The 68,043-nt window shown below is 36.3% G+C and overlaps 4 protein-coding genes across 6 annotated transcripts; 2 read left to right on the forward strand and 2 right to left on the reverse strand.

Annotated features, from left to right (window-relative positions):
• The first annotated feature begins 6,722 nt into the window (after nt 1–6,722).
• On the forward strand, nt 6,723–13,752 carry LOC130049688 (uncharacterized). The gene is made up of 8 exons (XM_056147595.1): nt 6,723–7,338; nt 7,438–7,500; nt 7,723–7,770; nt 9,578–10,302; nt 10,396–11,936; nt 12,183–12,519; nt 13,298–13,414; nt 13,663–13,752. Exons 1-8 carry the CDS (start codon nt 6,723–6,725, stop codon nt 13,750–13,752), a joined length of 3,537 nt encoding a protein of 1,178 aa, XP_056003570.1.
• A 2,485-nt stretch (nt 13,753–16,237) lies between these two features.
• Nucleotides 16,238–23,636, reverse strand: LOC125662600 (uncharacterized). 2 transcript variants are annotated; one of them, XM_048894850.2, is made up of 5 exons: nt 23,467–23,636; nt 20,100–20,647; nt 18,744–19,376; nt 18,544–18,633; nt 16,238–16,664 (listed from the first exon to the last, which is right to left on the reverse strand). In XM_048894850.2, the coding sequence occupies exons 1-5, from the start codon at nt 23,496–23,498 to the stop codon at nt 16,591–16,593; spliced, it is 1,377 nt and encodes a 458-aa protein (XP_048750807.2). In that variant the 5' UTR covers nt 23,499–23,636; the 3' UTR covers nt 16,238–16,590. The 2 variants fall into 2 exon arrangements, with proteins under 2 accessions (XP_048750807.2, XP_048750806.2); XM_048894849.2 differs by lacking the exon at nt 23,467–23,636 and adding an exon at nt 22,003–22,147.
• Nucleotides 23,637–27,581: 3,945 nt separating this feature from the next.
• Nucleotides 27,582–49,937, reverse strand: LOC125661480 (uncharacterized). The gene is made up of 9 exons (XM_048893478.2): nt 49,507–49,937; nt 47,351–47,384; nt 46,840–46,928; nt 46,179–46,307; nt 43,518–43,634; nt 42,977–43,061; nt 42,266–42,464; nt 40,104–40,297; nt 27,582–37,127 (listed from the first exon to the last, which is right to left on the reverse strand). Exons 1-9 carry the CDS (start codon nt 49,722–49,724, stop codon nt 33,132–33,134), a joined length of 5,061 nt encoding a protein of 1,686 aa, XP_048749435.2. The 5' UTR covers nt 49,725–49,937; the 3' UTR covers nt 27,582–33,131.
• Nucleotides 49,938–50,046: 109 nt separating this feature from the next.
• Nucleotides 50,047–60,388, forward strand: LOC125661479 (testis-expressed protein 9-like). 2 transcript variants are annotated; one of them, XM_056146002.1, is made up of 12 exons: nt 50,047–50,153; nt 50,412–50,560; nt 52,186–52,249; nt 53,170–53,237; nt 53,745–53,799; nt 54,050–54,150; nt 54,941–55,137; nt 55,749–55,831; nt 57,611–57,784; nt 58,670–58,804; nt 59,508–59,642; nt 60,195–60,388. In XM_056146002.1, the coding sequence occupies exons 1-12, from the start codon at nt 50,115–50,117 to the stop codon at nt 60,267–60,269; spliced, it is 1,275 nt and encodes a 424-aa protein (XP_056001977.1). In that variant the 5' UTR covers nt 50,047–50,114; the 3' UTR covers nt 60,270–60,388. The 2 variants fall into 2 exon arrangements, with proteins under 2 accessions (XP_056001977.1, XP_048749432.2); XM_048893475.2 differs by having other exon boundaries at nt 54,944–55,137.
• Nucleotides 60,389–68,043: the final 7,655 nt, after the last annotated feature.

The raw sequence follows: 68,043 nt of genomic DNA on the forward strand, positions 1-68,043 counted from the left end.
TAAAAGCTAGATCAAAACTTTAAGATTTAGGCAGGAGAGGCTGGAATTTGCATGAGCTGCATTTACAATTTTATTCCCCACACCAATTTTGAATATAATTTGAGAATAGATTATATGATGTAATATTTCTTGCTTCGTTTGGCAAAGAGTTCCAGAGCTTTGCTGCCTCATATCTAAAAGATTTAATCCCGTACCTGGTTGTTCTAGGTCTTGGTACTTCCGCTGTATTTGTATATCGAAAATTGTATGAATGGTTTTTTATAACAACTAGGTCTTGTAAAAAAGTGGTAACATTTTGTTGATAATTTTAAAAGTTTCTAAAGCTATTGCTCGCATTCTTCTGGTTTTTAGTGAAGGCAATTTAGATTGTTTTAATAGGTTTTCGTAAGTACTTTTATAGTCACCATAGATAAACCTCAGAGCTCTTTCCTGAATCTTTTCAATTTTGCGGGTGTTTTGTTCAGAAGTGCCATGTCAATGGGCAATAACTAAAATTTGACATAATAAATGAATGATATATGGTTAATTTACCTAATTTGCTAAGATGTTTGCCTATTCGTTTAAGAACATTTAATTGCCTTGCAGCCTTTTTACAAATATTGGTAATATGTGTATTGAAAGAAAGTTTAAAATCAATTGTAATGCCCAACAATTTTATTTCTTCATCACATGAAATTTGTATCCCATCTAAATCAAAAACTATGTTTTCATTGTGTGTTTTGTTTCCAACAGAGATAGCTTGGAATTTTTCTGGATTTGCCTGCATTTTGTTTGATTTAAACCATTTAATCAGAGATCTACTGTCATCTTGAAGTGCTGCTATTACATGATTTAAAGATTTATCTGATTTTGATAAAGTATTGTCATCTGCATAGTTGTAGATATTACATTTATTTACAAAGTGAAAGAGGTCATTGATAAAGATGTTAAAGAGTAAGGGTCGAGGATAGACCCTTGTGGCACACCTTTGATTATATTTGACATGATGCTGGTGTGCTCCCCTACTTTAACACACTGTTTTCTACATGAGAGATAGCTACTTAACATCTCTTGTGCTGCTTTTGAGAGACCATATGCTTTTAGTTTAAGAAGAAGTAGTTCATGCGGAAGGCAGTCAAAGGCTTCAGAAAGGTCCATTAAAATTGCTGTTGTGTACTCGTTTTTATCCAATGCTTGTTTCCAATCTTCAATTACTCTTAATAAAGTTTACTGACATCCAAAACCTGACCGAAAAGCTGTCAAAAAAGGATTAAATTTTTTTTTAAAAAACATTGTTAACTGATTTTCAATTGCTCTTTCAAAAACTTTTGAGATTACAGGAAGAACACTAACAGGTCTATAGTTGCCTTTCTCTAATGAACTATTCTTCTTGTGTAATGGTGTCACTTGTGCTATCTTAAGCTGGTTAGGGAAAGTTGATGTTGATAGGGACATGTTAATTAGTTGACTTAAAGGTTTGCTGATAACTGGTAAAGCGATGTGTAAGAGTTTTGGAGAAATTCCATCAATACCAGTAGCTTTTTTTAATATTTATTTTCTTTATACTTTTTGTTACAAAGTCTTCAGTGACAGCTTTAAAGGAAAATGGATGTTGTTGTGGTAATTCTGATTTATTTGTTTTTATTGCCTGTATACTTGGGTGATTTTCATCTACTTGTTCTGCATCCCCAATATTTTTAGCAACATTTATGAAAAAGTCATTAAAAATTTCACATACTTCTTTCTGGCTGTTTACAAGCGTGTTATTTTCTGAGAGAATTAAGTCTTTCTGTGTGGTGCATCCTTTGTTTGTTAAAAATAGTTTTACAGTTGGCCAAAAGTCTTTTGATTTAGGGCCTCCAGCACATCTTTCAATGAAGTATTGATTTATAGACTTGTTTTTTAGGGTGGTTACATAGTTTCTTTGTTTTCTGTACTTTTCCCAATTTTCAGAGGAGTTTATCGATTGGCTCATGCAATAATTTGTAAAATCAACATATGCCACAACGCCTATATATGAAAAGTGAAGATAACGAACAATAATCAATCTCATAACTCATATATGGAATACAAAATAAAGAGTTGAACAAACATGGACCCCTGAATATACCACACCGATCACATTATAAAGATAAAAATAGATATTTCTCCTGTTGTAGGTGAATTATCTCAAATTAAGACGCAAGCTTAGTGCTCCGAGCCATGACAGTGAGGGTTCTTTGTGGTACTTCACCTACCGCTGGTGACGTCACAATGAGTGAAAAAACCTCGATGGGATATAAAACCAATGCATCCTGCATTTTTTCAACCAGGAGAATACAATGTAAGCTCTTAATGAATCATCTCGATCTACAAAATAGCATGATGAATCTATTAGACCAAACAGTCTTATCTTACAACTATCTATAGAAATAAGAATGTCAAATAACAACCCTGATGTATTTTGATAGATTACATGAACAAAAGATTGGAACTTAAACCTGGTTTCTATCGAACATATTTCAGTGCTATAGACAAAATATGTAGGTATAGGATATTAATTCTCAAACATTTTGTGAGTATGTAAATTTTATTTCAAATCGGTTTGTATCGTACCCCCAAAGACTTGAGCTTAATCAAGCTTTTAAATTGTCTATCAATGAATGTTGCCCAAGTACGCCATCCATTTTCAATGTAAAACTTATACGGTACCAATTTTGATGCACCAGATGCGTATTTCGACAAATTATGTCTCTTCAGTGATGCTCAACCGAAATGTTTGAAATCCGAAATAACAATAAACTTGCTAGAGCTATTATAGGAAAAACAGTGTGCCAAAAAGTGGAGTCAAATTCGTCTAAGGATAAGAGCTATGCATGAGGGAGATAATCCTTAATTTTGAAATAAATTTCTAAATTCTATCCCAGCAATTAAATATACATCCGTATTTTCAAACTAGTAACGAAGTACTTAGCTACTGGGCTGTAGAGACCCTCGGGGACTAACAGTCCACCAGCAGAGGCCTCGACCCAGGGGTCATAATGTAAAACTTATACGGTACCAATTTTGATTCACCAGATGCACATTTCGACAATGTACTCTTGTAAGTTTGCGAATTTTATTTCATGATTACATCTGTATTTTCGAATTGAAGCGATAGAGGTATCCAATCTATCGCTTTTCCGGACTCAATCCATGGAACAGTGAGTCATACCCAGGAGCATTCCAAACTAAACAAAATCCACGCCTCTTTGGATACATCTAAGTGAATCCATGCGTCTGGTTTGAAGCTTTATGCATCAATTAAGGAACATATATGTACAGTATTTCATTAGGGCCCTGGACTTTCATGGCCTTTTACATGTAGTTGGTAAGCAACAGATAGCGTACTTATTAAAGAAGTTCGACAAAATGTCCAACATATGCGCTGCATGTCAATAACATGTATATACATTGTGAAAAAAGACTTCTTTTTATAATTAATCACCGGACATTTTTGTTAATCAGTCTAGAAAAATATGATGTCATGGTATTGGGCAATACAAACTCCTGAGGTCTGGCAGGTAACGAAGCCATGAGAACTTGAGTTTTAGATGCAAGGTGAAGATAACAAACAGTGATCAATCTCATAACTCCTACAATCAATACAAAATAGATAGTTGGGCAAACACGGACCCCTGGACACAACAGAGGTGGGATCACGTGCCTAGGAGGAGTAAGCATCCCCTGTTGACCGGTCACACCCGCTGTATTGTGCAAATAAACATTTAACATATTGATCTGAAGTCTCTTTAAACCGATAATTCATGTGTACTCTTTTGTGCTTTTTAAATATACAAACTTTTGTAAAGATAATGAATTTGATTAACTATGAGGGAAGTACGCAAAATGTAGCCGAAATGTCGAATACTCGGTTCAAGAAAGCCTAGTTACATTAAAGGATTTTATACATACCTTACATAAACTCGACAAGAAATGTACACTATTTTTTTTTGCTCATAGCATGTTTGATTGTATGGGACTATTCCGTTAGTATGAAGTTTAGGGACTTTAAACAAAGTGTTTAAACCATTTGTTGAACAGGTTTCTGCTAAATCTGTAAATTAGCATTATCCGTGTTGCAGTCAATTTTATTTCATATATTTGGAATTCGCAAAGGTAAGAAAAGCTGGTTTGTTTCTTAATATATGAATCCGTATGGTATATATTGACGACGCTTTATCTATTATCAAAACTCATTTCATATGCCGATTCGATATATCCCTGTGAACTAAAATGAAATGAAAGATACCACATAATTCTCCACATCTGCTTCGTACTTATATTTTTTTTATTGAACATATACATTAAAGCCAAACTAATATCTCAAGTTTATGACAAACGGGATGACATCAGCTTATGTTGTATTTATGAAGGTGAAGGTAACGAACAATGATAAAACTCATAACTCCTATAAGCAATACAAATTGCAGAGTTGGGCAAACACGGACCCCTGGATATACAAGACGTGGGATCAGGTGCTTAGGAGGAGTAAACATGTTTCTTAACTGCTTTGGTACGCAAGACCTTGAGCTGCCTAGGATCAGTCTTTCAAATCGAGACAGTTTACTAACAAACAAAATGTTAAAAGAGTTTCAACAGTCTCTTGTAAAGTCAATATTTCGCAAATTCTATGGTAGTTGTTAACGATTAAGGTTAATGGGTTAAATATTGTCTGACGGGTTTCGTAATAATTCTAAAACCGTTCTCTACACATTGATTTTGATTACCATTAATCCATTGGTGTATCCAAAAGTTCATGTTTACCCAACTCCTGAATTTCATTTCATTGTAGGAGTTATAAGACTGATCAATTTTCGTTTTCCTCGCCTTTTCATAAACAGATTATAGATCGTGGTCAAGAAACGTTTGATTTTAAATGAAATTTGCTTTTTTATGGCAAGGTACCTTATGGGTTTGGTACTGTATCAATAGAGAATGAAAGCTGTAAAATAGTCACTGTGCAAAATTTAACAAAATGAATGTATCACTCTTCACATAGACAGAACGATGTAATACAATTATTCAGAATCTGATAAGTTAAACGTCCGTGAATTAATGGTACGGAGAACCTGTCACATAACCAATCAAACCATTGTTTTGCTAACAGTATGCACAATCCTCACATTAGAATATATATCCTATAATGTCCAAATGTTCATGTTTCATTTTCGCTACAGGAACTTGCATCATAGAATATGAGTGCATTGCATGATTCCTTTAACATTATGCCAAAATAGCTATATCTTGTTCCCGTTCCCCAAAAATATGTAGCATGTGATAGTGTAGCGAGATATTTTAATGTCGAAAGGAAGCCTAGAAGGTCGAACGGTCCAAAGCGCTGTTTCCACTCTGCTCGAAGATTTTGTTCTCTCTCTCTCTCTCTCTCTCTCTCTCTCTCTCTCTCTCTCTCTCCTTGTGTATCGAATAGAATGAAGAGATGTATGTGGTCAGAACATCTAAAATCAAGATTTTTTTGGTGGAATATGCATATATTACTGTATAGCAGGTTTGTATCATTTAGCAACAAATCGCGGTCGGTTTAATTCGCGGAAAAACAAATCTTGATATCCTGAACCCGATTTCGTATCAATATGAAAAGTTAATTCACTGAATGTTAAATTCACGGAAATTTTGTTTCGAGGAATATAGCGATAATTAACTCTGCGAGTTAATTTCCTGCTATGCAGTAGTCTTGTGAAATCTGATTTAAGTAGGTCTGGTGTGAGGTTAGATATAAATAGTCCCTGTATATTTGAGACGGGTTTTATATATCCTGTATGGTGCGATTAAGCTTCCATGTCATATATGTCCAATAGTCTTTTCGGAGAAGGTGAATGTGCAAGTCTAATATTATCATTCATTATATACAAAACGGACCATACACCATTTCACATATCTCGTCGTGAATGCTAACTATATGTCATGGGCTACATGTAGGACAATATTTTCTAAAGGTGCACATGCGTTACTAATCATTGCTGCAAACATTTCTTTACATCCATTGTTATCCATAAAGAAATATAACGTCACATTTGAGTTGATGTAGTCCTCCGGTGTATTCTGTAAGGTCACAGGATGAAATTGCCCTGCCATTAGAATAGCCTTTCAGTCAACTGAATGGCTCAATTTCATTCTCTGGGTGTTGTGTATATCAGTGCAATCCCGGGTACTACCTATACAATGTTTTAGAACATTCATTGGAATATGAACAAGTGCAACTTAAAGTTGCAAGATTTTCGGTGGTTCATAAAATGCGATATACCCACCTACTAGAAATTCATAAACATTAGGGTGTTGGTATCGTAGGGTTTGTACATAGTGTGAATAAAGACTTGTACACACGGAATCAATGATTTGAGTTGCTGATGATACTATAACTATTTTTTATTTTTCGACATCATTCCATTTAATAGCAACGAAGTTTGATAACGTCTCGATATTAGGGAGCGATTCTTGAGAATAATGTTAAACAATATACAATCAATCAATTGATATTGGTCAATATGTCTTGATGTTTAATTTTGATTAACTACATCTGATATTATGCCCTTCAATAGTGAAAAATTGACAGCAGAATGTTAGACTAGTTCTACATGGAGATAGTGCTGGAACGAATGAATATCCTCCACAATGACAGAATAAACAAAATATACTCTTATATAATTAAATCCTTTACAATGACATGAATTTTATATTTTGCAGACACATAATTATATCAGCCAATGGCTAGTAGTTCCTACAAATCAACAGAGGAGACAACAAACGCCAATCGAGCCTGCCGTCTTCTCCTGGGCCCGTGTACCGACCAACTCCGATATGTTTTTCGTTATTATGTACCTCCGGCAACATTTCCACACGTCATTGTACAACAGAGCCCAAATCTTCCTCGTCTAACAGTGGCTCAGAGGGATCTCATCTTACCTAGAGGTCGAACTTATGTTGGAATTTATGATGATATGGATATCCCATTATTGTATATTTTACTTAGGAATATTTGTAATATTGTACCCCATAACAATGGTTGGGGTTCTGATCCAGACCACAGGGATACATCTCTGTCTGCCAACATCGAGAGGATCCGCATCGTTAGGAATAGGTGTGTACACTCCTCCAGTCCCTCCCTTTCCAAAACTGAATTCAACTCCATTTGGTCCGATGTCAGATCATCAGTTGTGGACATAGATGCTTTTCTCAGCAATGGAAATCATTACGAAAAAGCGGTTGACTTCCTGAGACATGAGACTATGGACAGTGAGCGTGATGAACTTTACTGGAAAGAGCTAAGAAGACAAGCCGAAGAAGATCGAGAAACCAGAGACATGGTGCAAGATATAAAAGGTAAGCCTGCTGAAATGCACAAAATATCATAGATGAACTTTCCTTGATACATTTTTTGAAACTTCAGAGCATTTTCTATTTACTTTTCTTATCTTAAAGGTCAAGTGGAAGAGATCAACAAAGACAGATTGGATATTCATAACAAGATTCAGATAATTGACGGTAACATTTTAGGATTATTATGGAAATACATATTTTACAGACGCAAGAGATGTTGTTCATTGCAAATTTGCATAATTTGAAGACAGATTTATGAAACTAAAAAGTATCTTTTCAAGACCTAGAAGTATGAAAAATACATCAAATACAAATTCCACGAATTAAATATTCCTTAATACGTTGCAGTGTTCAATGTTATACAAAAAAAAATACATTTCATTTCAGATGAAGTATCAAAGAATCGACGGTCAGCTGTCCCAGACAATGTGAAGGGTGAGTAGAACAATATCACTTTTTTGTCATGTTAACGTTTCATAGTTAAATTGCAAAATGGTTGTTCATCATGTTTCACGTAGTTTGCGCATTATGTTGACTCAAATATTGTAAAATATTTGATATTTTAATAGTTTTATTCAAACTTTAGTTCTTCTGAGGCAAAATAATTTAATTACACTATCAAGTTCGCCCCATTTCTGATGATATCACATAATAGAACTACTTAATAACTTGTTGCATTATTATATCGACGATAGAATATGCGAAATGATGATCTTAAACGAGACTGTTGAAATCCTTGCAGTATCAACGTATTTGTCAGTAGCCTGTTTGGATTTAGAAATTGATCATACGCAGAACAAGCTCTGGCGTATAGAATGTATTGAGAGACATAAACAACATATGCGGGAGATCGTGGAATATTGCTGTATTGATATATTGACGATGGAGAAACCGAAGTCATTGTGTTTCTTATAAAGATGTTAGTTTGCCGCTAAAATCTAAGGTCAAAGAAATGAAATCATTTTCCATAGTAAATCCCATGAGGAAACCAGAGGCACATAGTTCTTATCGGCCACCACAGTACTTTCCATTACATTTTCCAAAGCTCGACATTTCATGTGAATGAAATTTTAAAAATAATCAATGCACAAAGTTTTCTATTCTATCATTAGATAATTTTCTGTAAGGTTCAAAACTTATACTTTTTGAATATTGATTAGGAAGCACCATGTTTGGATACTCATGTAATACTGTAGAATCATTTAAATTCGTGGGGCCAATTTGCGTTGATTGCTGAATTTGTACGGGTTCGTGGGGACGTAATTTCGTGGATTTATATATTTCTAAGAAAGATAACTCTGGAATGTAATTATGATTATTTATTCCTTGAGGATGTAAATTCGTGGATGAGGGGTAACCACGAATTCCACGAAAATTGAGCCACCACGAATTCTAATGATTCCACAGTAGTGACAGAACTTGAACCATGATGTCATAGATTTCATAATTTCAGCAAACGATAATGTTTCAATGTTCATCATAATCATTCAAGCATGCCCCACACTGGGTCTGATTCTTAATCAAAAAGATAATGAATTTCACAATTTTGATAGAGGGTTTATAACTCACTATAATTATTCAAACAGTTTGATTGCTTGATGCCCAGGAGTAAAGAAGTTATTTGAAGATTGCATTAATTTGGATTATTTTGGCCCCACCCCTCAGTGAGACAGGGATCATGAAATTCACAATTATTGTTCCCCTTACCCTTAGATGTTATAAGCCAATCTGATTTATAATTGGGTTCAATCGTTGCAAGGAAGAGTCTGAACATATTTCGACTGACACACATTGCACGACAAAGGACGAAAACAGATAGCAATAGGTCAGCTGACTTATTCAGGCGATATAATGAAAAAGTGAATCCAATGAACAGCAATTCGTTACCTTCACCTTTTGACCATAATCAATTTCAAAATCCTAGAAATAAAACAACTTAGAGCTGAGGAAACATGAAGGCCCTGGAAACATTTCACTAGTTATTTGTTATTAGATTTAGCAAGATATAGGGCCCATGGCGGGTGTCACCGGTCAACAGGGGATGCTTACTCCTCCTAGGCACATGATCCCATCTCTGGTATATTCACGGGCCCCTCTTTGCCCAACTCACTCTTTTGTATTGCTTATAGGAGTTATGAGATTGGTCGTTGTTGGTTATGCAAACATTTTTGATCAAATTCATTCAAATTAAACTTATTACATATTCTGTACAACGTAATCTAAATCATATGTTTTGATGCAGATGGTTTAAAGATGTCAAGGGATATATTTTCAGCTCTATATGACAACGACATCTTAGAATGGAAACAAGAGGATAATCTTTTTTATGAAACTCACAACTTCACTGCAATGCTAGAAACAGTGAGAAAACAGCATTATGTTATTTTCGTCGGTGTCCCAGGATCTGGAAAATCAGCTACGGCTCATCACATCGCCCTAAAGCTCCAAACGGAAGGTTATGAGATTGTACCGATCAAAGACATTAGGAAGATAGAGGATTATTGCGACACTCAGAATCCCCAGGTTTTTGTCATTGATGATGTGGTAGGTGTATTTGGGCTTCAAGAGACGAAATTGAACACTCTGTCAGATTACAAAGATAGAATACAAAAACCTGCAATGCCAGACTCAAAAACGTTGTTAACATGTAGAGAAACCGTGTTTAGAAAAGCACGCTGCGTTACTTCTATGTTTTCCAACGAAAACAATGTTGTTATGTTACATAGTCAAGAAAATGATCTGAACGACAGTGACAAAATCGGCATCATGAAATCAAACAATATAGATGCAAAGTTTATGTCCCCAGCCATTTCGACTTCAGTATCAAAAATGTTCCCCTTGCTTTGTAAAATGTTTTCAATGGAAGGAAAATTGAAATCATATGGATCTTCATTTTTCCAAGGTCCAGTTCCTTGTCTTTTGAAGGAATTTGACGAAATGAAGAGGCAAAACAAAATACATTATGCTGCCTTGATTTTATGTTTGATGAATGAAAATAAAATATCACAAAATATTTTGGATAATGCAAAAGACAAAAAAGATAATACAACGTTCTTAAAGATAAAATATGAAGTTCTTCAGAAGTGCAAAATTTGCAGCCAAACGGATAATTTTGAATTTCTAGATGCATTGTCAGAAATGGAAGGTACATACACAAAACTTTGTGGCACAGAGTTTACTTTTGTTCATGACTCCATGTTTGAAGTAATTGCATACCACTTTGGTAACCAATTTCCTGAACTTATTATTCAATATATGAGTAGTAACTATATTGCTAATTTCATCAAACCGTCGAAATGCGAAGTCCATAATAGCGAAAACGAAAGTGAAAGTAAAGTGAGTGGATTTGGTGGAAGTAGCGAAGTAACCGATGAGGGAGGAATGTTGTTCGATTTGACTATACGAATATGCGATAATCAATACCCATTGCTTGCAAAGCTTTTGTATAGGGACATAGAAGCCAAGAAATTGTATGATGTTTTCGGAAGTGATATTTTGAAACATCCCGAATTGTGCAAGTCCTTTATTGATCTTTTAAAGAGAAAAAGATATAGGAAACTGAGATCGTTATTTCTGTCAGGACAGATAAAAGTATGTAAATCAATCTTTGGTGAGATAGGTGGAGAAGACACAGAAATACGGAAGCTACTGGTGGATGAAAGACAAGAACCTTTCAGCGCTCCAACAATACGAGTTAGAGTGATCAGCTGGATAATCTACTATGGACATAATCAGATCCTACAGTACCTCGTAGAACAATGTGCACGACACAATAAAACATGTGATCTCTTTGAAAATTGCTATGAGGGTTATAGAAGTCATTCTATAATGAGTCACGGATGGCATTTTCATATACAAGCTGAATCTAAAATGATTATTGAGCAAACCCGTTTACTTGTATTGAGTTGTTATAGTGGTGACATCGAAACTGTAAAAATTTTATTGAAAAATGTCAACAAAACCTCCATCAATAGAACACCAGAATATTCAGGTGATGTTAGCTTTTGGAGAAGTGTGAGAAAAACACCATTGATAGCTGCCTGTGAAGTTGGTAATATGAGTATTGTGAGGGAATTATTAAAGGAGGGGGCTATTGTCAATCAACAGGGTAACAATTGTACACCACTGACGGTTTCATGTGCAGCTGGACATATGGATGTGGTAAAGGTACTGCTTAAGAAAGGGGCAAGTGTCAACCCAAATGGGGGTTTTGACACCCCGCTGATAACTGCATGCACATATGGCCATGGCAATGTAGTTCGGAAACTGCTCAAAAGGGGTGCTGATGTCAATCAACAGGGCAAATATGACACGCCAATGATAGCTGCATGCTGGTGTGGGCATACCGATGTAATGAGACACTTGCTTAAAGCGGGGGCCAATATAAACTTAAAAGGGATGTTAAATTCACCATTGACAGTTGCATGTACGTCTGGACATGTAACAGTTGTTAAAGAGTTGATAAAGTTGGGGGCTGATATCAATATACAGGATAGAGACAGGGAAACTCCATTGACAGTAGCTTATGAGGAAGGCTATACGGGTATTGTTGAGGAATTGCTAAATGCTGGAGCTGATGTTAAATCAGAGAATCAAGATGGGTACACTCTAATGCATTTAGTTGCATTAAGTTTCTCTAAAACTGATTCAAAAATACAGCAGAAGCTATTTGAATTTGGTGCAGACTTTACAAAATATAATAGTTATGGTGTTTCGCCACTCTATGCTGCGTTGATACAAAACAATAAGAAATTTGTAAAGCAATTTATATCACAGACCAGTACACCTATGTTGAATAGCGCAAAAATTCATTTGTTCAACATATTGATAGATTTGAAACATGGTAGCGTGGGAACTAATAGTAAGGGCGACGTCATGGTGACAGATAGACGGGTGTGGAGTATGGATAGACGGCATAACCTATGGAAATCAATAAGATATTCGAACTCCGATTCACTGCGACATTTACTGTGTTTGGGTCTCTCTGTAAATCAACACTTCCAGCTGCATGGCATTCGGGGAAGAGAGCATGACAAGTCAAATGTCAAGCCTTTATTGTTTGCGGTAATTGATGAACTTCCTGTAGAAATGGGAGACAAAGTGATGGTCTTGTTGCAGGCAGGGGCAGACGTTAATGTCAGAATAAAGTATGAACATAACGAAACTGAATTAGACAAGGCGGGGGTATCTGTCCTTGAGAGGACAAGACAGTGGGTTTCTCACAACAGCAAACCTGAAAATCGATGGAAACAATATCACATTTGGAATTACAAAGCCGCGTTAACAGTACTAAAGAAACATCTCAGGCGATACTCTGTGTAAATTAGATCATCTTTATATACATTTTAATCTGAATATAAGTTCAGAAAAACAGTTATGGAGCTAAACGTACTGCAAGTGAAAGAACGAAGAATTAATGTTGTTAATATACGAAAGTTTGAACATATGATAAACAGATTATGGTTAATTAGGGTGAAAGGCGATCTATATTAGAAAAGTATATATATAAAATATTCACATTCACTGTTTACTTAAATATAATTAGCAATTGAAACCGAATTCTATTTTTCCACATACGTTTATTTCTGCGCTGAGTTTTGAAATGCTAGAAAGTGTCGCAAGCGTGTGCATTTTTACAGCCAACTCGTGCCAATATCCACCAATATAAGTCCGATAACCCTATAGTATCATATATCAAATAAAGCACTAACGCACTCCATACATTATACTTGTGTGAAACTCAAAATATAATTTTCTTTCACAATCTGAAAGACACTTCTTAACTAACAACCCTCTACAGAAGTCAAACATGGTGTCATTTTTCTACTTGTTTACGAATTGAAAGTTGACAATATGCATGATGTACAACTATAACATGTTAACTAGTGTTGAAAATGGGATAAATAATTTATTATTTTAGTTGTTTGTTGTTTCTTTCTTTGTTCTTTACATCGTATTGAAGAATTTTCAGTCATCTGGAGATAACACTGGCATTAAATGGAGTGCCACAAAGTTTGACCCAGTGGCGGATTTAGGGGAGGGGGACGTGCCCAAAGTTGTAGCAGTGGGTGTGTGGGTGGTATGTGCTGACGGCTATTGTGATTAAGATACCTCCATTTCATATGCCCTCTCCGAAAGTCATGACCTTCACTTCCAATGTTTGCCGCTAAGCGAAGTAAAATTCACTTAGGTTTGACGCAGTGTCGGAAATAAAGAAGATAATTCCCGATACTCTCTTCCAAAGAAGTGAGTGCCTCATGGTTACAGTTGTTTTATGCTTATGTCCAATTGTTTCACTAATGTAGAGACAACATCATTAATTGTTAGGTGAGGTATCCTGTATATGACGTAGCAGTAAGAGTTCCCATCATGACAATGCCTAGCATGACAGTCCCGTGGAGATCGGGATTAGATTAGTTCCTCAGTACCCCTTGATTGTCGTGAAGGGCGAGAAAATGGGACGGTCCTTCGCAAAAGACCACAAAAGCTGGGTCCTTTGACAGCAGTAACTGCCGAACATCAGCCTAACATTTTCAGTCCTTCACCGACAATAGTGACGTCTCCATGAGTGAAAAAATTTCGAGCGGGACTTTTAAAAAAATACAATAAACTAACCTACCATGAGACGGAGTCTATTTTAAGGTTTTATCCGAAAGTTCCGTGACTCTAAGGTTTGACAAAGTTCTAGAATCGGGAATAGAACTTGACATTAGAGTCACGCTTTAGAAGCGATTGTCCAAAGTATTATGCTATACGTGTGCACTGGCAAAAAAAAAATGTGTGTTACGAGTAAATCTTATGAAATTGGGTTGTTGTGGAAGGCGAAGATAACGAACAGTGATCAATCTTATAACTCCCACAAGGAAAGCAAAATAGAGTTTGGGAAACATATACCCCTGGCTATACCACAGGTGGGATCAGGCGCCTAGGAGACCTGCCTTAAACCTTATATCTTGATCAGGTGAATGGAGTTATCTGTAGTTAAAATCAGCGTACCAAGACCGGCCAAACAATCGGTATGAAACAAGTTAAACAGCATTTGACCCAATGATAGATTGTGTTGGCAAAATAGATCGTTATATCGTCAATCTCCGTAAAGAAATGTGTGCACATGTATTTGGCGCATGCAAAAATTTATAAGATAAGCAAGAGGCCCATAGTCCACAACGCTCACCTGTGTTACAAGAGCGATCCTCCACTTCATTGATTTACTGAGAATACTTAACCACAGAAATGAATATTCATGATCTACTTGTTCATAGGAAGAAGGTTTTTATGAATGTTTACTATATATATTCGCATGTAAAACTTTGATCCCCTATTTAGGCCCCACCTACCCCCCAAAAACCACCGTAGAACAACGTTGAATTTGTCAAACCCGAGGATGCTTGTATATCATGAAGAACAATCAAAGCCTTGCTATTATTGAGAAAAATTTTAAATATGATTCTATATATTCCATCTACAACTTTATGGGATCATTATTTGAATTTCCACTTATTAAGAAAGTTTTTAAATAAGTTTTGTCTTTTCTTGTACAGTGGTTCGTGAAAAGAAGATTTTGAAATAACATAAGCATATGTTCACTACTACTTAATCATATCCTCTTTGTAAAGAGTGTGACCCTTCATTTGAACTTGAATCTACATCATTCCAAGATGATCTGTGGCAAACTTAGTTGAAAATGACCCTGTGTTTTTTTTTTAGAAGACGAAAGGTGTTTTAACAAACAAACGAACACCGGACAACTGAAGACTCAGAACAGCTCAGTTGTGCTGTTCATATGAGCTGAAAGGTGAAAATAACGAACCCTGATCTATCAATCAAAATTTAGATTAGGCCAAACACGGACACCTGGACACACCAGAGGTCGAATCTCCTGTCTACCGGTCACCTGCGTGAACCCTATGTCCTGATGAAGCATAATTGGAGTAACCCATAGTCAAAATCAGTATATAAAGAACGGCCTAACAAATAGTATGAAATACGCCAGACAGCATACCACCTATTGTCAGGTTGTATTCTCAATTAAGATCACTACAATTCAATGAACACAGAATTTGAGAAATGTTGTTGTCAGTAGAAACATGTTGGGTTTTTGTTGTTTTTTTTTTTTTTTGTTTTTTTTTGGTTTTTTTTTTTAGTATTTTCTGTTGGAGCGACTTCAAAGTGAATCTTTAAAAAGGGCTGGAAATGAACACATTACATGCGTAGCCTACACGTGTTTTCTGCTATTAATTTATATTCTTTACAAACACCATCTTCAATAACTATAGGTTCTCGATAGAACTAGGATGGAAGTCTTCGACGCTCCGTCCGGTGTTTGTATTAACCAACATTTTTCACATTTTTTATGAACTAAGACTTATAAATGGAATAGTCATTTTGTTTGAAATAACAAGGAATGACGCTAAGTTTTAACTATGCTATAGGAAATAACACTGGAAACACCGTACTCTTTTTCTAATTAATTTCTAATTAACTTGAAGAAAGCACATAGGTAACAAAGCAATCCCTAAACAGACATTCCTACCTACATGTGTTAATAGCATTTTCTTCGTTTCTATTATTTCTCGATATGTAAACATTCTTTAGTCTCAGTCTATGAGTTTTCGTTTTAAATAAAAACTATCTACTTACAGAAAATTAATATGTCAGCCAAACTAATTAATGTCGAAAATTCCACTTTCTATTCAAAAGGCACCAGTACTTTGATAAGCAATATGATAAGATTGATTTGTTATCAAACAGATGTACAGGCAAAGCATGTATGGTTGACAGTAGTATTTTAAATGCTGAAACAAAACAGAATAACAGAACGAGAATATCATTTAAAGTTCTAGATATTGTAATCAGTCCGATTCATGTATGCAAAAGCAGTGGACCAGAGACGTAAAGACCATTTGTTTAATTTTTCCTTTATTACTACATCCACATGAAACATATTTGAATGATACTTGGATACCCTCACTACAAGTTATAAATGTTATATCTACATACATGGTATGTTAATATGTACGTCCTTATATTCAAACTCACAAAATAATAAAACATTTCTGTTCAGAAAAAAAATATTCGATTCATACTAGAACCTCTATAGATAAGTAAAACTCTACTACGCATGATCAGTGAAAAGATCAACTTCCCATGACAACGTTGATCCGGTTCAATGTGCGCAAGATCGCCTTGAATGACATATTATCTGTTTGACAATTAACAATCAAGTTTCATTAAACTGAACAAACGAGTTTACAATTATTTGGCTTTGGGAGGTAATGGTCCCGCATCATATGGGGGTGGTTCGATATTACCGGAAGTGGCACCATATCCTGTAAAAAAAAAAATACAACAAAATTAATGTAAATACCAAATAAAACACCGCAACAGAATTAGTTCCAGAATGTAACCACACAAAATGATACTCTAACTTACAAAGATATTACATTATACATTATGAAACGTATTGTTTAATGTCCTGCTCGATAATTTGTCACTCTTATGAAGTACCATGAAACGTAAAACAAGAGGATATACAACGAATGCGAAAAAAGCCGCAATCTCCGTTATGAGATAATTGAATACAGTACTACTGGGCGTTTCCTTTTAATCACCTCGACCAGTGTTCATAGATAAGTGATTTATGAATCTTTATGGCCATCACTTTAATGTTTTCATGATATCTAAAAGGGTGATATTAAATGTCGTGCGGAAAAGGTGTAGCTCTTTGTTATTTTTATTGTTCACGCTGTTAGAAATACATGGTGGAAATAAAGAAATACAGGCTACAGATGATAATAGAACAGGAACTACATAGCTCATTGTGTTGATTTCAAGGCTGAACTAGTAAGATATTGAACAAATCTAGACTTTTTATGACAATTATTTCCCATTCATAAGATTACGTAACGGTAACGCTTCGTTAAAAAAAAAAACCCACCATGACGCCATTTTACTGACTTAAGCTTGTATCACGCCATTGTAGTGTAGTACAACGGGAACAATAGAACACGATCTAATTATATTCAGACTTCTTAGATCCGTGCCGTATACTCTTGTAACGATTGTGAGCGTATCTTAGTATCTGATTTCAATTAGATTGTAATACAAGAGGCCCACAGACCTTATCGGTCACCTGAATCTAGTGAAAAAGTCTATGGGCTATGCAATCTAGAAAACATTTCCTGTTCTGAACATCTAAGCTAAATTTTAATGTTCACCAACAGTATAAAACAAGATATGTTCTTAAAACTTCACTGCCCTCAAAAGTGCATACACTAATGAAAGGCTTTAAATAAAAGGTGTATTAACATTAACACATTAAAATGTATGACTAATTTGGACTCGTGCTAAAGTCATAACCCTGGGTTGTGAAATTCACCATTTTTTTGTACATCCCTTTCTGCTACATGTATTCCTAAGTATGCATTTAGATTTTATACAGTATCAGCAAACTTACACATAAATACCATATCCTAAGTTTGGCCCCACCCTGGGGTCAAAGCCCTTACTCGCCAAGGGAAAATCAAATTTACCTGCTCTATCCATTTAGCTTCAGTTTAGCATCAAACTTAAAGCACTAAAGAAAATGTTATTTAAGTGTTTTACACATAAACACTATATAACAAGTTTGGCCCCGCCCTGGGGTCAGAACCCCTACCCCGGGGATCATGAAATTTATAATTTTGGTAGAGGCCTTCCTGCTCTACATCACTGTGTATTTAGGTTATTTTTTTTTAATACATGTGTGTGGTTCTTGAGAAGAAGAGTTTTGAAAATTGGTCAATTTTGGGCAGTTTTTGCCCCGTCCCTAGGGCCCCAGGGGTGCTGGAGTGCTGAAATTTGCAATTTATGTCCCCTTTGTCCCAATGATACTTCATACCAAATTGGAAAAGAATTGGACAGATAGTTATTAAGAAGTTAAAAATGTTCAATTGTTAACGCACGACGCACAACGCATGACGGACGACAACCAACTGCAATAATTCACCCGAGTTTACTCAGGTGACCTCAAAACGCATTGTATTTCGGAGACGATTTACAATCGCCTGATTAGTACATCAAAATATATGTTTTACTGACTTGAATGTCTACTGATTTCCTTAGTAACATTTAAAAGTTTGATGTCACAATTTGGTGAATGTTTCTTTTTTATGCCGAAATTATTTTAAAATATTGCGATAGAAAATGATTGTAGAACGACATAGTTACCAGAATTTCTAGCGAGGGTCATCCCAGGGAAAGGCGTGGTGTACCCCTGGGGATTTGTTTGAACGTACTGCCCTCTCGCTTGTCCACCAGCTGCAAAATAAAATCATGATATAATAGAAGCATGACTTAATCATCAATCATAATTTAATTATATATTTACATAAAACAAAATTCTACATGATTTTTTTTTATCTCGGTACCTTCAGGCATCCACGCGACTCCTCCCTGGTAACCGGGAACAAAATTCGGATTGTGGACTCCCTGGTTATTCCTTCTGAGAAGCGTCTGTTCCTTCATTTCCTGATTGCAATCTTCCACCAGCTTGAAGAGCCGGCATCCGTCAATCAGCCAACCAATGCCGAACAAACCGAAAGTAAAAAAATATAAAAATCCCCACCCGGGTCTGTTCAGGTAGAAATGATGAAACCCGAGAAAACCGAGGGGAAACCAGAGCAGGTACGCGTCGTCCAAGTATCTACGGGGGATGAAGCCTATCTCTTTACTCTGGTTGTACCGCTTGATTAATACTGGGACACGGCACCAATCTATGATATATCCAATGCCAAAGATTCCAAAAGTGAAAGTATATACAAGTCCAAAACCAATTCTGTTTAAGTAGTAATGCTGAGCCCCGATAAATCCGGTAGGTGACGCTGTGAGGATGAAAGCAGTGGCCGTGCTTTTCTCTGTGGAGAATGGGTTCCTTGAATTGGCCTTCTTGACGTGGTACGGTATCAGGAATAAATCAATCAGCCATCCTACTCCCAGGAGTCCAAAGGTGAACATGTACAGAACCCCTAATCCAATGTTGTTCAGGTAAAAATGATGAAGGCCTGGAAAAATGTGAAAAATCATGAACATCTTTATCAGTAAATGAAATCATGGTTAGGAAAAACGATGATTGGGGAGGTGTCATTGTATTGTATAACAGTATCATGTTGATTGTATGATAAAATTTTGCAGCATCAGTATTTAAAAAAAAATTGAATAGCATTTTTCAAATTTAATTATACATGAACAAAAGTAAGTCTACTGCAGAGACAATGAAATTCAGTGTGAAGTAAATTTGGTAATCCAAATGTATGTACTACGATGTGTGTACTACGATGTGTGTACTACAGTGTGCTTTCTTTGTTGTTTTATCGGGTGATGAAATTAGCAACCATTGCTGAAAAAAGTCAGAACCCGCAATGTCGATAACGCAACCAAGAAAGACATTTCATTATTTATATGTCCATGTTTCAAAAATATAAACTAGATTTAAGTATTAATATCTCATATCGTTGACCATTCGTTACGATGACCCTTCGACCTTGACGACGCTCCATATTTGGTAATGATTACGTGGACATGGATACTAAAACAACGGAATCGAACTAGTTTGCAACAAATATGAATTCATCGTCGAGGATGAAAACAGTATCAGTTTCAAAAGAAATATAAGAGAACAGATTCAGTGGACATGGTCGCTGTAGATATTAGATTGTATTTTGCATATGTTAGACTAAGACTGTTGAATTCATAAGAACAGTATTTACCCACGAAACAATACTTGCCTAAAAATCCCCCTGGCAACCATAACGTATAAGCATCGTCCACGTGTTTTCTGTTGGTGTTAACCTTCTCGGGTCTGGAGGCCTCCTTATTACAGCGTGACACTAACAGCGGCAATCTGAAAAGATCGATCAACCATCCGCATCCGAGTAACCCAAACGTGAAGAAGTATAGAACGCCCCATAGGGGGCGCCTGAGGTAGAAGTGATGCGCTCCAATGAATCCTAGCAGAACAAAAAGGAGATAGGCCTCCAGGATCGATTTTTCCGGTTTCGTTGGAGGCACGAATATAGCGGGAGGGTTTGTGTTGTAGCCAGCATACGCCATTGGTGGTGACTGTGACGTCATTGGCGGATATTGTTGAGGTGGGTATGGTGGCGGAATTTGTGGATACGCATGTTGTGGTTGCGTCTGTGGTTGCTGGTAAGTGGCTTGTGGTGGCGGATTGAAGCTTGGCGGATATTGCGGCTCCACAGGCGGCTGGCCGGCGCTCTGAGACCCAGCGGCCGTTTGATGACGTGTCTGAAGACTCTCCTTTTCTGTTGACATTCTAAGGAATACATAAACCTGCTTTAAGGAGACTTGATACAAACAATAAATATGGATTCATGGGTTGATACATATTTTTGGCTTAATTTGGTTGTAATAGGTACAAAGACAAAATTCTTTAAACAAATAAGGAACTTATAAATTTCATTTGATGTTCAAAAGATGAAATGTATTACCATTCCATTGATTTGGACTTATTTTAGAAAATACATTCCTAAGCGGTAAATTGTATTCATTTTCCTTATGAAATATGTCGTTAACGTGTTCACAAATATGACAGAATCGTTCTTATTTATTCTATGCTTAAAATAAATTTTATTTATGACATTATTATGCATGAACCTATTACATGCACAAATACCAACTTCCGTTTTTCGCAACATAATACAGCATTTGTAAACATGTATTCGTTCGGTTTACCATGTAGTAGAATTTCACGAAAGGGTATTTCCCTGTTTTTAAACAGCACGACATAAAAATAGAAGTAATAATGAAAGAGGACTAAAATGTGCAGGCAGGGCCGTAAATTAACCTTCAATTTGGAGGAGGCAGGAAATTAGGCGGGGGTCTGGGGGCCGCCCAGGCCCCCAGACGCTGAGCACATTTTGTGCACACTGAACACGTTTCGTGCAAAATCCTTGATTCTAGGGCCTTCTAAGATGTTACTTGACTAACTCATTCTAAAAGAAAGATTTGGAATGCTTTTTAAGGGAGGTATCATGTTCTTAGTTAATGAACTTTAAATTTTAAATTTTTTTGGCTCAAAAGTTGGAGGAGGCAGCTGCCTCCTCCGCCTCCATGTAATTTACGGCCCTGGCAGGGCACCACAGCGGGGTTCTATTTCATTGTTTGTTTTTTTTTGGGGGGGGGGGGAGTTGGGGTTGTTGTTTTTTTTTTGGTAAAGTTTTAAGTGAACAGCTTTGATCACAATTACATGTACGAAACAAATTCGGATTATGACTCTTTAAAACCCAAAATCCAGATTCTAGACTCCACTAATATCACGTGGACTGGGAAAATTCTATGCAATATACAAACGAAAACACGAATAACATGCAGTTCATAATGTGTATTTTATAAACACAACTGTCATCGAGTTCTCAATGAAGCAAATGGTGTGCCTTTAATAAAGTATACCTAGTTCGAATCTGTATTTAAAATTTGACAAGATACATCACACTGTGGTTGAGCTAATTTAATGTCATTTATTCACTGAAAATAAATGACGAAGTAAGAAAAAAAATATGCATATATAAGTTAAACAAAATGAAGAAAAACAAATGTCTAGAAATAGTTGAACAAAGATTTCACAAAGCGTCACAAATTATGATGAGTATATTATATACATGTTCATACATTACACGTATATGTAGATAGCGCCTAAAATGTGTCACAACGATTCTTGAAGCCATGATATCCCTATGACACGTGCAATATATGCATGTGCATAGTTTAAACAGCCATTCTTCAGAAATGGTTCCAGTTCCATGGATGCCAATGGTTATAAAATGCAACCTCAATAGAACTCAAAATTGACACTAGATATCTAAAGATTTAATTGTCTTCTGTCGACTTAAATTCAAAATATATACGAATAAAAGATATTTTGCCTCGAATTTGACTGCTGAAAACATATTTAGGGACGTCAGGTGACCGTCTACATACATTTCTACAAACCAAAATTCTGTATAACACCCTTATTTGGTGTATTCATAGTAATGAATACAACACAGCTACCAATTGACACTATTCCTATCCATTTCACCGACATTTAATTCCCCTTAGAGAAAGGAATTTGACTAATTAATCATGATTTATTTTTTTTATTCAGAAAATTTCAGAGGGAAAATACATTTTTCCAATTACGGCAAACAAATAATGAACCAGTAAACGTCACGCATTTATTGAATTGCAAAAACAAAATATTAACTACTGAATATCAACTGCTAAAAATTAACTGCTGAATATTAACTGCTCAAAAACAGGAAGTGTGTTATGTGCCATTATTACTGGATGAGAATATCGTTACGTAAATCGGAAGAAATGGCGTTGAAGTCGCAGCTAAACCATTTTTACGTGGTTTTTATAATTTTTGTTTTGTTTTTGGTGCCCACTCGTCTTCTCAATTGTTTGCATGGCTGATTTCGTTTGAATTGGGTTAATTTCCTATTCCTTCTTCCCCGTTTACGTCTAACAATTCCCTGTACTAATTACTAGCTGCAGAAGGCATTTGTAAGTACTTAGGCATAACTTTTGTCCGGATCCTTTTGTCAATAAAAGAATATGTTTAAAGTATCTCTCTGTCGATGAATTTAGTTAGTCGTTTGTCATCGAAGTCGGGTGGGGGGATGACGATATCAGGTTAAAAAAATAAAATAAAGCGAGGATCTTCTATCTGGCCTGATGATGATATGTTTGCCATGTTTGGTTCAAAATCTCATCACAATTAAAATTCAAGATCAGAGAAAGATCTCAAAATTTGTAAAAGATCAGCATTAAGTGTATGATTACGTGACAGTGGAAAATTCAGCTACCTCGCTATTTCAAATGACATATATAGCTCTTTCAAATGCATTTTACACATTGAATACCACATGCGTGTTATCAAAATATTTTGTAAAAATGAAGAATGCTGATAAAAACCTTGCGACAGCCTAATTAAAACAATTTCTAGAGAATAGCAGTTGAAAATGTTCTAATATATGTATATATGTATATAGTATTTTCTAAAAATGCTTTAATGGGGAAGCAAACTATTTTACCTAGATCAAAGTTTAAAAACAATCTAAGGAAGAGAATGATTAAATGTGTGTCACTTACCTGGCGAGCAGTCGCTGTTGACAGACAGACATACACTTTTATATAATGCTAAATTCTACAAATCATAAGGTAATTGTGACGACACAATATCAGGGCAGGTGCTGGTGTATATATTTACTTTCCGTGTAACCACCGCGTGATCATGAATATAATGATAAAATTGTTGTGCTATTTTTATACACTCGACAGAGTCAGGTGATGCAATCTGGGGCGGATCAATAGTTTTTTAAAAAATCTAATTCATCATTGAAACACTTTGATTCGCGTTTCCTGTCCGCCATTTGTTTGTATCTCGTCTGTCCATTGTTAACTTTACATGTGTAGGCCTGATAACGATTTTTTTTTTTTTAATATGTCTTCAATAATTTAAAAAATAAATATACCATACATGTATGTACCCCGGCAAGAAATCTATAAAAAGTATGACACGGCGTCAGTGCGGAGAGGAAAAAAAAGGTGTAGATTTCTACATACCAATATATAACCTGTAGATATATGTTTGAACGAAAGCCTTCTCGAGAATTACAGAGGTACAGTTTGTGAAATTGATATGTAATTCTCCTAACATGTTTACAATCTGTTTAATTTCTATTGAAATCCATTGCTTGTCATTTACAACTACGAAGATACATTTTTTTTTAAAAAAAATCTAGTTAGATACTTGTCTGTCCGCGTGGGAATATATATACATTACACGAACTCCGCCACCTATTTCGAAGCATTGTTAAAATTCTTCGAAAATATATTTTCTTGTTTACTTTTCTTTAATGAGTAGATGTGTACGTCGAATAAAGGTGACAGATATTCCGGACGCGCAGGTTAGCCGTGAACATCGAGTGAATAACCTTCCACAAATATTGCGTTGGAATTACCATAAAATGAAGAGAAAATATCAATAGCTATAGCCTTATGTGCAATGCGTTTAGAACTACAGCTGACAACTATCAGTATTTTTTGTGTTTTTGTCCTCTGGCGAGTAAGACATAGCCCGTGAAGTCGATGGAGTCCATAACTATGTATGTCACGACAAGCGAACGTACGAGTATGGTTTCTTACAGAAAATATTAACTTTTGTTTTATGCGATCAAATTTCATATACTACAAATTTTCTGAACCCAATTTGAGTTGGAACAAAGTGGGCTGTTTTTTTTTTTTTGTTTTTTTGTTTTTTTTTATCTCGTGTCTCAGACAAAAAATCAATATCCTCGGCATTAGTATTTTCTCGAAAATGTCCATGTATACATCGCTCTTCTGGAATGCAACATGTACATTTGTTTATCAAATGAATATGAATTTAAATTGTATAATTATATATAATATGCAGTTTAATTCAACTCGTTTCCAAACATTCGCGTGGGATCTTAAGCGACTAACATATCATTTACTAAGATTTCTTACATTACTAGAAAACAGCTCATTTTAACTCAAACTATGGATAAGAAATGAAAAATGTACGAATTCCTGAAGCTCTTTAATTCTCATTTATGTGGGTTATCTGTATTATTTAATAGACCCATTATGTTAAAAGCTCATGCAAACCAGCGTATGCAGGATTATGTATTCTTCAAAACAAAGTATCAGAATTTCGCAACTCATTTTAACAACACAAGGACAGTAAATGTAAACATTGCAAACTTTTAAAAGCAGCGAAAGAATTGACCCAAACAGAAGTCGGTGAACTGCATGAATAGGCCCACTAGTCACGAGACAACTGTAATGTACCACCTCGAAAGAAATCAGCATTAAAAAAATGAAAGAAAAAAAAAAATTCTGTAATTGTTAAATGATGTTTATAGGTTTTATTTTTATGCATTCACCACTGTGAGGTGTTGGACCGTATATTTCGCAATCATTTTTAAATAGCGGTGTATGCAAGACTCTTCAAGTAATTTATTGAGAAGGCTACACGTGCATGTTTAACATTTCGTTCTTAAAGGTCACACTAACACAAATACAATCGTGGTTTGCACAGGTAGCTCAGCCCTAGGTTGGTCAATAAAATACCCTGTATCTTATAGATCTCTCGATGTATTAGCGCACTGCCTTCGATTATGTGAAGGGCAGATTACTCCGTATTACCCAATTTGTGCAGGCGGTACATAGCTTTTTTTTGTGATTTTACACCGTATATTTCAATATATTGTACATAGATTTGTGTTCAGATTGATTCATTTTGAACAAATACGACAGTGGAAATTAAAGATGTGTAGTACATGCATAAGGAAGAAAAATATATCAAAGAAAAGCGAGAGAATTCTATAAGGCATATATGTGATATCATATATCTCCATATTTGTATTGCTAATACCAGGTAAAAATTAAGATACACGTGTGGTTATTGATGTTCAGCTGAACATTGACAAAGACCACAGGCTATTTAAGCATTAAATGGTCAGTTTTTGGCTTCTACTGTTTCTGTTAAGTACTACGCAACAGCCTACATTTCAAATTGAATATGCGAGCAGGGCCGTAAATTAACCTTCAATTTGGAGGAGGCAGGAAATTAGGCGGGGGTCTGGGGGCCGCCCAGGCCCCCAGACGCTGAGCACATTTTGTGCACACTGAACACGTTTCGTGCAAAATCCTTGATTCTAGGGCCTTCTAAGATGTTACTTGACTAACTCATTCTAAAAGAAAGATTTGGAATGCTTTTTAAGGGAGGTATCATGTTCTTAGTTAATGAACTTTAAATTTTAAATTTTTTTGGCTCAAAAGTTGGAGGAGGCAGCTGCCTCCTCCGCCTCCATGTAATTTACGGCCCTGTGCGAGGGGAAAACCCACACACAAACAGAATAAGAGGCCCATCAGCTATATGTACATCGTTCACGCGAGTATCAATAGGCATGAGACTAATTTGTCTGCGTACGTTAGCTGTGTGTGTCAATTGACATTATACTCTCTTTATTGCTCAAGACATACGTCTTTAAAAAACAAGGTTTCTTGTATGTCTTCAGAATTTTGAATCCTAACCCCCCCCCCTTCCTCCTCCTATCGGTCATAGTGTTAACAAACCAGAACCCACAACGTATGCCTACTGATTTGACAATCTGTGCCCTTCTGCCTCTAGAGAAGATTTGTTACATATATAGTTCCGACCTGTCCTGGTCCGGTGGATCTTCGCAACCCAAGTGTCCCGATTCGCTTTCTCCATCTCCCGCGTGGCGGATTTAGTCGCATTTCTTCTAACCTTCAAAATATATCGCGCTTTGACTTGACAAGGCATCCAATCAAATCGCGCCATGCATACAGTCTGGTTTGAGTAATCCGTTCCCCCCATTTGCTAACCGTTTCGAAGTACAAAATGTCAAGTTATCGAAAATTCAAAGAAAACTGCAGACCATGACCCATTACATTTTTTGGTTTTTTAGTTTTCTATAACAAAACTTTGTTGGATTGTACAAGCAAATTCAATATTTAAAGGCAATTAAAATATAACAAAACCCTCGAAATGTTTGTAAAATATATACCCCCCTCCCCCGTGGTACATATACGCATTGTATCATTTAATTGATAACAGTACCAAATCAATTCGAAATTTTGAATGGACAATATCTTCCAATGTCCAAAGTAGATTGACCTTTGACCATATGACCTCAGCATTACACGTAATAGGGGTCATCTACTTCTTGGGGTGTACCGAATTAGGTGTACATCAAGCATATGATTCTACCAAGTTTGAAGCCTGTCAAGCAAAACGTTCTCAAGATACTGAGCGGACAGTACATGTATATTCCAAGGATCAGTTTGACCCTTGACCATGTGACCTCAAACTCAATAGGCATCTTCAACTCCTTACAATGTACCCGTGTACCAAGTCTGATAAGGAAAGGGTTCTCAAGATATTGAGCGGACAACACCTTCCCATGTCCAGAAAGGGTTCTCAAGATATTAAGTGCACAGCATCTTCCTATGCCCAGCATGGATTGACTCTTCACCTTTCGACCTGAAAATCAATAAGGGTCCTTTTCTACTCCTAACAATCCCATATATCATTATGATTAAGTGAATGGTTCTAAAGATATTAAGCGGACATGTGGTCTATAACGACGTGTGCAAAGCAACCTGTCCTTTGCAGGGGAGGGGGGGGGGGGTATAAAACACAAGAACAAACCGAGTTCATTTTATCAAATATTATTTTTATTCATCAAGGTATGCAGGAAAGGCAATGCATTAAAAATAATTTGAAATATAGCGGGAAAGCAAGAAAAGATACGCAATCAAAAAAGCTATAAATGTTCAAATCCATAACACAGTTGTGGAATTACAGTTTCGAATTCCATGTATTTAATGCCAACAAACAGGCACTCCTGAATACCGGCACTTATAACGAGGCGGGCCCGGTACTGTAATCAGAGAACTTATCAACAACTCAAGCTACAAGCTACCGCATTGTGGGGGAAAAACTATAAAAAAAGAAAATGAAAACAAGAAACATCACATAACTCAGAAAAATAAAAAAAACTGTACTCGACTTTCTATCGTTATTTCAGACACAAACCCATACTTAGACTAGTCACTGCACAGAGGAAGGGGAAAAAAAACAAATTTAAAAAAAAGTGGACGGAATATAAATAAGCGGATAACCATGTGTCCATTACTATCTCTAACCAACAAAATAAATAAAACTTAAGTTATCGTATTTTTTTAATCTTAAAATTAACCAGAATGCACAATGATTCTTTGAAGTTTTATCTAACAAAAGATATGAAATCGTCTGAGTTTATGACGGCTTATGTCTACTCCTGGACACTCGAGTACTATCATATAGAACTAGCTTTGCGTAACTGATATTTTTAAAATAAAAGCTCACAATGCAAACCGATTAAAACAAAGGTATTCTTACAATGAAACACTTTCTGAACACATTCCTCGCCGCTTGTGAGCAGGAAAGAAGCAGTATGACAAGCACTACCAATACGTTCAATATTATCTAATTAATAATATATATATATATATAAATATTAATAAATTATAATTCTCATTCATATCATAAAAAGTAAACCTTGCAAGAAGTAGTATGAGCAATACCCCCGCCCCCTTTCCGACCCCTAATATAATTTTAATTGCAGGACATATTATCCTCTACATATCCATTGGATGCAGGAATTTAAATAAAAATTAGGTACAGAAATATTTCTTAACATAATCATTGTATCTACCAGAATACATAATTTCAAAATTCATAGAATGTTGGATACAAAATGAAAAGACATAATTTTAAAAAAAAAATCTCCGACTGTCATGTTAAATCTATAACACTCATGCGAATGTTATTTCTAGAGAGTGAATAAAAATAATGTGAACATCATTTTAAAAAAATGTATACCTGCTAGGAATTTGAAATCCCTAAAACTCTTCAAAGCTGACTATCTATGATTTCTCTTCATTTTGTAAACTCGATACAACTCTTGACAAGGTTTCCTACATGCCATATTGATCTCGTGAAACGAGACTATAAATTCATCGACTACATCCGGGCACTAACTCTATGTTTTATTACAATCACAGCGAGAGAATGAGATCAATGATAGGAATATACGTCACTGGTAGGGCGTGTCCCCAACAGTGATAGAAATATACGTCACTGGCAGGGCGTGTCCCCAACAATGATAGAAATATACGTCACTGGTAGGGCGTGTCCCCAACACTGATAGAAATATACGTCACTGGCAGGGGCGTGTCCTCAACAAGGAATCGCTAACAAAATCACAAGATCTATTCCGGGAAAATTCAAAACACCTTGGCGAAATAAAAATGCTTAGCGCATTTTTACCCAACATAATACGTAAGCGGTTGTTTTAAATTAGCACATTTTACCCAACATAGATACAATAGCGTTGTTTTAAATTAGCGCGTTTTCCCCAAAATAAATACATTAGCGTTGTTTTAAATTAGCGCATTTTCCCCAAAATAAACACTTTAGCGATGTTTTAATTAGCGCATTTTCCCTCCAAGATAAATACATTAGCGTTGTTTTAAATTAGTGCATTTTCCCCAAAATAAATACATTAGTAATGTTCTCATTTAGCGCATTTTAGTCAACATAGATAAATTAGTGTTATATTTCAAGATTTGATTCTGGTAGAGTAGCGAAATTAGCGGTATCCATCTATTCCCGAAAATCCCTGCTCACGATCCCTGCTAAAATATCTCAACCTTAACACTCGTTTTCCTCAAGTTTGTTTTAACGTCTCAGGGAATGCCACTAGTGTTGGTGAAGTCCTACTATCATATGCCTGTGCGTTTATTGTCCCAGTCGATGTGGTGCCGAATATCACAAACTGATAAACTTACTTTCAAACTGACTTGCAGCATGATACAAGTCAGCAATTTAACATCTTTCTCCCATGTTGCATCTACCATTATGACAAGGAAGCAACATGACATCAGAATACGAAACTTATACAAACATGTGACATTGTTTTTCCGATCAAAGTGGGACACGCCCCCCACAATAGAAACAGATTAGATACTACGTTTTAAATTACTCTAATTATTAACGACTAACCGATACAATAACTGATAATAAATCATTTATAGCAAAAACATACACACAAGTCTAGGACAGGTGTAAACTTGTTACAATACAATAAAAAGTATAAATTAATCTGAACACAGGTTACTTCTAGACAAAAACAATGTCTTCCATGTTACTTGGCTAAACAAAATGTTTGTTCAATTCTTTTTTAAGCAGACATGCTACACAGAGTAGATAAAAATGTAAATCAAACTAATTAGGTTCACCCCAAAAATATTAGGTTTAACTGATCAAATCACGGAAATCAATTCTCATCCTCCTGATATGTACAAATTCATCATTTCTTTTAGCAAGCCTTTCTCTTGAGGAAAGTGTACATTTTCCGAGCGAAATCAACAGGATTATGAAAAGATGAACTTACACTGGCCAACAAAGGGGATATGTCAAAATATAAAATGCTGGTTTTGAGCCATGTTCTACGATCCTGAATATCTAGCTGTCTTCCTGTTCACACAGAGAGATAATATAACTGTACAATAAATATATATAAACAGCACATTGTAAATATATTGTTAGTTACATAGAGAGCATATCATTTATACAGACAACACGTTATTCATACAGAGAGCACATTTATACAGAGAGCACATCATTTATACAGAAAACACATCATTTATAGAGAGCGAGCACATTATTTATACCGAGAGCACATTTATAGAGAGAGCACATTATTTATAGAGAGAGAGCACATTATCTATACAGAGAGCACATTATCTATACCGAGAGCACATCATTTATACAGAGAGCACATTTATAGAGAGAGCACATCATTTATACAGAGAGCACATTTATAGAGAGAGCACATCATTTATAGAGAGAGCACATCATTTATACAGAGAGCACATTTATAGAGAGAGCACATCATTTATAGAGAGCACATCATTTATATAGAGCACATTATACTATTATTAGTGTTACATATATATAAAGAAAACCAGCACAAGAGAGAAGAAAAATTATACAATGGATGCACTCCTTGTACTCTCACAAATTCAATTCAAACAGCAGAGAAATTAAACTGTTCTGGCTAATGTCAATTCAAACAACAGAGAAATTAAACTGTTCTGGCTAATGTCAATTCAAACAACAGAAATTAAACTGTTCTGGTTAATGTTAAAAACTCGTATCCTGTATACAGGGAAACATTCGCCCATGTTTTATTTTCATCCCTTTTGCCCTCGTTGTCGCTGGGCAGATCTATGTATAGGCAAATTTAAACCTGGATGAAACTGTCTGCAAAGGTGAAAATATTACAGGGCAAACATAACCCCGCACACAGTAGTCATTTGCTTTCACAAAGTTGAATTATAATACTTTTTGATAAACCAATGTTTGTGGTTAAACAGCATTAAAATATTCTTAATAGCTACGAACAAAAACTGTACAAAATAGAAATCATTACTGGTATCTTTCATCAGGTTGGGTAGGAGTTAATGAATCTGTATATACCTATAAACACACAGGTACTGCAGATTACGAGGAGAAAGTTGCCAGCTTAATTCTCATTCGTTGAAGAGAATAATACATTCAACCCAGAGAAGTAGAAAATGACGTACAAATACAACCAACGCCAGCGTCTCTAGTCTTGCTGAATAAAAAAAAAACAACCACAAAAAACCCCCGAAAAACAAACAAAAAATGTATTTCTTCCAAAACTTAACACAAAGTTCACAGTAAAAGCACCTCTATAACGTCTTCTACCAATCCAAGGAAACCGCCCCACTAGTGTACAATAAATACACTGCGGAGCTGTACAACGTACACAGTAAACAAAAACATCTGCTCCATATTTCAAGTCATTACACCTTGCATGTTCTGTATAGATCATCTCAAAATTTATAAGAAAAAAAAATGTCTACCAGACTATCTCAAAAGTTATAAAAAATTGTCTACCAGATTGCACTGAGATCATGAATACAGAAAATCTACATGGTTTTAGACAAATGTAATTTCAAATAAGAAACAGTTTTGTCATAGTTTACTGATTTATCAGTGTATATATATGTAATACTGTGTTGGATGTCAGTGTATATGTAACCTTGTGTTAGATGTCAGTAATACTGTGTTGGATGTCTGTAATACTGTGTTGGATGTCAGTAATTCTGTGTTGGATGTCAGTAACCCTGTGTTGGATGTCAGTGTATATGTAATACTGTGTTGGATGTCAGTAACCCTGTGTTGGATGTCAGTGTATATGTAATACTGTGTTGGATGTCAGTAACCCTGTGTTGGATGTCAGTAATTCTGTGTTGGATGTCAGTAACCCTGTGTTGGATGTCAGTGTATATGTAATACTGTGTTGGATGTCAGTAACCCTGTGTTGGATGTCAGTGTATATGTAATACTGTGTTGGATGTCAGTGTATATGTAATACTGTGTTGGATGTCAGTAATCCTGTGTTGGATGTCAGTAACCCTGTGTTGGATGTCAATGATCCTGTGTTGGATGTATGTGTATATATAATACTGTGGTGGATATCAGTAATACTGTGTTGGATGTCAGTAATCCTGTGTTGGATGTCAGTGATCCTGTGCCAGATGTCAGTAATCCTGTGTTGGATGTCAGTAATCCTGTGTTGGATGTCAGTGATCCTGTGTTGGATGTTAGTGTACATACATAATAAGGCATATAATGAAATGTAGAGCAGACGCTTAGGGTTTTAAAAAAATGCATGAAATTGTTTGCAAGTTGCAAATACAGAAAAATTAGCACCATTGTTGTGCAGCACTTCACATGCAGCTTCTCAAGAATTTGTTCTTATTCACTGGCAAAACACACCACACTGTTATCAAACACTACAAAGCATTGTCATCAACTTCAAATCTATACAAAATGGTTTCTCTTCATATTAAGTAACCATGAACACTACAAAATACACTGCTGTCAAAAGCTGAGAGAGAATATCTTTAGAGATAGAAGACTTAGAATTTAAAAGAAAACAGATAAAAGGCAAAATTTCAATCCATTTGGCACAGAAGAAAAACAGCTAAAAAAGAATTCTAAAAAAAAAAATTTCCCCAAACATTTTTTGTAAGAAAGAAGTTGGGTTCTATATGCATATAAAAAATCCCCCGACATCTCATTTCAAGATGAATAAATAAAAACAGAATTGAACCTGTCTTAATCCTCATATTTCTTGCCTTTTCTCTGACCCAAGGTCAAAGTTGTCTACAAAATACTGACTATCCACAGCTTTCAGGTCATCCAAGGTCGCCTGGAGGTCATCTCCAGTGAAATTATGTCCAAGCATTTCATTGAGATTTCGTCTTGCAGCAAACTGCTCTTGGTCTTGGACTCCATGTTGCTTTGAATCTTCACTCTTTAAAACACCTGACATTTCCGTCCCAAGGCGCATGTCTTTCTCAATGTTTTTGTATGTTATGATTCCCTCAATGTCAAACATGTTCACATTGGGCTGGTTGCCCTGGTAATTAGCATCGGGGAGTTCAGATAAAGACTGCATGTTCGACTGTCCCTGAGGCAGTGGATCTATTGGAGACGTCAGCTGACCCATTATGTTCTTGATACTTTGATCTTTCTTTTTGGTCTTCTCCGTCGTTCCACCGTCTGAGGCATGGGTTTTCTTAGAAAGTTGAGCTAACTTATCCGAGAAGTAAAATGAATGCCCACTCATTGTCTCCTTCAGAGGGGGACCTGGCAATGGATTGTCATCTGACAAGTTCAACAACGGAGCCTCCAGAGTTTTAAACGCCCCCTGTTTGTTCTCTTTCTTCGATTTCCTTTCCATATCCTGCATAGCTACACTATATGATGGCGGAGCTAGTTTCGAGGTTTTCAGTTTTGGTTCACCAATCGCGTCATCCATAATAATTTGTCCAACTGTGACGCCTTGAGAAATCTGACTAGCTATGGTCACAACTGGTCGAATAAGGGTCACAAAACTATTGTCTATTTTACGCGACGAGCCCTGGATGGGCATGAATGACTGGACCGGGAGAGCTTCACTTGAAACTGGACCTTGACTTGGAGTAACGCTGGGTGATTTTAGATGATACGGTGTGGATGTTTGGAATCGTGGCGATGCCATTGGACTAGGAATGATTCCGTCACTGGTCACACTGTGAGCCGAGTCCGGCCGGCACACAGAGAGAGATGTACTGGACATAGAGCTGTATGTGGAATCGCACACATGGGTTCCCGTGGAGACCAGCACGGACTGCAGGATCGGACTCGGACCCACGCTGCAGTAACCGGGATCAGAGTGAGGGGTCTGGGTAAGGCTACGGTCGACTGAAGATTCTCTCTGGACCAAGTTCCTCTCTGTAGAAGATTCCCTCTTCTTCTCTGTGGAAGGTGTGCGCTGTCGTCTGATTGGTCTTTGGGGACTAGCGAATTCTACCCCTACTGTTGTCTTCTTGGTGGATTGGTGCCCGCTGTCTTTCACATTCTGACATTGTTGGGTGAAGGTCTTGTCTGAGGTTGGGACATCCAACGAAACCCTGGAGGCGTCTGTGACGGACTGCGACCGATAAGGCATGCGGAACGTATCCTCATCCAATGACATTCTCTCTGTTCTCAGCACCGCTGAGGGAGGCCGGTTCTTGGCTGAGTGAGACCTCTGCGGATAGAGAGGAACAGTTGGAGATTTGGCAGGAGGAAGCACGGAAGGATTACACGGAATGTTTTGCAGATTTTTGCAGATTTCTTGTACTACCTCCTGCCGTGATAAACTTCTGGTTTTAGTAGGATGCATGGTGGAGGTGACCTCCATTTGTTCACTGAGGTGTGCCTGAGTCATGCTGTCCGTGATGAACTCGGCTACATCTGGTGGAAGTTCACTATCTTGAGGCTCTAATGTTTTCTCAGCATGCACTGCATCACTCTGCTGGAAAAAGGATTTCATTCTTTCATCCAGTATTGGTTTCTCTTTCAGGAGCCTCTGTTGAGATTTTCTCAATGAAAGGGAGGTCACTCCAACACCCGTATCTTGTTTCTGCTTGAAGAGTTCTTTCCCCTTTAAAATGAAGTTGGACGGATCAGGAATGCAAGCATCTTGAAGAGCATCTGATTCGAGAACAGAGATGTCTGGATAGTTTCTCTTTTCTGCCAGTTTCAATTTGTCATCAAACACCCTAGATACATCTCTTTGAGAGCATCTTTCTTTGTAATCTAAACTGCAGGACACCGCTCTCCTGTCTTCTTCCATTGTGAAATCAGTGTCTTCCTCATTACTGGGAACTCTGAATGGATGCCTCTCTATAAAATTGCTTCCTTCTACAGACTGCGAACTGAAGAGTTTTCTTTTACGACCCAAAATGGATGGAGTTTCACGATCCACTGAACATCTGCTTCCCGGACGAGAAGACACATTCTGATCACTGTCCACAATTTTTGCAAGTTTGGATGGCTTTTCATCAGACGAATCGGAGAGGTCCGATATGTTCAGATTGTCAACATTGCTGGGACTCATGATCTCACCCTCTGACAGAGAAGCCGTGCGGCTCCTCTCTCGTCTCTGCCCGAGATCCGAGGAGGAACTGGAACATTCCGCAACTCCATGACTAGACACCGTAGTCAGAGTGGTGGTCACAGAAGTGACCGATTCACTGGTCATCGATACCATGGGTGTGTTTAATCCAGGAGTTACCGGGTTCAGAATGATGAAGTATTCACCGTGCGGAGACTCTGCGCTTTGTAGCGGAAGTTTCGTGGCAGGAATAGTAGCAAGAGCTCCCACAGAAGTAACACTGGCAGTCACCTGAGGAACCGCCACAGTGGACACCGAGATCTGGAGTTTGGCTTCTCTCTCCCGTTTTTCTTTTAGAAGTGTTGACACCGATTTAGATCGATCAATCTTTTCCGAGTCGGGTTTCTCTGGGAATTTCTGTTCCTTGAGGATGGAGGAGACTGTTTTAGCAGGCGAGCCTTTTGGACGTATTGGAGTGAATCGGGATCGGTTTTTCTTTGGTGTGGTAGGTGATTGCGGCTCCACTTGAGCAGGTGTTGTGGTTGTCTTGACTGGTGTAGAGGGAGGATTTGAGCTTGCTGTGGCTGGGACTAGTGGGATTTGAGAATCCTTTGAATCCACATTGGATGGCAGGTTTAACATGTTGGATTTTGGAGTCATAATGATGAACTGTTTCCCATTCTCTGTGATGAAAATGGTTTGAGCTTTGTCTGGCAGACAAGGGTTTTCATCTGGATCCGAGAGGAGATCTTGATCGTCACCTGAATTATCTTTTCTAATGAATTGTGAAAATGGCACAAATGCGCTGCGATTTGAGACAGTTGTTTTAGGGATGCTTTGTTGTTCTTTTTGAAGAAAACCAAGTTGTGTTGATGAAGATGTTGATGCTGATGAAGAGTGTGTGGGTAAAATGTTTATGGGTACTGATATGGATGCATTGATAATTGGTGTGGATGAAAATCCAGATTTTGAATCCGGATTCTCTTTGTTTTGAGCCAAGTCTTCGGCAGCAATCACAACACTAGGAATCACACCTAAATCCTGGTTGGAATTGATCAGATATGGATCGTGGACAGTCTCTTGCTTCAGCTGAGAATTGCTGATTTCTTCTGATGGCTTGTGCGATAGATGAGAAGGAATCTGTATAATTTGAGTTTTGTTCTCTGACAAAGTACTACTCCCAACACAGAGAGATGAGACTTGAGGAACAGGCTGCTCCAAAATCTGAGCATTTGCTGTTAAAGATTTCTCACTTCTATCATTGTCCAGATTGGGTACACTCTCAGTAAATTCCATTTCTTCATTTGTAATTTCCTCTATCTTCCAGTTCTCTCCCTTTGACTTGTCACTTTGTAGTATTAAATCTTCTACCGTCATCATCTCCACTGCAGAATCAGACTCAGAGTTCCTCCTTAATTCCGACTCCACGGACATTCTGGTCGGAATTCTTTGGTCCAAGACAATCTGGTCCTCCTTGAAAGCTGATTGGACAGATATTTCCTCACCTGAACTGGTTCCCCCTCCCTTGTCTAGTGCTTCCTGTGGTGTGACAGACTTGGTCCGCTTTTTCCAAGTCGATGACGTGGACCTGTGCCGCTGTGGTCTGACACCGTCCTGAATCGAGGATCGGCCTGTGTGCGTCCTCATCTCGGTATCCTCCGATTCTTCAAAAATCTTGCGGGGAGACATGAGGTCCTGAAATGAAAAGGTTAATTATTCAGAAACCAAACTCAAAACTGTTAACAATAAACATGTACATGTACATTAGTTAGTTTTTCACTTAACCAGAAGTCTGTAATAAACTGTGCATCTGACTCCTGTGTTTGTGAAACATTGATGTCTCTGTAGGGCAGGAAAGTAATTCTGGTACTCAAAGAAAGGTCTTGTCACTAAGAGTACACATGTAAAATATGAAAGCCATATCACTACCCATTGATGAGTTATGGGCTAGTTGAAATTTTGTCAAACCCCAAAGTCATGAGGTCAATACAAACAATTGGACCATTAGGTGTTACAAGCTTTGTCAGCTGGAACCAGAACATATTCCTCATGTAAGTAAACCTATCTAATTCTTTGATTATTTCTGGTTTACTAAACACAGAAGGGTAGATAGTACACTTGTTTGTTTTAACATGACTAATACAAGATATTTATATTCCTCTTCGGACCTTTCAGATTGAGTGATTTCAGGCCATGATTTTAAAATAAGTTGATATAACCAGTAATGACACGCCCAGCTAGATTATAGTTGAGAGATCAAGCACATGCAGTCCTGGATTTTGATTATGATGGTCTATGTCATAACACTGTAAAGTTTATTTGTAATTAACAAGTTTCGCAAAAATAGGTAAAACTTTGAGGTCAAGGTAAAACTTTTGGTACCAAAAGAAAATGTGAATTCTCAAAAGCCATATCACTACCCATTCAAAGTTAATGACCAAGACTAAAATTTTTGTGGATACACAAACTAACAGACAGTTAGACCTAAAACTACATGGTCCCCGAATCTCCAATTACGAGCCTAGGCATAAAATAATTTTACCTCTGTTTCTGTAAATCAATCAATCACTTTCATGATCCCTAAAATTAATGTACAATATTAATATATCTGTCTCAAGCACTAATTGTGTTGTCTGTGACATGATGTACAGTGTCTGTCTGTCTGTATTACCTGTTGTATTGTAGGTGACATGATGTACAGTGTCTGTCTGTCTGTCTGTATTACCTGTTGTATTGTAGGTGACATGATGAGTGGTGTCTGTCTGTCTGTATTACCTGTTGTATTGTAGGTGACATGATGAGCGGTGTCTGTCTGTCTGTATTACCTGTTGTATTGTAGGTGACATGATGAGCGGTGTCTGTCTGTCTGTATTACCTGTTGTATTGTAGGTGACATGATGAGCGGTGTCTGTCTGTCTGTATTACCTGTTGTATTGTAGGTGACATGATGAGCGGTGTCTGTCTGTCTGTATTACCTGTTGTATTGTAGGTGACATGATGTACAGTGTCTGTCTGTCTGTATTACCTGTTGTATTGTAGGTGACATGATGAGCGGTGTCTGTCTGTCTGTATTACCTGTTGTATTGTAGGTGACATGATGTACAGTGTCTGTCTGTCTGTATTACCTGTTGTATTGTAGGTGACATGATGAGCGGTGTCTGTCTGTCTGTATTACCTGTTGTATTGTAGGTGACATGATGAGCGGTGTCTGTCTGTCTGTATTACCTGTTGTAATGTAGGTGACATGATGTACGGTGTCTGTCTGTCTGTCTGTATTACCTGTTGTATTGTAGGTGACATGATGTACAGTGTCTGTCTGTCTGTCTGTATTACCTGTTGTATTGTAGGTGACATGATGAGCGGTGTCTGTCTGTCTGTATTACCTGTTGTATTGTAGGTGACATGATGAGCGGTGTCTGTCTGTCTGTATTACCTGTTGTATTGTAGGTGACATGATGAGCGGTGTCTGTCTGTCTGTATTACCTGTTGTATTGTAGGTGACATGATGTACAGTGTCTGTCTGTCTGTATTACCTGTTGTATTGTAGGTGACATGATGAGCGGTGTCTGTCTGTCTGTATTACCTGTTGTATTGTAGGTGACATGATGTACAGTGTCTGTCTGTCTGTATTACCTGTTGTATTGTAGGTGACATGATGAGCGGTGTCTGTCTGTCTGTATTACCTGTTGTATTGTAGGTGACATGATGAGCGGTGTCTGTCTGTCTGTATTACCTGTTGTAATGTAGGTGACATGATGTACGGTGTCTGTCTGTCTGTCTGTATTACCTGTTGTATTGTAGGTGACATGATGTACAGTGTCTGTCTGTCTGTCTGTATTACCTGTTGTATTGTAGGTGACATGATGTACAGTGTCTGTCTGTCTGTATTACCTGTTGTATTGTAGGTGACATGATGTACAGTGTCTGTCTGTCTGTCTGTATTACCTGTTGTATTGTAGGTGACATGATGTACAGTGTCTGTCTGTCTGTATTACCTGTTGTATTGTAGGTGACATGATGAGCAGTGTCTGTCTGTCTGTCTGTATTACCTGTTGTATTGTAGGTGACATGATAAGCGGTGTCTGTCTGTCTGTATTACCTGTTGTATTGTAGGTGACATGATGTACAGTGTCTGTCTGTCTGTCTGTATTACCTGTTGTATTGTAGGTGACATGATGTACAGTGTATGTCTGTCTGTCTGTATTACCTGTTGTATTGTAGTTGACATGATGTACAGTGTCTGTCTGTATTACCTGTTGTATTGTAGTTGACATGATGTACAGTGTCTGTCTGTCTGTCTGTATTACCTGTTGTATTGTAGGTGACATGATGTACAGTGTCTGTCTGTCTGTATTACCTGTTGTATTGTAGGTGACATGATGTAGTGTCTGTCTGTCTGTCTGTATTACCTGTTGTATTGTAGGTGACATGATGTACAGTGTCTGTCTGTCTGTCTGTATTACCTGTTGTATTGTAGGTGACATGATGTACAGTGTCTGTCTGTCTGTATTACCTGTTGTATTGTAGGTGACATGATGTACAGTGTCTGTCTGTCTGTCTGTATTACCTGTTGTATTGTAGGTGACATGATGTACAGTGTCTGTCTGTCTGTATTACCTGTTGTATTGTAGGTGACATGATGTACAGTGTCTGTCTGTCTGTCTGTATTACCTGTTGTATTGTGGGTGACATGATGAGCGGTGTCTGTCTGTCCTGTTTGTGTCTTGTTACATTGTCCTCCTTCATCTGTTGTAACTTTTTTTTCTGCCGACTGACGTGCTCTCGTTCGTGGAGCTTCCTCTGAAGTTGTAGTTGTGTCTCTCTGTGTCGGTCTCCTCCAGTCGAATTGGAAAACATAGAGGACACTGCAATGTAGTGACATGAAATTTAAAACAGGGTAATGATGAAAGAATTCTGGGTCTCAAAGGGCTAGGTGCAATTATGACCATTTCTGGTACTGAAATTTAAACTCTATGATTTCTCCGAGATTAAGTAATTTCCATGTACTGTGAAATGAAAAATAAATTGCATTTTGCCTGAAGATGACACATCTATATCACTTTTAGCACCAAAAACACATTTTTTGACAAGAAATCATGAACAACATATGTAATTCTGAGATATGAAAATCAACAGATCTTAATTTGACTTTGACCCATATTTCTGAAACAAAATAGCTTACAAGCAGAGCTGTTAAAGTGAAAGTAGTACTCCCTCAAGAAAATACTTCAAACTGGGTATACTTGACAAGCCCTAAAACTCATGTGAAGTACGGTGATCCCAGGTAAAACAAGAGGCCAATGGGCCACATCACTCACCTGAGTCACATTGGCCCATATTTACATAATGTCCCTAAATATATATTTGCATGCAAAACTTTTATCCCTATTATTGCCCCAACCTATCCGTGGGGTCCATAATTTTTACAAACTTAAATCTGCACTATGTCAAGAAGCTTTCATGTAAATTTCAGCCCTACTGGCCCAGTGGTTCTTGAGAAGATTTTTAAATGAACCCACCCTATTTTTGTCAATATCTCCCCTTTGAAGGGGGCATGGCCTTTCAGTTGAACAGACTTGAAAGACAAGGATGCTTTTTGCCAAATTTGATTGCAATTGGCCCAATAGTTCTGGAGAAGAAGTCAAAAATGTGAAAAGTTTACAGACAGACGGACAGAAGATGGGTGATCAAAAAAACCTCACTTGAGCTTTCAGCTCAGGTTAACTTAAACGAATATAATTTACATTAAAGATCAGAGCTGTATTGAAGATTGTAACAGCTAGCCTAGGGACTAGGTATGATAGCTGCTTTGTGCCATTTTACACTTTATGGTCTTTTTGTTATTTTGAGGCCAATAGACAGCAAAACAATATTTAGTGACTTTTCGTAACGAAAAGATGACAAAATGATAATAACAGCTACTTTTCTCTCAAAATAACGATCTTGAACGCGGCTCTGAAAACTTCATTCTACTTCACTTGACCTTTTGATCCAAAAACAAACAGGGATCATCCTTATTACAGACAGTGTGGTAAGATTGTTCACACCTGAGGAAATCCTTTCAGGTTTAATTACAGACAGGTAGTAAGATTGTTAACACTTGAGGAAATCCCTTCAGGTTTAATTACAGACAGGTGGTAAGATTGTTAACACCTGAGGAAATCCCTTCAGGTTTAATTACAGGCAGGTGGTAAGATTGTTAACACCTGAGGAAATCCCTTCAGGTTTAATTACAGACAGTGTGGTAAGATTGTTAACATTTGAGGAAATCCCTTCAGGTTTAATTACAGACAGGTGGTAAGATTGTTAACACTTGAGGAAATCCCTTCAGGTTTAATTACAGACAGGTGGTAAGATTGCTAACACCTGAGGAAATCCCTTCAGGTTTAATTAGACAGGTGGTAAATTTGTTAACACTTGAGGAAATCCCTTCAGGTTTAATTACAGACAGGTGGTAAGATTGCTAACACCTGAGGAAATCCCTTCAGGTTTAAATCCTGTTCTCTTATGTCAGTGTCACAGTTCCTTGATCAATGACCACAATTGTTTTTCATTTGAACACTTATAGTTAATAAAACTTTCCTGCTCCCAAAAGATTGCTGCATGCAGGGAAAGTTCCACTCTTTTTTATTTTCCCCATATACAATAGAAAATTATTTCATCCAGGTTTCAATTCACCCAAAATTGTTTCTTGCAACTTTAAGGTAATGAACAAATTCACTCAGTATTTCTGATAAAGACGAAATGGGCAAAAATAAGATGAGGGACAAAATAAACCCTGCATATAGTAGTTTAGGCATGAAAAGCACTACAACTTTGAATTGTGTACAAACCTTTCTGGACCCCTGTCTCCTCCATAGCTGCAATTACAGTGAAGGCAGACACAGACTTGCTGTTGACGAATAGATTGGACACCAGATACTCAGCGAGCTCCCTCATACCGTTGAAATTCTGTTCCAGTAGCTTCACTGCCCACTCCAACACCAGGTCACAGGATGCTATATACAGGTGATTATCCTCAGTCTTCTCATCCTGTAACACACCAATCAGAATTCTGGATTTAATCAAATGAACCAATCAGAATTCTGGATTATATCAAATGAACCAATCAGAATTCTGGATTAAATCAAAAGAACAATCAGAATTCTGGATTAAATAAAATGAACTGCTTAGAATTCTGGGTTAAATCAAATGAACCAATCAAAATTATGGATTATATCAAATGAACCAATCAGAATTCTGAATTAAATCAAAAGCATCAATCAGAATCAAATGATCCAATAAGAATTCTGGATTAAATTAAATGAACTGCTTTGAATTCTGGATTAAATTAAATGAAATGCTTAGAGTTCTGGATTACATCAAATGAACCAATCATAATTCTGGATTATATCAAATGAACCAATCAGAATTCTGGATTATATCAAATGAACCAATCAGAATTGTTTTATATTCCAACAAGCAAACTAGAATTTATTCCTCCAATAAATGTATCACGATTGATTTTAAGCCCACCACTTAAATAAAAAAGTGTGTAAAGCTACCTTTTCTTGGGGCACATTGACTTCGATTTCTGGCAAAGATGGTGCCTCAACATCCAGCTTTTTTCTCAATCCTCCATAGCAGTATGTAGAACTCAGTCAAGGTCATTCAGACTAGCAACACTGATAAAAACTAATTCTGTTCCATACACAAACAAAAAGTTGCTCTGACAACTAACTTGGAAGCCTGTTTACTATTACCAATATTTATTAAACTATAAATCTCTAATCCAATAAAAAGTTGTCACTTCACAGTAAATCTAAAAAAAATAATGAATTTAAGCAAAAGTCCTGGAAACCAAAATCTCATTTGAAAATCGCAAACAAATTTGTGTGGAGTTACCTGACATCATGAACATACTTCATGCATTAACATATCATCAAATGATCTGATAATGAGTGACTGGTCTGCAGCAACAAAAATCGGTGAGAAATTGGTGCTTACAAATTTTTCTTGTATATAAATAGAAGCTGGTTTAGATTTCTCATAAATACATATTCATAATCCAATTTCATTCAGCCTGACAGCTGAAGTCAAGGATATCGAGATTGTCCTCTCTGTCCGAGTCTTCTGGGTTTAACATTGGGGAACACCGTCTTCATCAACTTCCCAAAGTCAGCATTACACAGAGGCACCAGGCTGTGGTTCTCACAATATTGTCTGTAAAATAACAAAGTACAGCAAAATCAAATCACAAACTTATTGTCCCATGGGTATCTGGGTTAGAATAGGTCTTCAATACCCCTTGCTTGTCGTAAGAGGCAACTAAATGGGGCGGTCCTTCAGATGAGATCACAAAAACCGAGGTTCCGTGTCACAGCAAGTGTAGCATGATAAAGATCCCTGTATGTTCAAAGACCATAAGAACGAAGCATAGGCCTAGATTTTGCAGCCCTTCATCGGCAATGGTGACGTCTCCATGTGAGTGAAAAATTCTCAAGAGGGACATTAAACAATATACAATCGATCATTTGTTCTTAGAATTGTAAATGTCATTTCAAAAGAATCCACATCCATCATTTTTCCTGAGCTGTGAAATTTTCACTCTAACATTTCAAGACCATTACGACTACATTTCGACATGGCTGACAGTAGATTGCACCTTCTACCTATGTCTGTAAAGATTAGTTGACTTCTGCCCAAGTTTTACATTCATTGTACACACCTCTTAAATCCACCCCTCTGTACATCTGATGAAGTCTCTACATAAGTAAAAAATTCTCGAATGGGGCGTAAAACAAAAAAAAATCCCGTTTACTAAATGTACAGGTTGTTGGTGGAACTAGTTTATTTTATGATTTCTGCTCAGGGTTGGGCGGTTAAAACCGCCCCCAGTTTTAACCAGCGGTTTTAACCGTCCCGGTCAATACTCCCTAAGTGGTCAATACTGGTCAATTGAGATTTAAACTGTCCATTTTCCTATTTTTGTATATTTTTTGCAAAGATAAATTAAGCCTTTTCTTTATGATATATGGATCAATTGGTTATCAATAATTTTCATTATATAATTAGATGTAATTTCATAAGTTTAATATATTTGGTTTGCTGAAACTGTGACCATAATATCTTCAGAACTATAAAAGAGGGTCACATATAGCATAACTAGACAATAGGATCTTCTTATACATGTACCTGGACAGATTAAGAATAACAGGACATTAAATAAACACAGTGATTTAATATGAATTGGGTGACTGATGCTGTAGATAAACAATGTGTTGCAATGTACAGAGCAGGAGATGTACCTGAGCACAGGAAACAGAGTTGACAGGTGTTAATTAGCATACTCTGGGACCAGAGAGGACCAGTGTACATGTTATTGTTTATGAAAACATCACCAGCACACCCCCTAAAATGTTTATTTAACAGTTAAATGAAGATTTGAAATAATAGGTAGTTCTTGATAAACTAAAGAATTTGAACAGAAATAGAAAACATTTCCCCCATCATACTATCTATGGCTCCAACAAAACATTTTGGAATTTCTATGATATTGTTGAGGACAACATCAAGACCACAGCAAGATGTAAAGACTGCAATGCTGTTGTCAGTGCCAAAGTAATACGGCCACGAAACAGTTTTTAATTTTTACAATAAACTTTTATATCTTCCCCTATTTAATTGAGTCATTTACATTATTTATTTAATATCATGACTTGCAAGTATATTATAAACTGATAGTGCATGTTATGAATTACAGTATTTACCATAATGGCCACTGAAACATTTAAAATAATCAACAACACAGACTATAATGACCAAACAATTTTCAATCAACCAGTATTGACCAGTATTGACCGGTTTTAACCAGTATTGACCACCGACCCGGTCAATACTCATATTGACCACTTTTTTGCCAACCCTGTTTCTGCTAGAATATGAAAATATACACACAAAGCATGATGCTAATTTATAGTTGTGCTGTATAGTCCGAGATGAGTGATTATACTAGATATATACGTATATACGGTACATTTAATGGGACACCCCCCACCCCCCATTTTAAAATTAAAAATGTCTCTTGAATTTACTCTTCAACTTTGATAAATAATACAAGCCTAGTTTTACTTGTTTTAAGAAAATATAAAGAGGATAAAAATTTTCACAATAAGGGAACATGGTATTTTCATTCTTTACATCTTACATCTTTTTGTCAATTGAACTTCTTAAACCCTGGATTTTTATGTTAAATGAAAAGGTCATTTGTGGGTCAAAGTTCATATAAAAAATTATCATTGGATTAAACATTCCTTTTGATTTTTTATCGATGAATAAACTCTAGACATTTTCTTCACAAACTGAATAAAAGTGCGCAGCACTTTCATGTTAAGTTTTTGAGTAAAATGTTCAGAGTTAACACATCAATAAGGTCTTCAAAAAAGAATGTTTGCTTTTTGTAATTCCAATTCATTCCCTTGTTATCAATTCAAATAGAAATGGAATAGTTTCCCTGTGCTATGTACATGATGTACGCATAGGGTTTTTGGATTTATTGATGTGTAAATTCTCGTTTACCTTTATTTTTCTCCAATCATATCAATTGTAATAAATAACATTGGAAGTATAATAGAGACATCTATTATCTGTAACTGACAACATACCCCCAGTACTGGTAAAATGTAAATATTCACAGGGAAATATACAACTGTATTAATTATCTTAATTCGCACTTCCCCACCCCTTTGGATCCACTCCACTACTTACTTGTACTCATCGTAGACCTCCTGTTTGGGCAGGCAGATCTCAGTGTCTTCCTCCAAATGAGATTTAATCCAAATGTAGGCAAGACTCTGCTCCACCCTGTTCCCTTGCTTTGAATAAGGGGTTGGGGTTCTACAAAAAAAAAGAAACCTTTGATTATATAAGAGCCAATCTTTTCCATGAACAAAAGTACATGTATTTAAGGTGAAACATATGTACCAATACACCTCTGACAACAGTTTTTCTGAGCCAGTCTCAAATTTTGTGATGTATCATCTATCGTATTGAATGTTTTACTCACTGAAAGAAGAATCTATGAACCCTTCCCAACTTGTAACATTTCATACGGTTAAATCTAATATTTTTGTCATTGTTGTCTTTATAAATTGTAACGGTAGCCAATTCCTCGTGAATGTGCTGCAGTTGTGAACAATACGTGTATGAATCTTGATAAATATAGTACATCTATTTTCACAGCTGGGAATTCTGACAGAACTGAAATTAGACCACAGATTTCATTTTGGAAATACACGAGGATATATGAACTGCAACACTTCATGCGGCAGACATTTCATGCGACAGACATTTCATGCGGCTTTAACACATTTCTTAATGATTATCTTTTGTGTCTCGATTCAATTCTGGAGAGACAGATTCTTCTAACCTTCTGAGATCCTCTGATGGTGTTTCCCCTGTTGGGAGCTTTAAATAGAGAACAAATTTCTCTACGTCTGACAGATTCTTTATCTCACCCTACAATAAAATAAAAACATAAGCACAATTTTACAAAAGCCTTGATTCAAAGTTACGGAAAACACCCAATCATTCAAATTGTTAACAGTATGACACATAGTTTATATCATCTCACAAAAAAAAGTTACAATTTCCTACAGGTGTTTGTTTTCATTCCTAAGATTTCAGAATAGAAGTCAGATTGACAGAGATGTATGGATCTCTAAATGTTTCACATTGGATGCTAATTAAAATCTGATGCAGGCAAAATCACTGTAAATTTAGCACATAATTCAGAGGATTAAAACTTTGAGCATATTAAATCCTGGACTTAAAATTATTCAACAGCTGTAAAGTGATCAGAGGGATTTTCCCATATAACGTAATATTGTGTAATGAAAAGTCGCAATAATAATTCATGGTCCTCATAATAAGCGCCTTACCAGAAGTCTTTCAATCTTCCCCTTTGCCTCATTGCTGAAAGAAAAATAATTTGATATAAGAAATGTGTATTCTAAAGGAATATAACAACATTTAATAACTACCACATTATAAACCCACCAGCTGTCACCTGCTGATTACAAAACAAAATGGATGCTTGGTTTTATCCAGCGGTTAGGTGTTAGATGATGGGAAGGGGAGAAGAATGCGGGTAGATAATTATTGAGTATAGTTTGGGACGAAATAAACTGCAAAAGTTGGACAACACTGAAAAATTAATAGAACATGGGCCTACTGATAGTATTATAGTAAAATTTTAAAATGTCTAAAAATATGGTCGTTTTATATCTTTTATTATCAAATAATTTTTTTTGGTAGCCTTTGGCCGAGTGGTGAATGATTGAACTTTACAACTACATGACATTTCATACTTTCTACATGGAACGTGAACAACCTCCACGTTTTCAGTATAAATTTTCCCTCGATTTCGCAATATCTGGATAGTACATTTTACAATGCATGAGACTAATAGACTTTTCTCTTCCGACGTCAAAGCACAATGATCATCTGCATTTTCACATGGTGTAAACTTTATCTTTCCAACGAATGTTTTTTCTCTGTAATTGTTAAGTGAAAACAAAAAGACAAATTTAAAAGATAGCGAACATGAATCCATCTCATAAATCTTAAAATGAATAAAAAATTAAAGGGCAAAGTAAACACAGACCACCACAAGGAAACCGTGTTGTCAATGGTTGTTGCCTCCAATGTACAATGCATGTGTAATATATGTTACTGTGGAATCATTAGAATTCGTGGTGGCTCAATTTTCGTGGAATTCGTGGGTACCTCTCACAAATGAATTTAGATCCTCAACGAATAAAGAATCATAATTACATTCCATAATTATCTTTCTTACAAATATATAAATCCACGAAATTACGTCCCAACGAACCCGTAAAAATTCAGCAATCCATGAAAATTGTCCCCACGAACTTATGCACAAAGTTGTGCATAAGAAACGACAACTCTGGATAAAGACTGTTTACGCGGTGGCATTTTGTGTTTTTCTTAATGCGGGTGGTGCAAACAACATCGGTCATGCGGTCCGACATTTAACCAACTTAAGTCGGTCACAGCCAAATTATACCGGCATGACCGGCAGTTTTCCACAGCTCTGCTGTGTGTGATATAACTGTAAGCAGGGACAGGGAACCAGGCAAACTAAACCGCACGAAAGTATGGCGTCGTGGCCGATCAAATAGTGAATGAAAGTGAAGATGAGAGAGAGAGTGACAGTGAAAGTCAGAGAGCAGTATTAGATGAGAGACAGAGTGTTAGGGATGGAATAAGAGTAGGTGAAAGAATGGATGATGAAGAGAGTGAGTGTGAATCAGAGTGTGAGCAAGATTTTGATGAGAATGAAAGAATGGTGAGAGAGGTTGTGAGAGAATTAGAAATTGAGTTTGAAAACTAGTGTAAGACATGTTATAATAAACTTCTAAAACGTGCGATCTGTGCGTTACTTCAGTTTTATAAATTATGTTAATTTTAACTCTTAATATTTGGACAGGCTTAAATCTGATCGGACAGGCAAAGTTGATAAACATGTCTGTCCGAATGACAGGCTTCTGAAAAAAATTTTCCACAGCTCTGACACAGGTCAGGTGGTCACACACAGCTTACTACATGTTGTATAAAGTATAAGGGTGAATTAATTTTCTCTCAGTGAAATCCAATGTTTATGCTTTTAGAATATAAAACCTAAATATCAATCTACTTCATATCATAGATTTATAAAGCTAAATACAGGGATTGCACTGGACTGCTAATCATTATAAGGGAACTACATCAATAAAACCAAGATCATGAGTGAGGCAGGCAATCATACCAAGCAGAGTGTCATATATATCTCATTTCACTTCAAATTACCCCACCCCCACCCCAGTCAGTGTTACCTCTAAAATTCTACAGAGCTAATGTTGTATTGTTTTGCCATGTCCGATTTTAAATAAAGATTATTTGATTTGATAATTTGTTTATCTATATTTCAGATACACAAATGGCACATTTAAAAAATTATGCAATGTCAATATTGATCACGTTTTTAAATCATTGCATGAAGCTGATGAAGATCAGAAGAAAACGTGTAACACACCTGATGGAGGATTCCAAACCGTCTCCGATAGTAGTGTACCTCCCATCTGTCCGATGTTTTCTATTCTTCATATGACATGATGGCATTGATGTCCCTCCAACGAATTCACCAGAAAACATAGCACTAGCATCTTGACGCACCCCCCTCGGTGCGTCGAACTTGTTGCTACTTCCAATTTCAATGCCTACATTGCTAAAATTTGATAAGCTACTGCTCATGATAGACAGTTACGTGTTTTGGGGGGAAATCATGTCTTTTTCGACGCATGGCGTCCAATATTTTGTAAATATTTGTATTCAAGATCATTTATACGCCTCTGCGCATGCGTTCCATATTATAAACAAAGTTAATGTCGTAATTCCGGATATATTAGGGAGAAAATCATTTATTTCTTTTCTTTAAAAAAGAAAACAGGATATAAATAATGTAAGAAATTAATAGATAATTAGTAACAAAGTTTTTCTATTAAATATGTAAGCAAATCTTTAAGTTCTAGATGTTTTCTTCATTTCAAATATATCCGAATATGACACATTAATTTATTTGGAATTGTGTTTTGGATCTCCTGATATTTACGACTTCAATATTTGCCGTAAAGGAGATTAATCATGTCTGAACCACAGCCTGCACAATCTCGAAATAATTCGGTAAAACTTTTACTTATTTTTACGATAAAACACAACATCTTTGGTTTCTATCTGTTAATTCATTTGACAAATTTTCCTTTGTTTTTATGAAATTTGAACGAAGATAAAGTAAAAGATTTGAACAGTTGCTATGAACGCTTCCATCCCATGCTTGTTTCTTTCTTTCTTTCTTTTTTCTTTTTGTAAGATAATTAGCAAATTTCTAACTTACCTTTCTAACTAAATATTTTTCTTATTTTTTGTCTTTCATTTATTTAGGGAAAGCAGTCTAGGCCTCTATCAGGCAGACAGTCCGCCCATGGCATCAAAAACACCAATGTTCCCTCAAGGGGAGGATCTGGGACTTTGTCTGCATCCAGGGGCGGGTCTGGGGTCCGGGATCTGGCCAACAAAGAGGAGGAATACAAGTAAGCAATTCTACATGAACATTTATATGTGTATTTAAAGTTTTGGTTGTTTAATATAGGAGGAGAAAATCTTTGGCTGGACTGAGAATCGAACCCAGGACCCCTGCATTACTAGTCAGGTGCTCTAACCACTGAGCTATCCAGGCCGATATCCATGGTCCATATAGCTCCAACTACTACATTTCTCCCCTCCCTGAATTGTATATGCCCTCAAAGACATACAACCCAGATTCTTTTTTGCCCCTGGCAGGACTTTCAACTGCAAGTCAAGGGGTGGTCAACGGTTAGCTGCAATAATGTAGCCCTCTCTGATTTTTTTTTGGGGGGGGGGGGGGGGGGGAAACGTCAGAATAAAAAAAAAATTTGATAGGGCTACATTATTGCAGCTAGTCAACGGTAGTCAGTCGCGATGTGAATAATCGATTGTTATTTCGAAAATCACCGACGTCTGTATCTTTTGAATGATACCAATATTCCTGCCGGGACTTTAACTAAAATAAAAAATGGCTGACGAAGCTGAATTATCCGATAAGATTGACTATTGTGTAACGTCCCTCTTGAGAATCTTTCACTCATATGGCGACGTCACCATTGCCGGTGAAGGTCTGCAAAATTTAGGCCTATGCTTGGTGCTTACAGCCTTTGAGCAGGAAGGGATCTTTATCGCGCCACACCTGCTGTGACACTGGGCCTCAGATTTTGCCTCTTAGAACAAGCAAGGGGTACTGAGGCTCTATTGTAACCCGAATCTCATAAGAACTACAACAAAAGTTGAGATATCTATCCCTAACGCGACAATCTAATTAAAATTATTTCCTATGATCCGTTCATCTGTACTATCGCTATAGTAGAGGAGCGGATCATAAGATCTAATTCTAAAATGTATCCCGGAAAAACAAAATCAAAAGTATAGGGTTATTAACATCAAATTTCTAATTATTTTATTTATTAATTTAATATTTCAGGTAAAGAATAAAGTAAATTTAATATATTTATGCCATAAATTTGAAATGAATAAAATTTGATTATTTTTCGAATAATCAATTGAAAAGGTACATCCGATTAATCCGATCATCGATTAAATTCTTTTTGCTATTGCCTATCACTAGTCAACGGCACCAAATGTAACAGGAAGGGAGAAAACGCAATGGACCAAACCATAATTTAAACATGGGCCCCCTGAATCTCTATAGGTGCTCTATCAACTGAGCTATATGGCCGCCAGCGATCAAACCTGGATGACCGCTACATTATTACACCTACACAGTATTCTTTAAGCTACTGATTACACACAGCTTAATATTTTTATATGAGGTCATTATCTAATGGTTTCACAAACTCCTGATGTCAGAAATAGTATTGTAAAATTTTATACTCTATGTCCCGGTGTGAGAGAAAGATTATGTTTGATTGCTCATTAGTTGTGAATGAATACTGCACATATAATAAGGGTAAAATGAAGTTAAAACATGTTAAAAACACAAGGAAGAGAAAATGAATTTGTGACTCGTGAATGTACTCTTTTTGTAAGTAAATGGATTCTGAAGTTTATACATTGTACATGTAGGAAATTTCTGGTTGCACTATGATTTGCAAAAGAGAAGAAATTCTGTCTTCTTTTACAGAAAGTTAAATGCGGAGTTAGAGGCAAAGACAGCCAATCTCGTAGCAGAAGCAGAGGAAGTTTTGGTATGTACAATTGTCAGAGATGTCTCAGATTAAAAATATGGCACATTGAAGTTCTCTCTGTGTAGCAATATATCATAGATATAACATGCAGAAATCATTTTATCGTTTCCTTGCGTTGTCGAAAGACAAGAATAAAGTTTTGAACATGCAAGTTAACCTAATAGTATTTTATTGATTAGATACACGTACATACATTATGAGAATTAAAAAAAATAAAATATGGTTAACATCAACGAAACTTATTCATCTGTTAGGGTTTTTTTTTTCTTGTTACATTTTTTAAAAAAATACATTATACCTGTAGATAATTGGTTATCACGTATTACAACTACATGTATTTTAGAGAATTTTTTACAGAAAATTGTAATAGCACACACTACAAACTATATTAGGTAAATATTTCCATTTAATCTATTGCGATAATTTGCATGTGTCAGCCATATATTACTTAATTGCTGGAGAGCTTGTTTCTGTGGTAGTAAATATTTCTGCCAATCTTGGATGTATAGAAAATAAGTGCATTGGATTTTATTTTTACCATATATAATTTTATTGTGATTGATTTTTTTGGTGCATGATTTGTTTCTAGTATTTTGTAAAGATAGTTTCCCACAGAAATCAAATATAGTTATTCAGTATTGACAACGAGACAGTTTCCCACAGAAATCAAATAAAGTTATTCAGTATTGAGAACGAGACAGTTTCCCACAGAAATCAAATAAAGTTATTCAGTATTGAGAACGAGACAGTTTCCCACAGAAATCAAATATAGTTATTCAGTATTGACAACGAGGAAATAAAATGTCTGTGTAAGGATGGTGTGTCGAGTTCACCTACAAACTGATAAGACTTGTATATGGTTGTTTTATCTATTTTGCATATTTATTTAATTTATTTATAATCATCTTTTAATTATCTAGAGGGAGCAGGAATCGGTGCTATCTAAGTCTCGTCTCCTTGACAACATCAACTCTGAAGACTTCCTGAAGTAAGATTTTCATTCCAGGAAACAAACTTATACGATCACCCAAAAATGATTTCTGTAAATTATTTATTTTTAGTAGGAAGGGTGGGGTGTTTCACACCACATACAAGGTTTCAGTTCCCAACAGTCTTTGTCAATCAAAAAACTTATATAATTTGCATAAACTATAATGAATTAGTCTAAACAATTAAATTTAGGGAAGTTCAATTCTATGCCAAATAAAGAAATGTTTTTTGTAATTTGTTGTTTTATGTTTTTATATGGAGTTAAGTTGATGGGGAGAAATCTTTTATTTTGAAAAAAAAAACCACTCTACATAATGCAATGTCCTTAACATAATATGCAATAGTGAATTAGTCTGAATTTAACAATCAAATTTAGGGAAGTTCAATTTTATGCCAAATAAAAAAATGTTTTGTGTAATTTGTTGTTTTATGTTTTTATATGGTTGATGGGGAGAAATCTTTCATTTTGAAAAAAAAACTCTACATAATGCAATGTTTTTAACAGGGAATTTGATGAGGATATCACCGGACCCAATGAAAATACAGAATCCTCCCTCAGGGTACAATGTTTATATTTTATTATTGTTGGAAAGACACGTTTTGAAATTAGTGTTTTTAAGATGTAATAGCAACTTGGGTACAGTTATGCAAAACTCACTTAAGTTTAATTGACAGTTAAATTCAAGTTAACGCTGTATAAATGTTCAAGTTATTGGCAAGTTAACTGTTAGTTAAAGTTAACTAACCTTTGTGTTTTTTTATTGTTTGGTACTATAACTATGGACTGAATTCATATACTTTTTTTTTCAGCCATCATCAAGGCCAGGTTCTAAATTGACCAATCAGATTCGACCACTATCCACCAATCAGAGTCGAGCACAGTCTAAAACAAAAAAACCAGTTTCTGCAAAGTTAGTATCTATATATTTTTTATATAAATCTGATTAATGGTAAAAACTTTGACATTTAATTAATCAGGAATCAGAAAAAAAACTGTAGGTTGAAGAACTGTTCAGGAATTAGTAATGGTGCACAGGAAATATTAATGTTGCAAAGAAATTAGAAAATTTTGCGTAGAACCAAACAAAAGTGAAATCAAGAAATCATTTTGCATGCGATAAAAACCTGGACGCACATAAATATATTTTTTTGTAAGCCTGATCATTGAGGAATTTTGAAAAGTACATATGTATTTAAATTAGCTAGCCCCAAGGGCACTTGCTCTTTACAAAGCATGTATTAGCCCAAATCCATAATTTACTAGCCCAGGCCATCAGGCCGTCAATTATTTTAAGCCCTGCTTATTCATCATGCAATTTGTTTCTTTTTTAGATTTTGCTTGATATTAATGATGTGCCCTGATTTAACAAAAATCAAACATTTCCATATTTTTTGCCTGATTATTTTTGGAGATCATAAACTAAGAATAAACTTTTAAAAGTCTAAATTTCGAATCCAACTCACTTGGAATAATTTTCGTGAATAAATGAAATTTTTTAATACATGTATATGTTTGCATTTAATGTTTTTTTTAGAAACCAGCAGATTTTAAACATCTGTGCATTGTTATAACATTGTTATAATGTTATCTGAAAAATCGTGGTCTTGGGGCTGGTGCTTTCTACTTGATTTTTCATTTTTTTAAGCAAGAAATAAAAGATGGCCGCAATAGTCATATCAGTTTAAAACATTTGTGTTTAGTAGGTCGCGACCCCGCAGTGCGAAATCCAACATTGCAGATGATGTAGCGGTCCCAGATGACACGTTCATGACAGATTTTAAGAATTTCTCCCTCCAGAACACAGTTGCGAACATTGAGGGTCAGATAGACAGTGGTGATCTCCCCTTAGATGAGGACGATGATGTTCTTCCACAAGCTGCAGCCGATATGGGGACAGGTTTGTTCTGTACATGGCTTTATTTTTCCTATATATTTTGTCTATAGTTGAAAATTATTTCACTGAGTATGTCTGTGAAGAAACTAAAAATGGTTATGATTGTGGGTGGGATATAGTAGTCCTGTTAGTTTCTTGTTTCAAACTATTGTCCTGGCCAGTATAGTTGAGTCATGTGTGTGTGTTGGGGGAGGGGATGGGGGTGTGTGTTGGGGGGGGAGGGTATGGGGGTTTTATTAGTCCAGTGAGGACAATTTACTGGCCAGTATGGATGACACATGTGGAGGGGGGGGGGGGGGGGGTATTAGTTACATTAGTTAGATTTACCCAGTCTGTATTAGGTTACACATTTGAGACTCAGCTGAAAAATAATGTCTGAATTTTCAGCAGCGAAGATTCATTTGCTGTAAAGTAAAATTCCTCCAATAACACAATCTGTAATGTTTTTTCTGATGATGATTTGCTTTCAAGTTACCTGATGCTCTAACATAAAATGATTATACAGACTGTACTGGCTAAGTCTCTTTTAGAGATGGGGATTCACTTTCAGGGGGTTAAGTTATGTGGGGTAAAATAAGATTTAAAACACATGTCATTGACTTCTAATTTTGTAGAGGCGACGATTCGTTTTCTGAAAGCGAAGCTACGTGTGATGCAGGAAGAGGTGGACAGGCTGTCTCAGGAGTGCAGCAAAAAGGTAGATATAAATAAATAATGTAAATACTGTTGCACTCACACAGCAAAAAGGTAGATATAAGTAAATAATGTAAATACTGTTGCACTCACGCAGCAAAAAGGTAGATATAAGTAAATAATGGTTGGACTTTTATACTTGGGGGGGGGGGTTGATTTTAGGGTATGATTATTTATGATTATTGTAACCTGCTCTGTAGTGTACAGTATAACACGCTTATAGTGAAGTTCTTGGGACGAACAATTCTGATTCCCCGTAACCAGGGCACATCCATTAAGTTTATACATATAACATTTTTCAAAACTACAGGGAATAAAAAAAACACCCACTTACTGTTTACAAAAATACAAATTAGAATATTTAAAAAAAAAAAAAAAAACGATTTACAAAATCTGTGAATTTAAGGAAATACTATTATCATGATGAATGACTAAAATGAATACTCTTCAGCAAAAATATTGACCTGCTGTTACTGTTGCGTTCAGTATGTGGGGGTACCTTGTTGCGGTAAGCATTTGTACAGCTGTGACACCTGACTGAGATATCTGTACAGCTGAGACACCTGACTGAGATATCTATACAGCTGAGACACCTGACTGAGATATCAGTACAGCTGATACACCTGACTGAGATATCTGTACAGCTGAGACTCCTGACTGAGATATCATTACAGCTAGAACTCCTGACTGAGATATCTGTATAGCTGAGACACCTGACTGAGATATTTATACAGCTGAGACACCAGACTGAGATATCAGTACGGCTGAGACACCTGACTGAGATATCAGTATGGCTGAGACACCTGACTGAGATATCTGTACAGCTGAGACACATGACTGAGATATCAGTACGGCTGAGACTCCTGACTGAGATATTAATACGGCTGAGGCACCTGACTGAGATATCTATACAGCTGAGACACCTGACTGAGATATATGTACAGCTGAGACACATGACTGAGATATCAGTACGGCTGAGACTCCTGACTGAGATATCTGTACAGCTGAGACACATGACTGAGATATCAGTATGGCTGAGACTCCTGACTGAGATATCTGTACAGCTGAGACACCTGACTGAGATATCTGTACAGCTGAGACAGTTGACTGAGATATCTATACAGCTGAGACACCTGACTGAGATATCTGTACAGCTGAGACACCTGACTGAGATATCTGTACAGCTGAGACAGTTGACTGAGATATATATACAGCTGAGACACCTGACTGAGATATCTGTACAGCTGAGACACCTGACTGAGATATCTGTACAGCTGAGACACCTGACTGAGATATCTGTACAGCTGAGACAGTTGACTGAGATATCTGTACAGCTGAGACTCCTGACTGAGATATCTATACAGCTGAGACACCTGACTGAGATATCTATACAGCTGAGACAGTTGACTGAGATATCTGTACAGCTGAGATGGTTGACTGAGATATCTGTACAGTTGAGACAGTTGACTGAGATATCTGTACAGCTGAGACACCTGACTGAGATATCTGTACAGCTGAGACAGTTGACTGAGATATCTGTACAGCTAAGACTCCTGACTGAGATATCTATACAGCTGAGACTCCTGACTGAGATATCTATACAGCTGAGACAGTTGACTGAGATATCTGTACAGTTGAGACAGTTGAGTGAGATCAGTACAATTGAGACATCTGTCACCATGCATTGACTTTAGTCTTAAGGTTAACTTCCGTCTTCAGCTATAACTGTTGGTTACCTCAATATGAACAAGATTTACATGTTATTGTAATGTAACATTTATAGGATGAAACAAACTCAGGTTTGTCGTCTCGAATCAAAGAGCTGGAGGAGGAAAGAGGACGCCTGCATAGAACAAACGCGGCCCAGCAGTCTCAGATGGACAAGTATAAAAAAATCGCGGAGGAGGCGCGGGGGAAATCAGAGAGCATGGACAGTCAGCTGGCAGCCGTCCGCAAGGCGAGTACCAATAAGGCCAAAAAAATTAATTACTTCGTTCTCAGGACAATTTTGTCAAATATGAATGAAGTTTCTTTTTTCTTTTTATCTAATAAAAACAGACAAGGATTGTTTTTTTAATTCAGAAGTCACAACTTTTAAACAGTTCCAGCCAAGAGGAAGCATCGGAGAAACGTTCCACAATGTGGCATTGCAAAATAATGATTGCGTTTTTTTGTATCTGTACAGATATTAAAATCGTTGCAATGAAATATTCGGAACTACATAACCTCACTGCCCATTTGCAAAATTTTAACTGTTTATGCACACATCGGGATAACCCAGACATAATCAAACAAAATTGCTAATGGGAGTATCTAAAATGCGATTAGGGATTCAGGATATCGGGTGGGGGGGGGGGGGCATCCAAAGAGCGCATGGGAGAAATTTTATTTTATTCAATTAAAGATAAACACAGGGGCTAAGCCCATTTGGGCCCAAATTCTGTGATGCTATAAATATAGATATATTTATGATGTCACAGAGTTCGGGCCCAAACGGGCTTAGTCCCTTTGAGGATAAAGATAGTTAATGTCCATTGTTTAAACAGATGTGGGTTAGTCTGGGAACTATTTAATCAATTTTTGTAGTTCTAAATCTGAATTCAATGCATCTCATTTTATAATGTTTAAGAAATACTGTATTTAGTGAAAAAATTGCTGCTAAAATTATGTTACAGACTTGAAATCTCAGGCTCCTCACTGCCATATATTATGTGTACAGAGGATCATCAAATCTCTGAATCTATGTGAAATGTACGCTGTTATATACATGTAAATAAACCTATAATACTTCTGCCGTGATCGTTTTTGTGTTGAGTTAGAGAACAGAAAATTTCCTTTGTAGGAGCTTGAACAAATGAAACGTCAGCAGAAACAGCAAAACAGTTCCCAGAGTGCAACAGAAGTGCGGTTAAACAGAGCTCTGGAGGAAATCGAGAAATATAAAGATCAGCTGTCTCGTCACAAATCTACATCAAAGGTACGGGTACCAGTATATATAGAGAAATATAAAGAACAGCTGTGTCGTCACAAATCTACATCAAAGGTACGGGTACCAGTATATAGAGAAATATAAAGATCAGCTGTCTCGTCACAAATCTACATCAAAGGTACGGGTACCAGTATATAGAGAATTATAAAGAACAGCTGTCTCGTCACAAATCTATGTCAAAGGTACGGGTACCAGTATATAGAGGCATACTTTTCATGAAGTGATTTAACACGCTTAATGAAATATGCTGGCATGGTGCATTGCAGTTCATACCTTCATGTATTTTCAAAAATAAAATTTGATTTTTAAATAACCAGATTCCTAAGATATATTTCACAGGTGTAAATGTCAATGCAGATATGTTTCAAAATATCACAAATAGTGTAGATTATTTACATAAAAGACTTCTTAGTAATCGCAATGCATATATACAGTAAAACCCTGTATTAGCAACCTTCTAGGGGCATTGGAGAATAGTTTGCTGTACCCAAACTTTGTTGAATCCAGTAAAATCTTTAGTATTTCCTTTTCATATGTGAATATATATCATTTGGCAATAAGTGTGAATTCGTTATAAATGTATTCATTATAAGCATGAATTCTTTATAAGTGTGTTTGTTATAAGAGTGATTCACTGTATTTATGTAATGTAATAAGACATGAAATCAGTCCATTTGTTTATCTCTGCTAGGAGTCCACGGAGCAGGAGAGGAAGAGGTTAGATCAGCTGGTGACAGACAACAAACGGCTGGAGAAACAGAAGAACGAACTCATGGCAGGCTTCAAAAAGCAGCTCAAACTCATCGATGTACTCAAAAGGCAGAAGGTGAGGATGTTTTAGACTCACAGTCTTATACTCAATCACAGCCTGATGATCAATTGCAGTTGTATTCTCAAAAGACAGATAAAAAGATAATAAAAGTGCAGTTTTGTGATTTAGTTTGAAAGATTATTCAATTTTTTTTATGTATTCTAGAGACAGAACTTGGGAAGAATGAAATCCAATCTTGAAACTAAATCAATTCTCACTACCTTGTAATTTAAAATTTTGTTTTGTACAGATTTTACTATTTCTGTTTGCTTTACGAAGCCTTCTTATGTTATTTCTCACCATTTTTGTTTTCCTAGAGAGTTAGCTCTCTCTCTCTCTCTCTCTCTCTCTCTCTCTCTCTCTCTCTCTCTCTCTCTCTCTCTCAGCTTTTAAGTTTTATTCATTCTGACTTCTATATAGGTATAATATTCATACATTCCCATGTAGAATTTCAAACATTATATATATTTATATGCTGTCATGGGCCCCAAATTGGTTTCAGTAAATCTAATCTAAATTTATTTATTCCTCAGAATAAGGAAAATAATGATGCCTTTTCTTCCCCAGATGCACATAGAAGCAGCAAAAATGCTGTCATTCTCGGAAGAGGAATTCGTCAAAGCTTTGGAATGGGGCAGCTAACAGTATTCACCGATTTCATGTAAAGGATAAACTGTGAATCTCTTCCTACCAAAGGTTTTGTCCTGTGTCGTCTTTTAAATGTTGTTATGCGAGAATGAATAAAATTTATTTATCAGAAATGCGTTTTTGCAATGTGCACTCAAGTTGCTATTGATTTGAAATCTGGGAAATTTATTGTGTTTTGGTTGTGGAAAATATTGATTAACAGTAATGATGAATAATTGCTGATATGCTAAAGACATCCTTACCCTTGTCCAAAGGACTGCGAAAAATCACACAATGGAAACATCAATCTAATTAAAATTAGACCTTTCATCTGGCTCTTCATTATCTCTATTATTGAAATGATGCGAATTGTTAATATGAAATTAACAACATAGTCAAAAAATTGCATATCAAAGTTGCTGCATAAGAGGGAAGCAGTCTGAATTCCAATACACATCGTGATTGTTTTTATTATATTTGCAGAAGTATGAGACATTTTAGCACTTTTTCTTCTTTTCACGTGAAACACGAAGAGATGTACTCCAGGGGTGTTTTTCTCGGTTGTACGGGATATATTTACTCTTGCTAGAGATGGATAATCGCGTTTTAGCGATAATATCTCGCTTTTGGGGAAGTGTTGCCAACCTGTTCAAGCCAGAGGCACTTGTTTCATAAACTTCGCAAGATATACTATATAATATAACTTGCGAAGCTTATGAAACAAGCACCTGTGATTAAAACCAACACATAGGCCATAGACACGTGAACTTGATAAAGTTTATTCATTAAAGATAATCTTTGAATAAAACCATTCAAAATGTTATAATAGTACAAATATTTTACACTGATCAAATAGATTTTAAAACGGTGGTCTCAGAACACATAGGGAGCCCCTGTGCAAGGTGACATTTTTAAGTGCAACCCCCAACCCCAATTATTTCAGTTGTCATATATGATACCCATAGCTCATAGGAGTTCACATGTGTAGCTAGTACATGTATATAGAGAAAAGTACATCACTATGACTCACTAGTAGTACATACACAACTCTTTATAGAGATCTCAATAGCCCGGAAACTTTACCTACAGTTTTATACTCGCCTGTTCGCGGTGGTCTAGAGGTTAGAGCGTAAACTTGCTATCATGCGGAAGGCTGGGGTTCGAATCCCGGCCACGACATACCTTAGTCGTTAAAACAGATAGTGATAGTTCCATCGCCAAACACTAATGAAATTTAACATTAATTCATAGATATTTCTAACATATGTCATTAAGTATAATTTGCCAGGGTTCAAAATGCCTGCTCTCTGAATATTCAGTAGAAACTTGATGCTTCCTTGCTTGCTCATGTAAACTTAATAAAACCTGAACCTTAGAGTTGTAAATTTCACAAGTTCTGTAGTAGATGTCACAATGCTCATCATAATCCTTGATGTCCAAAAGGGAAGAAGTTTTCAAAGATGTAATACATTTTCAATATACATAATGTATGACTAATTTAAACCCAAGGGTTTTAAGTTTCACAGTTTGGGTATAATTAGGTTCATGACATTGGTTATTATAATCGTGTCCTAGGATCAATGGAATTCACAATTTTTGTTCCCATTTACCCATAGATGCTTTATACAAAAATTAGTTCGAACTAATTCGGCTGTTCAAAAGACGAAACTGAAAATGTTGAAATGTTTATTTCCAATGAAGACAAAATGTTACCTAATTGATTCAGGTGACTCAAAAAATTAAAGTCCCCTAACGACAAACCGGATGAGACGGTACTGATGGACGAATATGATCACTATGGAGCACCTGTCATATGGTGGGGACCTAATTACTAATTTTCTTTTTATACAAATAAATATGTACGAAAATGAATAGTTTATGTTATATGATATTATACAAAAAATGATTTCTGCCAAGGATATTATCTTTAATATACTTTCCACTGAACATGTGTAACCTTTAACTCTGTCTATGCTGACAGATATATACAAATTTTTGATGACCGTGATATATACTACAGTCATCAGCTTGTGCAGTGGTTTATGCTGACTGGTATGCAATAGTAACAACTGTTTTGTACATCTTTATAATGTATTAGCTTTCTCAAAACATCCATAATTAATCTTGAGAAAATATTACTCTGATTTTACAAAAATAAAAAAAGCTCAACAAATTTCCTTGCAGGAGTTGATGCATCAATATTTGGTACACATATTGTCTTTTCAAGAACAGTATCTCTATAAAGGAAATTTGGTCTTATTAATTTTGTGTACAGTAATGAGTTTTCATAAAATTCATATCAACGATAAAAGTACTTTATACACTGTACTTTTTAATCTCGGGTTCCACTTTACTTCTTTTCGTAAAATCCCAGTGACATGGTAGAACTTAGCTTTAAGGAGGAATGCTACACCAGAGAAATTTGATATAGATGAAAATTAAGCTTATGACATATATCATGATTATGTACAACCATATTTTGAAATTGAAAACTTTCAAATTTGCTTTAATTAGTCAAAAAAGCAGTTTTAGTAGAAAGCAATCTGAAAAAATTTAAACCCCTACTGGACTTGAACACATGATCTACAGTTCAGCAGTTGATGTACTAACCGACTGTCAGCTACTCAGCTGGACATTCGTGCAATATGATGTTTGAAATGATAGACAAATATATTTATATTTTCATTCATGCTTTAAAAGGCAAATCGTCCATTACATGATGATGTAGAGTAACCCCTTAAGTGAGCTTAACTGACAATAATCAATTTCATTACTTTTTGATAAGTTGTATTATATAAATTAGCCTTTCTAGTGATTTAAATAGTTATGGTTGGTCTACAGAATTGACCAACTCTGCATTGTATACATCAAGGTATGTGATGCAGAGAAATCTTGTCACAAGCAAATAGTGAGTAAATTTATCTGTGTGGAAAGCATAAGGTTACTCAGCCCTACCAAATTTCCTGGTAAATGAATCAAATATCAGTTTGTCTCCCTTGGCCTCACCGTCAGAGAAGAGATCAATCTGAGATGCCAAATCTGTCAAGGAAAATCCTTGATACCTTCCTGGTTTCAAATATACATTGTTTTACAAGTATAATTTTTACATTTTCTCAATATTCACATTTGAACATGAAAGGGGCATGGACACGATTTGGGCTTAAAGTTTTCTAATTTTATTTCCCATTTTCATGTATACAATGCTTAATTATGGTATTTCGAACGGTCAGCAAAATTTTTAATGTCATTTGTCAAGTTACAATCTATCTCCCATGTAACTCAACAAATGACATTAAATTCTTGCTGACCATTAGAAATACCTTGGTTAGCAATGTAAACACTACAAATGTAGAAAATAAAGTTTGAAAATTTTCAGTTCAAATCATTTCCATGCCCCTATAAAACCATTTTATTTTATTCAAGAAACCAGAAAAGTTTGCCCAATTTGACCTGAAATGCTGTATGGCTGCAGCAATGAGTCAAATTACATTATAGGCTAATGAACAGATTCTCATATCCATTAGAAGGACCTCCGTGGCAGAGTGGTTAGAGCATCGCGCTCAAATTCTCATCTCTGTCGGCGCGGGTTCGAATCCCGCTCGCGCCGGCAAGTGAGAAAGTTTCCCAGTTTACTTTCGGAAGGTCGGTGGTCTCTTCCCAGGTGCATTGTGTCTGGGTTCTCTCTTCCACTAATAAAAACAGATAACTGAAAAATTGGTGAGTGTGGTTGGTGAGTGTGGCGGAAAACATCAATCAATCAATCATATCCATTAGTCAAGATAGCATTATGGGACTGTCTACAATTGTTAATTGAAAGCAAAAATGGAGGATATCTACATGTAAGAACTGGTTTTGCGAAATTTCATCTTACATAAATTCTCTTACACCAACATTACCTGTTTATAGAAAATATAGCATGAATGAAAATTAGCTTAGAATAACTACATATTAAGCTCACCTGTCTGTCAGTTTACTATTGGATTTTTTAATGTTACACATGAATTTATATCCTCCAATAAAATTAAAAACGCAAGTTTTAGCTTACATTAGTATGCAGATCAGAGTTGTTAATAGAATATTAATAAATCAACAAATACATATTGTTGTCTGTTTAGTCATGAATGCATTGACTGTCCTGCCACTACAGACACTGGCGCAGAGCTGTTGGATATGGCTAAGCTCATCTGTCATTGCCAGTCTACTACATGCCTTAAGACCATTAAACTAAGACTTGACTTTTTATTCCTTATATTAACAATAACCGTTTTTATTTACAATATATCTGTCGATTTGATATATCCCTGTGAACTCGAGGTAGAAGACAACACAGTGTCCTCCATATCTGCTTCGTACTTGGATATTTTATTTTATATCAACGGCAAACTAACAACTCAACTTGATGACAAATGGGATGATTTCAGCTTCTACGTGGTCAACTTCCCATATTTATGAAACAATATTCCATTATCACTTGCAAATGGCGTTAAATATCTCTCAACTGATTCGATACGCAAGAGCTTGTTCTGCGTATGATTAGTTTTTTTTTAAATCGAGACAGGCTGCCGACAGTTAATTTTACAGAATTCTCGTTTAACGTCAGCATTTCGCAGATCTTAAGGTCGTTATAATGAACGATTTTGCGAATACAACTTGTTATTAGGTCAACTGCTGTCTGACGTGTTTCATACCACTTGCATTTCTTGGCACACTGATTCTGACTACGAATTACTGCGTTTATCTGGTCGGGAGATAGGGTTCAGGGTGGGTGTGATCGTTCGACAGGGGGATGCTTACTCCCCATAGGCACCTGATCCCACCTCTGGTATATCCAGGGGTCCGTGTTTACCCAACCAATTTTGTATTCCTTATAGGACCTATGAGATTGATCACTGTTCGTTATTTTCATCTTTCCGTGTTGTTTCAAGGAATACAGTTGGATATTCAAAGATAATTTTGATTAGAGACAAATTCTGTCAGTCCAAATACAAGATTCCGTTTGTCCCTAAGAAGTAATGATCTACGCCATAGTGTTTCAATAATTTAGCTGGACTTGCAAATATCATTTTGAATATCAGCTAAAGATTAATTAACGAGTGTAATGTAAAACTTATACGGAACCAATTTTGGTGCACCAGATGTACATATCGGCAAATAATGTCTCTTCAGTGATGTTCAACCGAAACGTTTGAAATCCGAAATAACAATGGAGTTTTAGAGCTATTATAGGGAAAAACAGTGTGCCAAAAGGTGGAGTCAAATTCCTCTAAGGATAAGAGCTATGCGTGAGGAAGATAATCGTAAATTTTGAGATGAATTTCTAAATTTTATAACAGCAATTGAATATACATGTAAGAAAATAAGGGACTGATACGAGAGCTGTTGAAAATTTCTGGTTGTCTGTGTCGATGAAGATCATATTATGTAGGAAAAATGGGGATAAATATTGAAATTGCGGGATCAGAAAAGAACTTTGGGGTGGATGACGATAAAAGAAGAATTTTATAGCTATTTTGAATCGAAGTTTTGAGTAAAATTTGTTTCATCCCTTGTGTTTTTTTTTATTAGGGGATGGGATGGTGTAGACCTCCTGTTAGTGTTATTACAGACAAAGTTACTTTTTTTCAATCTGAATAAATTTTCTGATATGATACATGACATAGACGCTGACGACACCGAGAAATACAATCTTAGATACAACATATCAAAATAAAACTCAAAATATTCAATATTTCATCAATATGAATGGAATTTTAAAAATATACAAGTGCAATCTAACATTCTGCAGGTGTTTTTATTGATGCAGGATTAGTCTGATGTATTTGGTGTTTCCGCGAATTCCAATTCCTACATATCCATAATTAAGACTGCGAAGTGTTTTGGGTCACAGAATTCGGATAAAATACAATTTTGATTAGAACTTTTTTACTTTTTATAAACAGTAACAACTAGAAGATAAATGAATGCTGTGATTGTGTATTGTTTAACGCCCCGCTCCATTCGGCAAATTTCGGTAGATTCCGGAATTGACCCAGGTGATCCGAATGGCCCCGCTCGAGAACATTTCACTTATATGGTGACGTCACCATTTTCAATGAAGGGCTCGACGCTTACGACCTTTTAGCAGGGATTAATCTTTATCGTACCACATATTCTGTGACACGGGACCTGGATTTTGTGGTCTCATTTGAAGGACCTTCCCATTTAATCGCCTCCTACGACAATGAGGACCGAGGCAGATGAAGACCAGTCCCATATTGAGAACCCTGTATGATCGTTATATTCTAATCCTGTTTCGGGATTTGTCAGTTTCAGTATGTATTAGTTCCCCTTTCGATTCTGTTCGTTTTTTGATAATTGCAGAATTGCATTACGGAAAGAGGATGGGATTCTTTAAAGATTATTTAAACAACCACTATAGATTTTAGACACCATGACAATTTAACACATGTGAATGTTTGGTATTAATTTAATTGCTTTCTTGTTATTATTATATTTATACCCTTACTGTGGTCTTCAACTACATTTAGATACATGGACGGCATTTTATCTACATATATCTATTACATCTAACAATACCAATTTTCATTATAGTCGAGTCGATATATCCTAGTGATCTCGAAATAAAAGACACAGTAAATTCTTTCATATATAAGTTTTGCATTATGACCCCCTGGGTTTAGGCCTCTGCTGGTGAACTGTTAGTCCCTGAGGGTCTCTACAGCCCAGTAGCTAAGTACTTCGTTACTAGCTTGAAAATACGGATGTATATTTAATTGCTGTTATAAAATTTAGAAATTCATTTGGAAATTAAGGATTATCTCCCTCATGCATAGCTCTTATCCTTGGACGAATTTGGCTCCACTTTTTTGGCACACTGTTTTTGGCTATATTTAGCTCCAAAACTTCATAGTTATTTCGGATTTCAAATATTTCGGTTGAGCATCACTGAAGAGACATTATTTGTCGAAATGTGCATCTGGTGCATCAAAATTGGTACCGTATAAGTTTTACATTATGACCCCTGGGTCGAGGCCTCTGCTGGTGGACTGTTAGTCCCCGAGGGTCTCTACAGCCCAGTAGAAAAGTACTTAATTACTAGCTTGAAAATACGGATGTATATTTAATTGCTGTTATAAAATTTAGAAATTCATTTGGAAATTAAGGATTATCTCCCTCATGCATAGCTCTTATCCTTGGACGAATTTGGCTCCACTTTTTTGACACGCTGTTTTTGGCTATATTTAGCTCTAAAACTTCATAGTTATTTCGGATTTCAAACATTTCGGTTGAGCATCACTGAAGAGACATTGTTTGTCGAAATGCGCATCTGGTGCATCAAAATTGGTACCGTATAAGTTTCCCAGTTCACTTTCGGAAGGTCGGTGGTCTCTTCCCAGCTACATTGTATCTGGGTTCTCTCTTCCACCAATAAAAACTGGGCGCCACCAAATAAGTTAAGAATTGGTGAGTGTGCAGAAAACATCAATCAATCAATCAATCAAATGACTTTAGAAGAAAAAAAATATCAGCCAAGGTAACTTGCATGATGTTATCATATAATGTACATTAGCTGAGATTTGTTTCAGCAATTACTAAATGATTTATCTGAAAAATTAGATTGTACAAAACATTAAAATGTGTTTTCTTATTCTTGTTACACATAAGTGACTCTGACATGTACAGGGAGTGACAGTAAGCCCCCAGACCCAAACTTATGCATATGATATTGAATAGGAGGAAACTACACCATTTACACATTAAATACTGATAGAAATACCCAGTATTCACT

The sequence above is a fragment of the Ostrea edulis genome, chromosome 8 (assembly GCF_947568905.1).
Source record: "Ostrea edulis chromosome 8, xbOstEdul1.1, whole genome shotgun sequence".
NCBI lineage: Eukaryota > Metazoa > Mollusca > Bivalvia > Ostreida > Ostreidae > Ostrea > Ostrea edulis.

What these genes read in the sequence shown, in the direction of transcription:
- LOC130049688 (XM_056147595.1), top strand. Translation starts at nt 6,723, where the DNA reads ATGGCTAGTAGTTCCTACAAATCAACAGAGGAGACAACAAACGCCAAT. An exon ending in CAAGATTCAGATAATTGACG is followed by an intron (nt 7,501 to 7,722) that starts GTAACATTTTAG and finishes ATTTCATTTCAG; the next exon opens with ATGAAGTATCAAAGAATCGA. An exon ending in AAATCAGAGAATCAAGATGG is followed by an intron (nt 11,937 to 12,182) that starts GTACACTCTAAT and finishes GAAACATGGTAG; the next exon opens with CGTGGGAACTAATAGTAAGG.
- LOC125662600 (XM_048894849.2), bottom strand. Translation starts at nt 22,058, where the DNA reads ATGGCTTCAAGAATCGTTGTGACACATTTTAGGCGCTATCTACATATA. An exon ending in TATCTACATATACGTGTAAT is followed by an intron (nt 20,648 to 22,002) that starts GTATGAACATGT and finishes TGTATTCCTTAG; the next exon opens with AATGTCAACAGAAAAGGAGA. An exon ending in AGTCGCGTGGATGCCTGAAG is followed by an intron (nt 18,634 to 18,743) that starts GTACCGAGATAA and finishes TTTATTTTGCAG; the next exon opens with CTGGTGGACAAGCGAGAGGG.
- LOC125661480 (XM_048893478.2), bottom strand. Translation starts at nt 49,724, where the DNA reads ATGAGCAGTAGCTTATCAAATTTTAGCAATGTAGGCATTGAAATTGGA. An exon ending in TCAATGTGCCCCAAGAAAAG is followed by an intron (nt 42,465 to 42,976) that starts GTAGCTTTACAC and finishes GGTGTGTTACAG; the next exon opens with GATGAGAAGACTGAGGATAA. An exon ending in TGTCACCCACAATACAACAG is followed by an intron (nt 37,128 to 40,103) that starts GTAATACAGACA and finishes TTTTCATTTCAG; the next exon opens with GACCTCATGTCTCCCCGCAA.
- LOC125661479 (XM_056146002.1), top strand. Translation starts at nt 50,115, where the DNA reads ATGTCTGAACCACAGCCTGCACAATCTCGAAATAATTCG. An exon ending in AACTCTGAAGACTTCCTGAA is followed by an intron (nt 53,238 to 53,744) that starts GTAAGATTTTCA and finishes TGTTTTTAACAG; the next exon opens with GGAATTTGATGAGGATATCA. An exon ending in CTCAGGAGTGCAGCAAAAAG is followed by an intron (nt 55,832 to 57,610) that starts GTAGATATAAAT and finishes TAACATTTATAG; the next exon opens with GATGAAACAAACTCAGGTTT.